Here is a 72,089-nt window from a genome sequence, read left to right as displayed (position 1 = left end):
ACACATTTTCTCTGCTTTTAAAATGTCTCCAAAATGAGCAGCTTCTCTTAAATGTTGAGTCATAGAAACAGGGATTTTCAGCCACACATCGAGGGTCAGCCTGAACAGCTTGATCAAAATGAGACCATAACAAAAAAGCACTGTTTTACAGCCACATTATTCCCTCCTCTGATGTCAACCTCAGGTGCTTTCACACAGCGACTGTTTGGAGTGTTGAATAATACTACTGAAATCCAGGAGCACCAATAGCTAATGTTTTGTTCTCCTTCCAAGAAAACTGGAAAACAGCTTGTTAGAAATGAAGCAACAACATCAACAACAGGAGGCTCCCCCAGTTCATCATGCTGGCAACACCAGAAGAATAAATGGTCCTTGTACTGAACTACAGCGTCATGTGCTTTTAGAGTCGACCTTAGACAAGCCTATGCTCGGCTAAAATGACAGGGGATGTGATGTGTTTTGACTCCTCACCTGCCGCCAAAATATCCACCCTGGCAGGATGACAAAACATAATCCATCAAATGTCCACATGACAAAAGAACTACTTTTGAGTCCATGCAACTTTTTATACGACTGGTTGAGGAGTCCTGTCCTGTTTTAAGCATCGTGAAGGGAAACCAACCAAATACAAACCATATCATATATCATATATATATATATAATAAAGTAAAGCTGTAAGCTTTAACTTCTCCTATGGTTCAGACCAAAGCGAAAACCAAAAGCTTCCAAACTAGTGGGGGAAGAAGCCAAATAAATTCCCAATATCCCCCAGCCTGGGAGACCAGCCCTTACACCTGTGACCAGGTAAACTTTCCACACAGCCATTAATGGACACGGCGGCTGTTGTTTACTGAAGACTCCCCACAGAGGAGACTAGCTGACCCATGTCTGCAACCAGTGAGTGGTACAAATGGCAAACATCTCTTGGAGTCATTATTTATGCAGGAATGCCCTTGGGAGTCTTTGCACTTGTTTACACAGTCACGGCACAGTCCATTCATGACGGCTCCGAGTAAATGAGCCGCTTGCTACCAATTTGTCCTGGACGACGAAGCTTTGGGGCTCTACTACCCACAGTTACCTTGGGGTGTGTGCGTGATTCTGTGTGTGTGTGTGTAGGGTTATGGAAAAGAGGTTAACGCAGCACTGCTGTTCTGTTGGGAACCGACCTGGAACTACGGACACAGAAGTCCCAAGGGTATCGGGAAGCACAGTGTCACATTTGGAAATAAATGAGAGAATGTTTTTTCAAGAGGAATGCCGTGGACTTTCACCTTTGAAGTGGGGCTGTTTATTTGCCCGAGGACGAGGACAGTGGTCAAAGTTAGTGAGCAACACCGCCCCCCCCTCCCATAAAACCAAAACCAAGACAGCAGGTTGAACTCAAAGGCAAAACGAAGACAAAGTGAATCCAGCATGAGCTTCAGGGCACCAGGGGAAGTTCTCTATTTTAAAACGTGTTTTAATGCAGACCACTTCTTGTGTTGTGAGACCCAGAGATGGAGGAAGAATTTGGATCATTCTAGTTATAATCCTCAAGATTGCAGTCCTGGTTGATTTGGCACCCTTGGTGGTAAATGCAAGTGCAGTTTAACGCTACAGGTCCCAGAATTATAGGGGCAGCAAACAGTACTTGAGCCGCTATTCAGAAATAAAACAGAATGGTAACTGGTGTGTGTGTGTGTGTGTGTGTGTGTGTGTGTGTGTTTACACAGTGCAACCAGAACTCATATTGTAAGTATGCATAAGTAGGCAATTTGAATCCAAGGTAGGAATGGCGGACTCCACCACTAACGATGAAAGCTTCTCTATAGAAAAGGTGACTACAGAATGTAAACACATTGAATGGTAATGGTAAAATGTGTCGACCATAAATAATATCAAAGATGGGATATAAGTATAGAAGTATATATTTTAGTAAAAGTAAAAGTACAGAATTATTACGAGCAGAATGTGATTAAAAATCAAGCTGAGTAATTGTACTAAAGCTACTTCCGGCCTAAAGAGTAGGTCGTTTGAGGCAACTAATAAAGTGAGATGTCCACACCCTTAAGAAAAGAAGAAGACCTAACAGCATGTGCACAATGTAAAATTTATAGAAATAGGAATAAGGTAGCAGAGGAAAAGGTGGGAAATGATAGAAGAAAAAAAAAAAACGTCTTTGAGGAAGTGCTCAATTCTATTTTAATAAAATATCTGTGCATTAAAAATAAATACACCAATCATAGAATATTAATACAGCCTCTGAATCCTCAGAGTTTTATCTTCTGACTTTTTCCCGACTTCCAAACAGCCCAAATAAACTGCTAATTATTAGTGAAAAGTGACGTGACAAAGTGAGTAACCTCTTATGACTGAATCCCTCATACATTTAGTTTATTATGACTTTTTCAGAGTTTCAGTGTCTTTTTTTTTTAATTGATTTTTTTCTGTTCCTAATTCAAAGCTGCCATCAACTGGCAGCTTTTGGCATTTTTTGTGTCACTTGGGGGGGGGGGGGGGTCGGTGCAGTTCTCCTTTATGTCTCAATATGTGTAGATTCTAAATGGGATTGAAAAAGAAGCAAAGAACCAACAGCAGAGGATTCAATCAAGCAGCACAGTATTCAAGGCAAATGACTCCCCCTACAGTCGTCAGGTTTTCTCTCAGCCAAACAGTAAAAATGGACGAAAACGTGGTGAACGGAAAGGCAGAGCGACAGAGAGAGAAAAGGGGAAAGAAGCGATGGGATAATTTAACAAGCTTCCTCCTAAACCACTCCAAAACCTCCAGAGTTTAATTGCTGGGAGGCAACATTATCCCTAGCAACACTGTGTCTGTCTCTTGGCTGGGATTCGGTGGGTACCTGCTGTATCCACTCCCCACACAATACAGCGCCCACTGAGCCATATAATCCTCTCAGGCCCTCCTCTTCTGGAGAACCACATTCAATCCCGTTGTGACACGGGAAAATCTCCTCTTCTCCATTTTTTTGTCAGGGTACGTGCTTCAAATAAGCCCAATCAGTAGGCGCCGTTATGTGTGCACAATGCTACAGGGAGCCGTAGAGAAAGGGAAAACAGAGAGGAAGAGTTAAATAAAAGGACGTTTGATTTGCTGCTGTGAAATTTGGGGCTATTTTCCATTCCTCTGTGGAGCTCCCTGGAGCAGCCATATTTCTGTTTATGTTTAAATGTGAATCAGTCAGATGGGCTGTTGGGTTCCTGCTGAATCATCCTACACTCCCATCAGGAAGCGCTGGGTTACTTTTGAAGCGGCTGCCTTGTAGGAGAAAACAAGAAACTAATGCCACTTTCTTCCTGACTCCTCTTTCAAGTTGCCCTTGAAAAGGAAATTACAACAACGGCTTTGATGCAAGTCTGACATGCTTCGAGATATTCTCCGTAAATGCAGACACACACTAGATTATCATTCCAATGAGTCTGTTCTGATGTCTTTTAACCGTCTGCATATAGAACAAGCTGACAAGAGGAAAGCATTTTCAACTCTGTGCAGAGGGACGTGGAAACAGTGGCTCATTACACAAAATGGCAAAAGAAGAAAAATGGTGTTTCTTAGTTGTCCAGTGGTTTGTAACTTAAGTCAAAATGGCATTTAGAGACCTGCTGAGACATCTTTTAATTAGAAGATGAGCTAAATAATGAGAAAGTACAGAGGCAGTGTACTGAAAAAGATTTCTATGTTTTATTAATTTCACTCCGAGTCCTCCTTGTAAATGAGTTTCTTTACTTTTCATACTTCTCAACACTTTTTTTGTTTTTCTTGTGGGAGCGAAAAAGAAAAATCTGGATTTCTTTTCCTCCGTCCGCCGTTTCATTAGATCCTAACTTTTGAGAGTACAAACTATTGTGCGATTGATTTTTCTTCCCCTCATTAATGTTTCTGGTCAGTGGGGTCTATTGAATATTTTGTGGTGATATCTTATTATTCTGCAGCCCTGTCGAAATACTGTATTTATATGAAGGTTCAAATATTGAGTATGCATTGTTGTTTTTTCTGCAACTCTTTAACAATTTACATTTTTAATATCTGGAGGGCAGAATTGCAAGCTTTTTTTTATAAATATTGTATATCTTTGTTCAATAACTTACTTATAATATGTATTATAATATAATACTTTGTCTTTTTTAATGTTGGTAGTTTGTCTGACCGGGTGTGCCTGTCCAATAAAGTTTCGGAAGCTTTACTGGATGCGCTCCATTTTTTCCCCCTTTGGCTCAAATATATCACACACACATCAGTTATGTGCGTCTTGTGAAAGTGAGTCATCCTACCTGTCAGAGGTCGCAGGTGTTGGGAAAGGCAGAATCACTTGTTGCTGATGCCACACTGTCCCAATCAGGTACTGTAAGAAAGAAAAGAGCAGACAATGTGTTGGACAGTGATATGTTACTCAATTCTGTTATTTTACCAGGCAAGAAAGTCATATTTCAGTCCTCTTACAAAACCAACACTTGGTTAGTTCCTCAATACTTTATATTTATACAATACTTCAAGACTTGTCACAAATATATAGTTCCATTTAAAAAAAAAGCCTCAGTAATTTCCTTTAACAGCTGCTCACTGGAGTTTTTAGCAAACGTCACTCAAACAGGAGGAAAGAGTGCATTTGTTGGGGACTATTTTCAGCGGCGGATTAATCCACATTTGGTGCTCTAGGGAGTATTTGGGGCAGCAGGACGGTGTGTGTGGGACTGAGTCAAGATACACTACAGCGTGTGTGTTCATGGTAATGAAGGAAACAACATTGTGGCTCATTGATGTGTTGTTAATAGTTTTTTTATGGCACAGAGGACGAAGATATATCAGGCTGTGATACATCCACAACACTAGTTAGTCGATGTTGGTCTTTTCATGAGATTTGTTGACAATAAGAAAAGTGAAGAATTTCACTTATCCTTTAAATCTTTCCCTTCTAACTGATACAAGACAAAAAGAAGCTGCAGAGGTTTCTAGTGATGGAATATAATATGTGCACTGAGTTCAGAGCAGTTATACTTTAATGTCACTGCTCACATTCACAAAAAAAGAACGTGAGAATCTGTCACATCCAACGCCGCTGTAAGAAATAAGATGGCGAGGTGGAAGTTTAGCTCATAATCCATAACAGATAGTTAAGCTCGGCCACGCTGGCATCGAATCCTTATGAAAATTGTAACGGGCCTTGGCACGAGCACAGAATCCAACTAATCAAAACCGTGAGGGTTCCTCTCATTAGCAGTCAGCCCATGAAGGTTGTTCCTGAAATCTTTCTGTCAAAAATGTGGTCAGCTGCTCAGCTCTCACCTGCTGCTTTATTTTTCAGGGATTTGTAGCATTACGGCGGACGTGGTGTTAGCGCTGAATGAGAGCTGTTTTAAAAATAAACACATTTGCCAACACAGCGAGTGTTTCAAGTAACATTAGATTATATAAATCTTCAGTAATGAGGCACCGGGGACAGCGTCTGTGATCCGCAGAGGTCGACCGTAACACTCCGCTGCTGAATAAAATGCATCCTGAGTGCGATTTAACAGCCTTAACATGAGCAGGTACATACAAAGAGACAAGCGGAGGTCCGAGAGGGCGCGGCGCTCGTTGTAGAGGTCACGCACACACACACAACAATGATACACAAACACTGCTGACAAGGGGAAAATATGAAGACTTCTGAAGCACTGTAAAATGTATGAAGAAACGGATGTGAGGGTCATTTTACTGAGCAGCACCATTAACATCGCTGCCCTTGTCTGAACTGGAGCTCAGATCAGTCACTCACACACACACACACACACACGTGCAAAACATGTATGCACACACACACACACACACACACACACACACACACAGCAGCGTTTTCTCCTCTTTTTACATTTCTCCTCTTTTCGCCCTCGGAGAAGGAGAGGTCGACATTTTAACTGCAGCGGCGAGGAGATGGCTTCCTTTCACCTTGACGGGCATATAATGAACATTTTTCATTTTGAGCTTAGCTTCACTTACAGAGTCAGTCAGCTATTTTCTCTTTGAACCTTTCTCTTTTTTCTTTTTTTCCCTTTCTGACATTTCCCTCTGTGGTTTTGCCAGGATGATCTTCACAGTAAATTTGTGCCCCTTTTTAAAGAAATAGGATACATTTCTGTTGATTCCTTTTTTTTCAAAGTGCTCATTTCCATACAGGTCCCCGTATAACACAAATAGGCCTACGGTGCAGCATGAAACACAAACAATATGCTAATCACACCTGTTTCAATTAAGAGCCCCGGTATCCATGAAATCCATATCATTATTTACTTATTGTTTTGCATTTTGCCTCAGAAAAGAAAATACTGCAGCGTGAAGGAAAAATATTTGCATTGCTTTCACCTCAACCCAAAGCCTACCCAGAGGCAGGGTCAGAGAGGTGGCCAGGGATGGCCCCCTCCTGGAGTCTGATTGGCCTGGTGCCCCCCCCAACCATAGTCAGAAGGTAAAAGGTAGTTTAAGTATCAGAACTGTTAACATTTCTTGCAGGAAAGTCATTCAAACGACCACAAAGAGACACGGTTGTGTGAGTGTCTCGTTGCTGTGTAGGAGGGGTGATAAAAAAAGAAAATGGTGAGAAATCCTCAGGAATTTGTTTCTATTGGGAAAGTTTTAATAGTTCTTTCATGTCAGCTAGTGTTTGCCATGTTTCATGTTTTCCGGAGACGAAGACAAATGACAGTTCAGCAGAAACAGACGATCAGTCATGCGAGTCAAATGTTCGCCACATCAGAACTTAATCGGCAAAGGCTGTTTCCATGTCCCAGTTAGTTAGCGCATAATGTTTTAATCATGTTTCATATATCGTTGTATTTTAAAGCTGGCTGTGCAGTGCTGCTTTGGTTTTCAGCTTGGTTGTGATCGACAGGATCATTTTTGTGTTTTGATTCTCAAAAGCGTTGCAGAATGTACATTATTATCACCTTCCAATATATGAAATTGTACCGCCTGAAGTTTGTTCCGTGATGCTTCGTCATCCTCTCGTTCAAAGTGATGGATTCACTTTGCTGGTGGAAACAGGGTGAAAACTTGTGGTGAGCATCTTCTAAAAGACCGAACATGCAGGAATGATTAATCATCCTTAAACCCAAAGTCTAACTGTAAACTCACCCCTAGAAATACACATATGTAACAAACATAAGACCTCACAAACACACACACACACACGTGCACACATTTGCCCACACAGGGGGGGGCTGGCAGGGTGCGTTCCAAGACAGCTGGTGAAAACCGGGTGTGCTCTGGCTGCTAGAAAGAGCAGATTCAGGTGACATCTGTGCCTCCTGTTGCAGCGCAATAGTCGAAACACTAAAAGTGAATTACAACATTAATGATAGTGCTCTGCAAGCTGTCGTTCCATATTACGCATCCATTATTCCTTGCATGGGTACTCAGAGGCATCGTGAAGGAACAGGGCCCCGCCACCCCCACCTCTACAAAAAAAAAAGCCCCCTCGCTTTGAAACGGAGCAGGATTGTTGGTTCATAGAGTAACACCTTCCACTACTATACCATGTCACCACGTGGCACAGTGCTGACTGCATGACTGATTCTCCTTCTCTCCGTTTCCATCCCTCACTTCATCTTTCAAGCGAGCAACCTCCCACCCCTGACCCCCCCCCCCCCTCCCCTCCCTGCACCACCGCCGCTATTTCAGACAACATTTGTTTGATCTTGCCGCCCTCTACAGCTGAATGAAATCAATCTGGGAGAGATGTCATGTGTGAGCAGAAATGATTGGCCACAAGAATAACATGTATTTGAGAACATGGAGCTCGTGCCCTCTGCCTCACCGCCCGCGAGGCTGGACACATGCATCCCCCGCATGTGCGCGCACGCAAACACACAACGGAGCGGCCGGCGCACGCCTGATGGGCATCACATAGACATCTCCAAGCTGTCACCCATCCCCAGACTTTCAATAACTTCAAATCCCCCGAAAACCTGGAGAATAAAAGCAGAGTCGATCACTCATAGCTCCCTTCACTCTGCTCTTCTCTTCGGGGAAATAACAGCCGAAGGAGAAAAACAAAGTCAGGATCCCATCCTCTCCCGCAGAAAAGCACTGGCATCCCCGGAGGACATGGGGAGAACACTTCTTTCATCATTCTGGTTAACACACAATAAAAAAAGATTCATTTAAGATGTTGTGACATGAATAGCACGCAGGTATAAACCAACTGTGTGTGTGTGTGTGTGTGTGGGGGGGGGGGATCAATGGTAATCAAAGGTGGATTTTTAAGAATAAAAAGCCAGATGAGAACAGGAAGTGGTGGTGGGGGCATCACTGACACAGCGATGCAGCTTTTACACCAGCCTACACATTTCTATAGGGGTCTGTGTGTGATTTGGATTTGTGCCATGCAGGATCGAATGGCAGGCGTCCCCCCCCCCCCCCCCCACCACCACCGCCCCCCCTCCCGCACAAGAACATAAACAGATCGTCGTCTGTGCCGCCGACTGGCTGTGATTTCTTCATTCAGGAGAGAGTGCCGCAAAATGTGTCGTACTTGAAGTGTTTTACAATTACCAGCTGATTATATCAGCAGCATTAGCATATTAAAAGGAAGACTACTTGAACACAGAGATAATGACTGAGTGTTAAAAATAATTTCCCCACTCATTATCGACGACAGACAGAGATCTGGGAGAGGAAATGTCGATAAATACCCGTAAACCTTTACTGTGTAAATAACAACAATTAGGGAGAAATTAGATCAGGCTGTGTTGGTGAAAAGGGAGATAATTCTAATTAAAAACTTGCAGATATCTGGGGAAGGAAGCATAAAGCTGTGCATCTATCTATGGGAGGGAATTATTATTCACTCACGCGTGAAAAACTTTTGTGTTGTTTACAAGGTGCCACTAAACCAAATCACTGTTCTTCTTTCATTTCAATATCAGCCGGCAGTTTTGCTTCAAACTTCTATTCAGAAAGGTGCAGTGTTCCCAGTGAAAATGACGAATCAATACTTAATAAAAAAGGACTTTATGTTCCAAGTAACTAAATAGCCACTGCACATTTGTAAACCCCAAAGCCGTCTATACGGGATGTATATATCCATAATCTCCAACTCGCTGTTCGTCTGCATTTTGTGCTCGATGCTGAATTCAATTCTATTCACGTGGACTGAGACAGTTTACAGTGTCAAGCTGTGTGAATTGAACGGCTGTGTGATATTTTGATTAAAGTATTTAGAGACTAATTATCATTTCAATGTCATGCACTGTAAGTTAGAGCAGGTGAAGGGTCTGTTTGGCTGTTTAAAGACCCAGCCAGTGATGTTTTGTGTAAAATATAAAGTCATCTATGGGTTAACATTTCTTTGTCATTTGCAGTTTTGGCCTGAAAACAAGCCCAAGCTTTAATCACTGGGATGTAGCTTGCTCATGCTGGAGCTTTGTCCTCCATTGCTGAGCAGCTGTAAATGCGTGTGGACGTGAAGGAGACTGTGAATGTCATGAAATTCATCAGGCTGCGAGTTTTTGTTCAGAGTGCAGGCAAAGTGAGTTTTCACAGGCAGAAATCTCAGCACCGGGTCGAGAAATCATTAAGTTATTAACATTTATCAACAACTTTCACAGCCTCCCTGCAGATATGTGATGGTCATTTTGTGATTTTTGCCCCTTTGAAGTATTGTGATGCCTTCAAGTACTGTGAAATATTTAGTTTGACAACGGCAGGTAGATTTCTACCCACCTCGTTTTTTCCTGAATCCCGCCACCACCAGCACTGTTAATCAATACACACTTTTCTTGCCCTTTTCCTCCTTCGTACACATATCTCCCTGTCTGACCAAACTGGCAAATTTGTGCTCTTAATCAGCTTGCCAGCCTTGTCTCTTCACTGGAGGCTGGCGACACGCTTCCCTTCCCCCTTAATTCCCCGGCTCTCAACAGACAGGCGCGCTGATTAACATGCACGCCCAGGTAGGAGCTCCCTCCAACACAACCCCGCTGCCCACCAGGTCCACACACCATTATCCCCGCTACTCAATAGCACCCATCTCAATGCACATCTGTCGAGCTGCCGCATCCCCGCTTCTTAATTAGCTTTACAACTTTCCCCCACTTCTGGATGGAAAATAAGGGATAAATTTGCGGCCGGAGCGCAGATAGAACGAGGGAGGGAGGGAGGGAGGGGGACAAAGAGGGAGGAGGACATATGCTGAATGCTGAGATGGAAGATGAAATAGAGTGTGTGTTTATGTGTGTGTTTGAGGGGGTGGTGGTGGCGGACATGATTCACATTAATTCCTCTCATGTCCTGGCCTCAGCATCACCAGGAAACCCCATCCTCCTCGCCTCCATGCTACCGACTCTCCACCCAACATGTGCCTTATCTTATCAGTCTCCTTCTCACATCGATCTCGCCTTTTGCGCTTTTTAGCTGCTCGTCATGGACGGCTTCAGAGACGCCCGACTGCCTTTTGATTCACATCCCTCTCCATCGACGCCGTCGGCGTCGTCGGCGTCGGCCCAGGTGACGCGACGAAGGTGGCGCTTCTTACATTCCAGTTGGTGTTGTGGCTAATGCTAATCGGCTACGCTCTCTGTTATTCCACCGCGGCGCGTTTGTCGGCAGCTCGAAAACAAAGCAAAGAAATAGACAGTGAGAAAGAAGAGGCATCCAATTAATATGAAATTGTCTCCAGAAGTCAATAAGGTTTTAGTTCCACTTGAGTGTGTCTAAATGCGCAGAGTAAGGCTAATTATAATCTCATGGAGTATTTATACTATTTACGCTTTGCCCCTGTCATTACTACAAGCTGTAATCCTCCGACCCGTGTTGTCTGCATGTGTTGATGAGCCTTATGCCCGTTGCCAAAAATACTTAAGCTCGTTTCCCATTCCTGAGGGCTGCGGCAACTATTTCATGCACAAACAATGTGAAAATAATCACCGTTACTATGGCAATGAGCATTGAACAATATCATAATCAGCGCTGCCATCAAGGATGTAGTTTCAATCCAGAAGGGCAAAGGTTGCTGTGGAAAGAAGAACAATGAGCTATTTTAGTCAATCTGCTATTCTACATACAGGGCAGCTTCATTAGAACTACCCACTGCGTGTATAACCTTCTGCAGGCCTCCTACCAACCGTCTCCAGTATTAGAAATACTAATCTCCTATGTGTATTTCACCCTCCATCCTTCCTTCCATCCAGCAATTATGCCCCCCGCCATCAAAAGCCATCAAAACAGTAATTTCACTTTTTCACAGGCAGGCTTTTCACATTTCCTTCCGTGAAAGGCCTGAATCATCCCCTTATCTCCATGGCTATTACACAGTGTGCATGAGAGTGAAAACAATGGGCTCGGCGTGATGAGATCATGGCACTTCATTTCTCCGAGGCCACTCCGGTAGACACAAAGACAATCCACCAGCAGCAAGGAGGATGGGGACGGTGAGGGACGGAGGATTTCTCGGTCACTGAGCCCGGGGCTGTGAGGCAGGTCATCCCCAGTAATAAGAGAGAGAAGAAGAAGAGGAGGAGGGGGAGGAGGGGAGGATGTAGTGGTGGTGAAGGGTCTCACAGCCTCGGTGGAGGCTTTTAAGGCCCTGAAACCAAGGCCAGTGACTGGAACTCAAATGCTGACCCTTTATTCCTGCTTGTGTACGGAAACCCTCGGAGGATTGGGCGATGCTGCTGCCGTACGAGCACTGTGTTGCTTGTGTGGCGGGTCGGTCGGCGTCTCGCAGAGACACAGAGAGAGAGAGGGAGGGAGGGAGTGCTCGACTGAAGGGGATATGGCAGAGTGAAGTGACAGGCCCAGGGAGGGAGGAGGAGGAGGAGGCTGCAGTTGCAGGAAGAGACAGCTCACTAGTGACTAAAACGGCAGGTCTGAGATCCAGAGAGTCTTCGCTCGCTCGGTTCGCTTTGCTTTCTTCTGGCTGCAGCTATTTCTTCCTTTTCTCTAAATCTGTCAGAACTCTAAAGTTTATCCTGAAGGCGCTGAAAAGGGTATTTTCTTAATCAGCTTCTTCCTATAAGTCAGTGGTTCCAAACCGTTTTGGCTTGTGACCCTTTGAAACAAAGAAATGTCGACTTGAGACTCATCCTCACAGGTCGCATATGTCTGCAGGATGTGACCAGTTCAACTGAAGCGTTTTCTCTTTGTTCCCCGTTTCATCTGAAGAACTTGCCTGAAGAACAAAATTACCCAGCAAATATTGGAGAATGTCTGAATAAATAAACAATCTTCTGTAGCAGAGATAGGCACATAAACAGCAGTATCATGCAATTATATGTACGTTTCATGGCTACGCTAGTTGATGTTCATACTGTATGGAAATGAAGTGAAACATCACAAACTCTAAACCTGTGAAGCATACAATCTATAAATGACCAGGCTCTCCGGGAGCTCAGTGACCTGATGGTTCCACCAGTTAGACGTGGAGCATCACATGTGCAGTTCACTGGGATCATTTCAAACTCAAACTGAACTGCTGTGAATGATCTGGCGCTTCTTGTTTCACGGTGCTTTATTGTATTAAGTTTAGTTTTAGTTGAGTTCTGAGTTCTGTGTTTTTAATGTATGTACTTTTTGTCTCTTGTGTATTTGTTGTTGAGTTGTATGTATTTTAAAGGCCCATTTGGGCATTTAGCTAAAGCTATAAATGCTGTGGTGTGTTGGTTTATGCTAGTCCCTATACAAATAATATAAATTAAACGTATGAGTAAACAATGTATAAAATGTATGTATGCATAATATAAAACCTAAAAACCTGCATTCATAATGTGCTTTAAGATTTAAAGTGGTGCCCCTTCGATTCTGTAAACTTCACAATCTGATTCACTGACATATTTCCATTACTGAGCTCTGTTTCTGTGTCTTTAACACACACACACACACACACTTCCTCTCTATCTCTCACTCCATCTCTCTTCCTCTTTTTCTCATTGGAAAGGGGGGATCGGGTGGGGTGGAATGATCGTGTTAGGGGGTTCACAGAAGACTGACTGTTTATTATTGTCTTCGGCCCACTTAACTCTGACAGTAACAGAATGAGATGGGGAGAGAAGCGAGTGCCATTAATCACGGTGTCGGGAGGGCCTGAGCCGAGTGGAGACGCATCCATATCGCATGTGCCTGGGAGAGGAGCACAAAGTGATTTTCAGGCCAGCCGGCCTCGTAGCGCCGCTGTGCAGCCTCCAAGTTCAGGCTGCTGGCGGATGAAGAGTGCAGGGGGAAGAAGTGGGCGGCTTTTCACACTCAATCTTCTTCAAATGTTCTGACACATTGCACCTACAGCCACCCCCTGTTACCAACAAACCTAAACAAGGATCAGCACTATTTAAAAACCCAGAATGTCGTCTTGCAGGAAGTCAGAGTATCGCTGAAAAAGGAAAGTCATTAACTGCAGCTTTTATTTTGAACTGATCATCGTAGCAGGGTGCTAACACGAGAGTAAGTGGATTGGATTGGGGTGCAGGCAGGATCAACTGATGTATTTTTTACAGTATACCGCGTGGCTAGTGACAACGTTAGCATACGGTCGTCTCCACCAAAAAGTGCATGCGGCTCACACGTCAATGGCAGCGCCAGTCTGTCAGGCATCAGTCTGTGCGAGCCGGCCCACCACGCAGGGACGTTATGAAGGCTCGGCGCCCGTGCCGCCCGGCTGATTGACAGCTGTGTCTCTTAAGTCTCCCCCTCCATAGCAACACCAGCCGCACACCTTCCTCTGCTATCAGTGACACCCAGATGTGCTATAGCAGCTGTCTCCCAGATTATTCCTCCGCGTCTCCGAGCCGCCATCTACATAGACAGCCGTCTAAATATTTAATCGTGCCAGAAGGCGCTGCTGCATCGCACACTTTAGCCGGGGAAATACAGTATCTCCAACTGAAAAGAGAGACTGTGAGAGATGAAAGGCGAGGACAGAGAAAAAGAGAGGAAGAGGTGAAAGGCTGGGGGCGCGGGGGGGGGGTCACGACTGGGCCTGGCTGAGTTGAGTTACAGGTAAAAACCTAAGATGACAGTATATGCCTCAATTGTTTGGACAAATGACAGCGGTGCAGGAATAGATGACAGGTTGCGTTTTGGATATACCCTGAGGACAACCTCGCCTGACATCAAATGTCTAACAAGGCAGACAAGACCATTCTGATTTCCTGCCGTACCTTCAGGGAGCGACGCTGGGCCCCCCTTGAATGTGACATTGCTAACCATGATGCAAAAATTACATTGTGTATATGTGGATGTCTGTCTGTCGAGTTTTTGAGTCGCTTTTGCGTGTGCGTGTTCATCTGAGTGTGTCATCACTGACAGCTGATCAGAATACACACAACGCCTGAGGTACTTTCTGTAATTTTGACTCTTTTTTTTTTTTTTTTAAGCCTTGGCTCAGTCCCAAGCAACAGATTGCTGCTGTCGCTGGAGTTGCGCCTCACAGATGGAGCAGCATCACTTCCTGAGGAGCCTGACAGGATCAATCCAGGAGCTCATTCGCTCGCAGTCAATTAAGCCATGTTAGTTTTGACAGGAGCCACGGGCAAAATAACAGCCGTCACTGTCTGGGAGGAAAATATTGTGACCAAACAAAAAAACGCACTTGTTTACTGGAGGGGGGACTGACTCTGCAGAGAAAAGGGCTGCCGGCTGCATGGAGCCTCAGCAGGGGCTCGGGCAGATATGACGGCCGAAACTCAGCAACAGTCAAAGAGTTTAATTTGTTTGAAAACATAAAGCGCCCTGGGTGATTTAATGAATTCCAGAATGCGGACTAATCATGACCTTCATCGATTCTGATGGCATATTCAGTCCATCTGTCCAACTCATGCCTCTCTCTCCCTCTCAGCCAAGACTTTCCCCCTGAATCTTGTATTTTCATTCTTACGTGTGATATAGGTCATTTAAGTAGCTCATAAAAATGCTCCTCAATTGCCTCCTCTGATTCCTTAATGAACCAAATTATTCTGAAGTGAATAATACAATACAGGAAAATGAAACAACCTAGAAATCTCTGTGTACCACCCACTGAGAGAGGAGCAGGAGCTGGTCTCTTTGAACCTATTGGAAGGAGAGTGAAACTCTTTGATTAGGACATGTAGGTAGGTAGCTGTGGGCGATGGACTGAAAACACTTGGCATCTGCTTGCAAGTCTCCACACACCCGAGGTGAGGGACACACACACCAACACACACACGCTTTTCCCTGGCTGAGCTCGGCTTTACCCTGGGCATCATTACAGACACTACACATTCCTCCTTTGAAGGGTTATCAAGGCTCCTCATTAAAGATGTCCCTGGCTTTCTTAGTGATGTGGGCCTCCACAGGGCGTAATATACCCCCTTTAATTAGTTTGCAAACTCATTAGTGTGTGCCGGGCAATTAAATGTCCTTCCTTCAGAATAGTTTACAACAGGACAAAGGGATCCCAGGGGCTGTCAAGGAAGTAGGGCTTATAGCCGAGACAACTGTCCCTTCTGCACAGGACCGTTATTAGGGAGCCGCGGTCCCCCTATCAGTCCTCGTCCACTCTGCTGCGCTGAGGGACAAGCTGCTTCTCCTGCAGATTTACTGCTTTGGTATACTGACAATACAAATAACAAATACTCCTCCTGCACCGTCAGTAAGGACCGACTTAGGACCTGGTTTTAGTCCACGTCAGTGAGATGGTGTGCCCCCCCCCACACCTCCATGAATATAAAAAATTATTATCATTCTTGCATAATGCATAATTTAATAAACATAGTACATGAAGAAATACCTGGAGAAAATACTGTTGAATAAAAACAACAATATAATAATAATAATATAATCATAATAATTATTTTTGTTGTTATTATTATTATTATTATATATGCACCCCCCATTTCATTTGCTCTAGAGTTTTATTTTGAACACACCCCCTCACAAATCCACATGTAACTACAGTTCTATGAATTCTGGAGGACATTATGTAACGCCTGCATTTCCACCTTCTGTGGCGGTCAAGAACACTGAAACAGAAGAGTTGATTTCTGTATTTATATATTTTGAAAGGGGACGTGGCCCTGACTTGAATGGTACTTTAGATTTAGGGTTTTTAGATTTGAGACTAGGACCAGAATTTATTGAAACTACAAGAGACTGTATATATAACTAAAACAATCAGATTTAGTGTCAAATTCTTGTTTGAAAACATCTTCAGGTTGGAGCCCTGGTAGCTCACCTGGTAGAGTGTGTATCATTTAATATATATATATATATATATATATATATATATATATATTCCAAGTCTTCTAAAGCTTTTGCATGCAAATGACCTAGATAGTAATCGTATTATTCATTTTATTTTTAACAGCACTTCTCGTGCAGCTTGAGAGGATTAGAAAGAGGAAAAGAAATGAAGTAGGAAACTAAAAGAAAAGCAAAGAAGAAAAATACACCGACAGTCATTTTAAAACATTAGAAACAATAACAACAGAATATGCCATATATTGAACATGAAGGCCGAGGAGGTCGCATAACTCCAATGTGAAAGCCACAATAAAAAGATGGGCCTCTATTTCTAAGATAGTAAAATGTATTCCTTTTGTTTTTTATAGATTTATATTTGGTTTATCATCTGAGGTTCACAGCTCTGTGCTCTCTCTGATACTGGCCCCAGAGGAGCCCAAGGCAGATTCCAATGCACTGTGACTCTCTATAAATCCAGCCAGCATGAAATCTCAAGGAGCCAACGTTGAGAAAAGAGCCAATCTGCCTGTTTACACCATCTCATCTTACACAGAAGCCTTGGCGCCTGCCCCGCAGAACCCCCCCCCCCCCCAGCCCCCCTCCCCAACATGTTTGCAGAAGTGTTCATGCTGAACAAAGTGATTGTATCATCTGGGCCTACTCTTCCATTTGTGTTGCTGCTTCTCCTGAAACCCGTTTCAAGCTGTGTCACCCCCAACTCAGGCGAAGTTTGAAAAATGGAAGAAGGGAACCATGCAAAGTGGACATATTCTCCAGCCTGCCGTAAAATAACCGGGGGATGGACCATTAGCCATTTGCTGCTACCGACCGAGTTGCAGATCTCGCATCTGCACAAACAGAAGGTCACAAAAAACTTAACAAAAGAACGGCACATGGAGGAAATAATGTTAAGGACAAACAAAAAGAGAAAAACAGCTATTTTATCATCAGATTTTTTTTCTTTTCCCCAGAAAGAGAAACTTCTGACAGAACTGATAACAGATGAAAATTGTTTTGTTTTATTTAGTCCGAGAGGGTTGTGCAGTAGATAATCCAGCTCATTCTCTGACCTTGCTCGGTGATGACTTGACTAAAATGCCAGCTCTACCTCCCCCCTCCCCGATGTTAGCCCACCGTCAGTGAGGGGCAGCGTGGACGAGACATGTTCCACCACTTTTCCAAGGCACAAACCAGTCAATTTGTCATCCAGTGAAGAGGTTGAACCTTTAATTAAAGTGGAGAGCTGCCGCCATCAGGGCCCAGCTAAATGTCACATGATAAATAACGGCAGAAGATCTGAAAAGCTCCCTTGGAGTTTCCTTCACTCGGGGGATAAAAGGCCACACACATTACAGGGTAACTGCATATCAATATGTTAAATAGGTTCAATTGTATAAATTGATTAAATGACCCAATTGCGAACCAGCCATGCTTCAAAGACCCTGTTGTTTGAGTAGTGAATGTTGACAATGTCACGTAGGCTGGCTGTTAATGGAAACCAAGCAGAGAGAATGTGGCGGTGAGTGACATTATTAAAGTAGATGATGGGTTTCTGAGCAGATCATTCACTGAACGCAATCGATAGCTCTGTGTCTAAACGCTCAGGCAGAAATTACACTTCAAGGCATATTGCCCAGGGTAAAATGACACTGCCGTGAAAATGCATTGCTATGGACACTATTAGAAACGATTGGCTAATTACATCCACGAGAAATCTGGATTCTTTATTGGTCCTTCACATTTAGCGTGAAGAAACGGCAGCGTGCAGGAGACCTAATGCGGCCTCGAATATGATCTGTGCATAAATATAGTGCGGCAGGCAGCGAACCTGTCTGACTGTACAATCCAATATTTCCAAAAGCCTGTTGTCTGATACCAAGTCATTTGTGAAGGCACTGACAACCCTCTTTGCCCCCCCCCACCCCCTCCCCTGATCCACACTGCATCAGCATATATTTTCAAAATTGGTTCATTTCACTCTGCTTATTATCAGGCAGCTTAATCTTGACCCTTCAAATCTCTAAAATTATCGCCCTGTCTCTTGTCTTCTCTTCCTCTCGGAAACCCTTGAATGTGCTGTCAATTCCACTAAATTCCTCTCTCATCTTTCAGCACTTGATCCCCTAATCTTGCTTTTGTGTCACTCACTCGATGGAAACTCTTCCTCTGTAACTCAGTGCTTAAACACAGCTTCACCTCCCTGTTTTAATACCCCATCGTGCCTCGCTGTTTTATACAACAGTGGTCTTGAACAAGAGCTTGTTGTGCGTTTGATCATTTGACAAACCATTTATTACCAAAATAAAATTCCTGAACATTGTAATGAATCCTACAAAAAATGTAATAAAATATACTGCAGGGCTTATTGCCTGTTATTCATGAAGTCTTTTTACATTTCACAAATGTGAAATATGATGTCATTTCCTTTGCTGGGTCATAATTCATTCTGGGAGACTTCAAAAATACAATTACTGTCAGATACATATATTATCACTTCAACATTTATGCATTATATTCTCAATTTAATTTATATATATCTCGTGCTAAGCTGCAACAATAATTGTGTTTTGAAAGAAATGTAATACCTTGCATAGTGTTTTTTAATCAGTATAATGAGGAAACATGGCAACTAGAGCATGATAGGCATTTCTATGGTTTCATGGTTGTATGTTTCGGCAACTCAAAGAGGCTGGTTAAGGTCTGGAAAGATCGTAATCTTTGCTAAATATTGCAAAACGTAACCATGCTCGTTACCTAATCAAGCGTCCAAGTAGCCTAAAATAACCACAAGAGTCAAAGAGTCTCTGGAGTCAAAGTCCTGCACTTTGTATGTCCAACAGCCACCTGAACCTCTGGTGCTGGGACAAGAATTTAACACGACCTGGACTGGAGGAAATGTTGCCAGGTAACATAATCCAGGCAAGACGTATTTGGTAAAACCATTTGTTGGTACATAAACATAAGTTGCTTTTGGTGGAGTCCTGTAACGCTGTGGAATAACGTTCCTCCACAATCATGCTACAGATAGCGTTAGCATATATATATCATGCTTTGTTGGACAACTTCTAATCATGCCTTCAAACGCACTGAGCGAATGCAGCGAGAAGCTACGGACGTGTTTGTTCGTGAGAGTCTGTGTGGATATTTTTTCTGTCCATCTCAACATTTGTCGCAGAAACAGGCTCGAGAACAGTTATGCTTCGTAGCCTCTAAGTGTCTTAATACCTCAACACCCCAACTGCTGCTGCGGTACGTGTGTTTCATCTGCTTCCATGCTGCTTGGTAACTGGACAACCACCTGCTCCACCCTCCCAGCCAATGACCACCATCCTGTCACATACATACATTCTCCTCTTACATGGATGTATTTCTTATAATATGAAATGTACACAAATGTACATGTTTAGGGTGCAAACAGAGACAGATAGACGTACGTGAGAATACGTTATTATGTTTTGGAAACTTCGCCTTTGCTTTCCAATGTGTGATGTATCTAAAACTCTAATTACTTTGTCGTTTGTTGGCAGAATGTGCTCTCTTTCTATGACATCCTAATCAACTGATACAAATACTGTTAATAATTCAAGCCTCATTGGTGTACTTAATCTACCTCATTTTCTAATCTTCCTAATAATTCATTTGTTCAGTGATTAATTACACTCATTTATGTCATGTGGAAACAACATTTGTTTTTAATTGTGCATGTCAAAAGAATTTTCCAGTCATCCCATTTATGCTCGCGCTGGGTGTTTGGGGCTTTGGTCACCGCAGGGTTCCCGCGTTTAGTTTTTCTCTCTTCGACTCCTCTACATCCGCCAGCGATCGGATTTTTCCACCATTGCGCCATATGTGGCATCACAGTTAATTACTCAAGAGAAATTGGCTGAAGACGCGGCATAACAGCAGGTGAGGAGCTCCAGCCCAGAGCTAAACCAACACTAACTGGTCAAGCTCAGCTGCCCTCGCTCCTCCACTGCCTGAGACGCACAGGATGATCTCATTCATGCTGTTTGGCCTTCATTACAGATCAGGGAAGGTGCAATTAGTAGCAACCCCCCCACCAGTTGGTAATTACCTTAAGACACCCACTTAAACAGGGAACCTTATAAATCAGTTCCCGTTGCCTATCGCAGCCCTGGACGCTGCATTATGCCAACAGATGTCAGCTGCAGCCATGGACAGGCCCCTCGGTGGCAGCGACAGCCAACAACACCGCGCGCTCGTCTAATGAATAAGAATGGCCTTTAGATTTTTGCTTCTGGTTTACGGCTATATTTCTAGTGAATTGAGAATTAAGAAGAAAAGAGGGCAGGGAACAAAAGGTCAATTAAGAGTTGGTGAAATGCAACTGATTACAGTTTGTGTCTGATGTCTGATGTTGTCCCCAGTTTGTTTAAGCCATTTTTATTGAAATATTATTCCCAATTTGCAGATGCAAACGGCGCGATGCGACGGGTTGTGCCGTCATTTCTCTCGGGCTAATTCTTCGCTGGAGGTGCCTTATTGGGTTTGTGGGGACATCAGCATTTACTGCATCTGGAGAAGTTAACAATGAAGTATCAAACACATTATTTGCAGACAGAGTATCTTCATTGGACACCCGCTGCTACTCAATTATGTGAAAGTATTTGGGGTTTAGAGTGGTGGGGGGGAAGTAACACAAAGCAAATAGCACAAATCAGACAGACAAATCCTCCAGAAGGCTCCCATAAACAAAGCACAGATTTGGCATGTTTTATAGGGGGGGGGGGGAAAGTTGTGTCTCAGGTCTTTTCTGTTATATTTTTCTTTCCTTTTGCTAAAATCGTCAATTTGTTCTGTAATTCAAAAACACAGTTTGACTGTGAAAAATAATGAAATGCCAATTAAATTTGATTTAAAAGACTTCGATTGGGTAAATAAAAAACGCAACAAGCATTTATTTGGGAGCGCAGAGAAAAGCTCAACCTTCACACACCTGATGCTGTCAGGGACCAGAGGAAAACACAGCGGGACGCATGAATACCACAGATTCCTTTAAAAGGGAGTCTGACAAAGGAATACTAGTCGCAGAGAGATAACGTCGCCGTCCCTGGACCTGAATTTTTAAACGCACTGAAATTCACTATTGAGGAGATCACCTCCAACCTCATCTCACTCGTGTTTGCTCCAAGGAAACATATTGCTGGAGTACCTGCAGCAACAGAATAAAACCCACTTGACAGTGTGGAAAATCAACACCGCTGTAACGATGGATATCTCTCTAAAAATAAACCTGAATGAATCTCGGAGGTTTAATGAACAAAGTTTGTGCAGAGGGAATTTATCTTATTGGAAAGATGAATACACTTTCAAGGGAGGCATACTGACTGGATATAAATGTATTTTCAAACAGTAAAGAGGCTTCATACCTTCCATTGAGAGAGATTCGTTCAGAAAAAAAATCGCTTTGGTGTCTCACCGCAAGAAACACAAGAGGAAAAGAAGGAACAACGCATGCATAAAGCATTGTTGGGCACATTTAAGGGCACTGCTGCAGAGAAAGCGCTCAGTGCAATAAGGCTAGCTTCATCTAGCAGGATGTGCGCTCATGTGAAGCACACTGTATTTCTCTGGGACTGAAATGTGACTGTATGAATGTCTTCTCACAGTTTTGGAGATAACAATTGGATTCACTTTATTTATATTTTAAACAGCCAGTTGTTTTTCAGACCTGTTTCAGTGCATTGCACCGTCTTGCACTTCATTGCACCTTGCTGCCGTGCAATAATGCAAATGTACGGGGGGGGGGGGTTTGGCTGCTGGTGGAAAAAGTCTTCAGGAGCAATACAACAACGTAAAAGTACTCCATTACAAGTACGGTGATGCAGCTACATGTACTTAATGTGAGTGTAAAAGTACTCTTATTCCATATTATATCTGATGCGTTCAGGTGGAGGCAGCTCTTTGCTGTTGTAGCTGGTCCAGGTGGAGTTAAGTGTCACTATTATATATATTGCTGGGTAGTTTAGTCTATAACAACACATATTTAATATATTATGAGCAAAGTAACCACAGCTGTCAAATAAATGAATCTATACACCGCAATATTTGGCTCTGAAATGTCGAAGAGCAGAAATCTAAAGAACTAAACTGAAGCACTAATGATAAATGTACGTAGTTTTGACTAAATGGCAAATGCCCCAAAACAAACATACGTTATAGGTTTCCTTTGATAAACCTCAGCTCTACATGTTCTTCCTTTTTATACTTTGTTATTGCTTATTGCTTATTTTTCACTTAAGCTGAACCTAGAACATTACGTTCAGGTGACAAAGCCCCCCAGTGGCCGTAGTTCTTATGATTCTCGTCCGTCAGGTTACGTTTTCATAAAGTGACACAGTTCTAAAGGGAAACTGGCGTGGACCTACAGTGTGTATTTGTGGTCCTGATTAGAGCTGAAATACTGCGACTTCATACAGTAATTTGCTGTGTGCATGATTGTAAAACAGTATAACTCTACGACAGGAGCAGGATGCATTAGTATAGTTGTCACTAATGCACTACAAACTGGCTCACCCGGACCTACACGTAACTCTTGAAATGAACATCTTCATGACATCTTTCATCGTCAACGCACTTGTCTGAGCTCGTCTGAGAATTATTAACCATAACTTAATTTCACCTTCCTGTCATCAGAGAAGGAAAAATCCATCAGGGCATCAGCGTGGAAAGAGAACGTCGCCCTGTCATTTGTATAAAGTTTGAAGTTTACCATCCTGACACTTTTTCTCTTCTTTCGAGAGGCTGCGACGGAGATTGCTTTCAAAACTATTGCTGTTCTCCCTGAAAGTAATGAGAGAGGGAGACATAAACAGAGAGTGTTTTCTATTCATGGTCTAACCTGCCCGTATAGCTTTTATTTGGCCTTGACAGCAAATATCACAAAGATAAGAAATGCTTCAACATGAGGACGTCTGGGCAGCGATTCAGCGTCTGTCCGTCTCCTGGTTACGCTCAGTTACATCTATGACCGGATGATAGAAGTGATCCGGTTTTACTTTACTTTTTTTTTTTTCCTGAATTCATTATCTTGTATACCATTCATATTCCAATGTACATTCCTGAATATGATTATTACTTGATTAACAGTTTACAGTTGGTTGTAATTCAGTCCTTAAAGCCATATTTTCTCAAAAATAGGTGAAACATTCTGCTAGTGTAGTAAGATCAATTTGAGCCCTTTTTCCTATTGACAATATTATCAAAAGGTCCATTTAGTAGCCGGTCTGGAGCTTTCAACTGTATAACACAGTCTTAATCGACCCGGTGCTGCTGGAAGATTGTTGTCTCGACTGCTGTTTCTAAGGTCGGGAATGAAGTCTGAGCTTCAGCTTTAAGCCAGCATTGATGAGAAGTCCTTCAAGTGCTCAGAAAAATGGAAAATCTACAATTCTCTGACAACTGGGCTAACTCTGTCTGCTGATGAAGATAATATTAATATTGAAAGCTCCAGAACAGCTACTAAATCGACCTTGTGGCGAGATTGTTTTCTCAGCTGCTGCCTCCAAGGTCAAGCGCACACTTTGAACCTCAACTTGTTCCCAAACAATATTTTCTCAATTTGCGTGCAGCAACCTGCCGTTTTCTTGGTACAGTGTCAAAGTTTTTGACAAAACATTGTATTTCATAAGCTGGACTTCTTTGCAGGGTGATTTTTCATTGATTATTTTGGCTTCGTGCGTTACTCCTATACAACATTATTTGGTCAATGAGCTGCTGTTATTTGTCCATAATCATCTGCTTTTAATGAGAATTTCAGTGCAAAAAAAACACAAAATTGTGTCAGAAGACTTCACAATCTGTACAACATGTTCTGTCCACAGACTCAGTTCACACGAAGGCTTTCCTCTTGTAGGAAGGTAAATAAAGTACATACTGGTGATATTTCTAAGTAATAAGTGTAATAACAGTTTTAGTCAGAGTGAGGTTACAGCTTGTTTTTTTGAAACGTTCGACTGTTTCTGTGTGTGTGTGTCATGACGGTGTCTGCTTCATCTGTCACAGTTACTCGCTGAACACTTCACATTTGGAGGTCGGTGGGAGGTAGAGGCTTTACCCTCTCGGTGATTCCTGGTGACACTCGGTGCCGTGCTCTGACAGAGGCTAAAGCAATCTATTTTAGACACCCCTTTGTCTAAACTGTTGGTCTGAAATACCAAATTACTCATTTCCCCCCAATCAGCTGTCATTGTATAATTATTTAGGGCTGACATGACACGCTCACCTTCCATAACCAGATATTACAGAGACATTTTGTTTTCTTGTCGGGTTAAAACGTGACAGGTATTTAGCATCGTGACCCGTCAGACTTAACAACCTCTCAACCTGTTCAGCTTCACTGTTTGCACCTGATCTCAAATCTGTAATATTGTTATGTGGTTTTCTTGCCCCCAAGAAATGAGTTCAGCTTTAGTCAAGCCTCACTTGCTCACCGCATCAACATCATTTGTCATTTCTCTTTTTTTATTAACTCGCTCAATATTAGCAAATTAAATGAGCTTTTTTTTTTCTCTCACAAAGTTTTGTGAGAAATTATAGGTTTCTATGGTTGACAAGACAAAGCAGGACAAATAAATCAATACAAAGCAAATGAAAGCAAATTGAATCTATTAAAGCAAAATTACAGAGAAAAAAAAAAATCAGCCAAACGCAACATAACCCACAGAGTCGCGGCCGCAGACAATTAATGACAGAGGGAGCAAAAAGGTGCTGGCTCATTAAGCCTGGCCAGGCCTGTGCATGCAGACAAGGCCACCAGCCAGACCAAAGCAGACCAGCACAAACCAGTCTGCTCGGCTAAAACGGTGCTGCAGCCCTGCAGCCCCGCAGGGACGTAGCCTTCTACCTGCAGCCACCGGAGGCTAAACACCAGGGATGTGTTTGATTTAGCAAAAATTGTTGCCCACAAAAAAAAGTAAATTAGAAAAGATGAGCTTCCCTGTAGCCTCCTCTGTCCCCTCAGCACCTCCCACGTCCCCGCGCCCCCTTCCTCGTACCTGAGGAATGCCAAGCAGCAGGGTGCCACGGAGGACCTTCAGATCAGTGTGAGCCAGCGAGGGGGGCTCTCCCGGGCAGCGATGAGTAATTAGCACTAATTAGTGGCAGTGATTAACCGCACTGGGGAACGTGGGGGCCGGAAGGGAGCAGATTGATAGAGCTGGCCCTCCTAACCCATAGAGGCTCCACTGCATCTTAAGCAGGGGGGGGCGGCCGGCTGTGGCTGCCAGCCAGATGCTACTACGGCCATAAATAAAGGTGGAACATGCATCGAGCATCCGTAAAGCCATTTCAACAACAGGGGGGTGAGAGCCGATGTGCAGCTACTGAAGCAAAAGTCTCAAATCAAAGGTTGTCAATTCATCATACCCTAAGGCGGGGTTATTCAAATGGTGGTCCTTGGGTCTCATCGGGCCCTTAAGTCATTTCACGAAGGTCCTTCAAGTGACAGTATCGACTCATTTATCCGATAAAATGTGTCCGTCTTATGTATATTTCCACCAATAACAGAATAAATGATTGGTTATAAGTGATCGGTCCTGTTCCAACAGACAGTTTACCTGCACTGAAGCCTGGTTACTGTGAAATCCATGTTTACATGCAGCAGAAAATCAGATTTCTTAGAACAATGGCTTACTTATTTTAAGCACTGGAGGTGCATTTGGACATGATAGGCGCTGCAGCGAGAGCACATGTTTTGATGCAGGATGAATGTCTGAATTTAACTGTTCTGCTGTGGAAACTTGACTCTTTAAGGAGCCACTTAACGTCAGTTTCGGTTTAAGTCAGGCGTTGTAATATTATGAAAAAAGAGATGTTTTCCTTGATGTCGTGATCGTTCCTCTCATCTCACCACTCTGCTGTCACAGCGATGTCTTCCCTGTCAGAAATCATGCACATACGCAGAAGCAAAAAGCAAAAAAGAATAGAGTGTTTACGTGGTCAAGAAAAGTTTCTCTAAGCCCGTATCCTGATTATTGAAACCGGGTTTCTCTTAACATGATGTTAAATCGGGTTACTGCAGGAAGCTGACAGTAATCCAGTTACTAGAAGCTGCACTTATCAATATTTTGGGACACAACACTATGTGTGATGTCACTGATAGTGATGAAACCAAGGAGAACCTCTAAAAACCGCAGAATTAGCAGCTAGCTGGTGAGCCGACAGCTAAAGAGCCAGACGAGAAGACGGAGACCAAACCAGAAGTGAAAGAACAGTAAACACTGGACTTACATTCATCAGACATAAACACGACTCCAACGAAAGGTACATCTGACCCACTGATGAAATAAAGAGTGACATTATGTAAGGAAATGTTCAAACGTTACATTACTGACTCGGCGAATCACTTATAGTATTTCAAATAGTGAATCAAGCATGAATTATGTCACTGCAGCTGGCAGCTGAGAGGGAAGGAAGACGCTTTATAAATAGTCTTTGCTGTTTTAATTGTTCTCCGTTGTAATAAAAACTAGATTAAAGTTTGACTCAGTGAGCTATAGCATCACACCTTGCATAAACAAATGAATGCTCGGGCTAAAATTAAAACGTAAATACCTCGAGCAGAGCTCTCCCCCGTCTTGAGGTGTGGTTTTTTTTTTAATGAAGTGACACACACGTGCTAGTTTCTCCACATGGCTTGAAAACAAATGACATGATAACTACACGCCGGGGCCAGGTTGAGAAGCTATCTGAGCTTTTGTGACAAAACAAGCGGGACGTGCGGCGCTTGGCTTTAAACATCAATGACTTTAATTAGTGTCATTCTACGATCACCAATAATAGTCCTGCAACGCGCGAGCCCTGCCTCTGACAGCCGCGCAGATCTGCGGCGAAGCAGGGGGCTCTTAACAAGATAAGCCCCGGAATCAGCGAGCCTGGTGGAACATTACCTGAACAAGAGCGCTGATGAAAATGACTGTAGTGTTAGCCTGCTTGGAAACAACTGAAGTGTTGTTCACACGTCTTACGGTGAAACAAGCCAACAACACAAGTAGCACTACTCCGGATAATTCCCATCACTTGTGGGGCTGAGAAAGAGGGATCATCCCTTTGTATGTAAATTATCTGTTCGAATCTTTGGATCTCTGGTGAAGAAAGGGAGAAGATAAAAGAATTTGCCTTTTAACAAGGACACAGATTAAACAGGTGACTCAAATCCTGTCTGAGGAAAGAAAACGTCTGTCTGGAAATGTATTTTTTAACATGACTGTTATTCCCTTCTTTTTTTTTTCCCCCCATTGTCAACAATTTCAACAAAAAGACCAAAACCAACAGGAGATAATGAGATCAACAATCTCACACCAGGGTTCATTTAGTTTCCTTGAGCTTTTGATCATGTCACATTATTTTCATCAGTCTAGTTGTCATGGAGATACACGTGTTTTCAAATTTCCGTTTTCTCTGAGCATTTTGAACGAAAAGTGCAGTTTAAAAAGTCTGTCTCTGTCAATCTCACCTCGAGGTCCATTTAGTCATTGTTGTGAAGCTTTCAACCATGTCACATGATCTTCATCAGTAGGTGGAACTGAATGATGGGGATGGAGATTTTAAGCCAACATGGACGAGGAGTCCATTAAGTGCTCAGAAATTTTTTTTGTACATTACCATGACAACTGGGTAAACTCCAGCTGATTGAACATGTGATGACAGACAGCTAAAGACAAGCTACTGGTCGAGATAAGATTGTTCTGCCAATCTCTCAATACTCTAATAACAGCTGTGGTCTGTAGCAAACATTACTCACTAAGGAGTAAGTAATGCATTTGTTGGGGACTATTTTCAGTGGCGGATTAATCCACATTCGGTGCTCCAGTGAGTATTTGGGGCAGCAGGACGGTGTGTGTGGGACTGAGTCATGTTCATGGTGATGAAGGAACATGTCACCCAGTGACACGGTGAGGCTCACTGATGTGTTTTTAACAATAATGGCGCTCTATGGCACAGAGGAAGAAGATATATCAGGCTTTGGATACACAGACGATACTTGTTAGTTCAGTCAATTCATTGTTGGTCTTTATTTGTTGATAAAAAAAAAGGGGGATTTTCTTGAATTCAAATGCCTGGAAGGCCTTGAATGAAGCCCTTTTTAACGGCTGCTCCCTCTTGAGGTGGGTTTCACTCTGTAAGGTTGGGGGAGGGCAGAGTATATACTGTATATGTATTTGTGTTTTGTGCTTTGCCTGCTTTTGGAAACAGAAGATAGTGTTCTCACAATGCCTGAGATATTGACTGGTTTCAATTTCCTCCGTTCTGACAGCCCATTTCATCCGCAACTTTGAATAAAGGCAGCTATTGTGCAGAGGTATTACTGTAAACATCAACACATCGCTTTCAGGGCAAACGCTCCCCACAAACCAAGACCTTTAGCGAAACCCAGCGCATGGTACAAAAGGTGGGATGGTGGTTTTGCATTATAATTAACTACAATCACAAGCGAAGTGGCCGTAACGTGATTTGAACACAACAGAAGTAAAGTCGTGCTGGATGGTGTGAGCAACGTTGGAAGATGAAGAAAATGTTCAAGCGCAGTGGTGACACTCATTGAATTACATGTTGACAGCTCTGCGTTAGTGAAGAGATGGAAGCAAAATGAGATTTTCAAAAGTGAATATGGGGAATGACAGTATTGCTTTCTCCACATTGTCAAACTTGACAGTGCTATTACCATCACTATAACATCAGGTGCTGGCATATGGTATTCAGTTAGCAGGAATCAGCTACCTCGTTTGAATATTGATTGCATTTCATGCAAGAGGATGACTTAGTCTTATTACTTTCCTTTAACATTTTTGTGCTGTACAATTACAATAGGGAGAAGGAGAGTATGAATTAACGTTACTGATCAAAACCAATAATTTAATAACTGGTTGACAGGGTGCTGAGATGTGTGGTTTTAAAAAATTCATTTACAGGGAGATCCTTAAAGATTTAATGTGGAACCAGTCTGAAATATTTATCTTTGAGGGGGAGAATAGAGATGACCCAATTTCAGGGCAAATAAAAGGTAGGCTAATTTTTAAGAATTACCAGAGGTCCTTCCTACTGTCAATAGTCTTGAGAACAAATAACGGTTCACAAAAGACAGTCCATATTATTGACTCGAAATGCAATTAATATGAATCTGTGGCGTTATTATACTTGCAATGTTCATTCACGGTCAGAAAAGAACCACAGCTATTGTAAGCCTCCACATGGGAGGGTAATATATCACCCACAGATATATTCCTTCATCCCAAAAGAATCAACTTCCACTTGGATGGTCCTTAAAACTTTTTAATTTGGCAAAATATAATCAGTAAAAGACGTAGAAAATGTCGTTTCTATTCGGCATCAAATCTAAAAACGTCTCCATGTAACTTAATGGCAGAATAATGATTAGAAAATATAGAGAAGATGAATAAATATAAAAATCATCAGTTGAAAATAAGTGGGAACAAATGAGCTTAATGTGCCTTAAAATGGATTAATCTTCTAAAACTAAATGAAATCCAAGGGAAGAATAGCAAGTTAAAAAAAAAGAAATTACCTTACTATAACTTGCATTAAAAACTTCCTGAAGTGAGTGAAGACTGCAGGAACGAGGGTAAAAAAAAAAAAGAGACCAATGACAAAGTAGTGTCATTATTGCAGGATTCTATAATCTCTTCATTAAACATTTCTGTCGGATCTCTTCCTCTAATTAGTTAGCTTACTGGTCTCTTTGCACTGGAAGCTGCGTCAGCTTCAGGTAGAGCTGTTACTGAGCCCGAACACACAGGTGTGACGTTTTTCTCTTCGGTCACTGAGAACTATGAATACAGCAGCAGCTCCGATGTTTAGGAAGCCCGAGCTAGTCGCGAGCCGTAATGGCTGCCGCTCTGACAAACATCGACCCACTCAGCCAATGAAAGTACAGCAGAACATCCAGCCTCCCTGTCATCTCCCTGACAAATCAACATACTGAGCGTCTCCGGCGCTGTCTTCATCACTCCACAAAACAAGGAGGCAGGGGAGGACTCAGAGACAGTCACTTCATCAACCATGCACATCACCTCTCTAACTCTCTCTTTAACTCTTAAGATTAGGGAGTGGCAATGTTTGGACCTTTATTTAACTTCTTCTCGTAGGATTGTGAAGCCAGAAACCTTCGGACTATTCTGCAGCCCTTGATGGCACGATTGCTGCTTGCAGGGTAACAGGAACACGGCACAGGACCCAAATGCAGACGCTTGAGTCACAGCCGATGCAGTTCAGTGATTTTATTAACACAAAGAGGTACCGAGGCAGGCAAAGGTCGAAACCAGAGAAGGCAGTCAAACACGCAAACAAATGTGAGCGGGAGCAGACAGGCAGGTAACAGGTCTCAGCACAACGGATGAACAGGAAGTTGGAAGCACACTATTGTGTCCATTGTATTGGAGCCAAGGAGCCCCAGACCAGAGGACAATGTTGTCCACACACCTTTAGCTATATATGCTTGATTCTTTGTTGAAAAACATGTCAAATCATTGTAAGAAGTCTCTGGAAATGACTCCACTTGCCATGAAGAGATACAGAGTGACTGACTGTAAGGTTTTCTACATGTTTTCACAGCAGTGATTTATCTGGAGAGTCACATTACTGCAGCTTGGGCACATCATGCTGGAAACATCAGCTGATCCCACTCCCAGTTGGAACTCCGAAATGCAGTCTATTTAAGCTGCCAACGTTTTGTCCATCCCAAGTTTATTTAATATGCGGCTATTAGCGTCAACTGTGGTGGAAATCTTCCATCAATCTACAAAAATTAAACTGGGAGTCTCCCTGATTAAGATCAAGTCAAAGCAGCGGCCAGCTGAAAGTCAAAGTCGGACAGAGCAACAGTCCTGAGCTCGGAGCGAGGCGGTAAACAATCAGATGGCCTACATTAGTGCAATAATATCCACAACAAATTGCTCCTGGCAAGAAACTGAACCCATTATCTGATCAGATTTGACCACACATTCATCAGTCCATCCAGCTGACAAAGACAGCACAAGTGGCTAATGTGCCAGCCGGCGCTGACCTCAGACCGGGAGGAGAGGTTTTCAGCACTCAGCGACTCCTCTTTCCTCCCACTTTGGAGTTCTTAAATCAGGTCCACAGCGGAGACTTCATGAATGAGCCTTAATGTGACAGAGAAATTGGGGATCACTTTCTCTGTCTGGCTCTGCCAACAGCCTGATGATATCGACTAGATGGCGTGAACGCGGGAGACTCCAAAGAGAGGATTAGAGAGGGGAGATAAGGCTATCCACTGTAATTAAGCCCTATCTCTGTACAGCCACTGAAGAAAATAAATCACCCTTCAGAGCCTGCCAGTGTTGAAATGCATGAACAATTATTCAATAATTAATCGTTATACATGCAGGCTCCAAACACTAATAGGACATATTTTAACTACAGCATTATAGCACTGTTAAATTAAATTAAAGTCTGAATGCATTTAAGATCAATGTAATAGATCACCTATTTAACCTTTTTTAATCACTCTAATGTAATTGTATTAGCTCTGTTATCAAGCTTTTTATGATGTGCCCTATGTTAATTTCCCATTCCAGCCATGTATAATTGAGAATGGAGATATATAGGGTGTGGCACCAGACATACTCAGAAACATTAAGCAGAGCCCTAGAGGAAGGTGCCAGTCATACTCCAGACCTGGTGCTGCAACAGGCTGAGAATAACATGCAGATGAGGTCAAATATGACATTGCAGGGAATTAAAGTTGCATTGAACGTCATCGAGTCTGCAGAACACTGCTGCTGCTGCCAAACAACGAATTCTTCTCCACTTCAAAATTCATGGTACCTGGGTCGCCAAAAGGAAGGAAGTCTTTATAAACAGAAAAGAATATGCTGTTAGCGTGAGCGGTGATAGCTAACGTAGCTGAACAGACAAAAAGAAAAGCATTAGAAGAGAATCTAAAGCACCCGAGGTTACTTTGGCACCATTTGACGGCCCTCTCTACCACTGAAATACGTATTTGATCTCCTTCCCGCGTGCTTTCAAGTGATTTAACAAGTTATACTCGCTTTAATTCTCAAGACAGACAGTTTTTTTACACATATATTTAGAGCTGAAGTGATTAGTCAGTCGATAGAAAAGTAATGGGCCATTGTTTAAGTCAGAATTCAAGGAAAAATGCCAAAAACGGCCTTGGATTCTCTTTGTCTTACGTGACAGTAAACTAAATATCTTTAGACGTTGGAGTGTTGTCGGGCAAAACAAACAATTTGATGGAGTCCCCTTGGGTTTAGATTATTGTAATGGGCATTTTTCATATTTTCTGACATTTTAGAGACCGTAGTGTTCAATTAATTCCAGGAAACAATAGGCAGATTAATCGATAATGAATATAATCGTTAGTTGCAGCCCTAGATATATTTTTGTAATTAACTACACAATCTGCCCTAATTGCTTCTAGATATTTTGCACAGAAACCAATTACAGAGTCATCAGCATTATTAAAGCAAAATATAAATGTTTAATTTCATGATTTTTATGATTTTATGTTTTTTTATTCTCTCTCAAAGAGCCCTCATAACATCTGTTAAAATAACTAATCCATTGTGAAAGTAGTGAGCAGCTCTTATCACAACAAGAGAAGGCGAAATATATTAAAATGTGTTCTGCTTCTAAATAAGTGCAGATAAAAACCTCAATGTTCTCACAATATTTGTCTCAAAGCAGGTAAAGAAGAATCTGCAGTGGGATCTTTACACAGAAATTCCCTCTGTACAGAAAGCGTAACATTTCCCCTCTGAAGTATTAACGAATATTGAAAAATTCCACGTTTTCTGCAGCAAAACAATTGCATGGGCAGTGCACTGTACGTCCGACTGTACAGCAGCCTGGTAGGAGCAGATCCGTATTAGGCCGTCAGAAGTAAAAGGATATTAGACATGAATAAAACAGAAGTTCTCTTTGAAATGATGTGACATTTCCATATCAACTGGAATAAAAACACTGTGGTACCCTTGATCTGTTTATGTGAAACTGAGCCAAGCAGTGAGATACTGTGATGTTTGATGTTCTGCTGAGGGTTTGAGTCAGTCGGCCAGCTGGTGGTTAGACGGACAAACGTCTGAAATTCCTCTAAACACTGCGGTCAACAACATGCAGAGACATCTGACGCAACACACACGGGTGGATGAGGTGCCAACACAGCGAAGCACAAACCAACGTGACGTGTTGAGAGTTTAACTGTTTACGTACCGTATCATGGTCGGAGAAGGGGCCTTATTGGTGAGGTCTTAGCCGTAAATACACACATCTAAAGCAATATTAATGGAAATATGGACATGTTTACAGGTGTACTTACAAACACTAGTCAAGAACACAAACCTTTAACAACATAAGATGCTATTGGTAGTGATTGAGAACCCAGATTCTACCTTTAATAGTGATCATTTGTGTAATTCGATCATCATAAATGTCTAATAAATACGCCAATCTCTTAAAATGAAGCAGTAATTTATTGGTGCACTCAGCACCTTTAAGGCAAGATCAAACTGAACCGGGGGAACAAGATCAAACAGAAATTAAAATGAATTCTTGCCAGGAAAACTATATATACTGTATTTATCTTTGGTGTTTGTTGTTACTTGTGTCACAAACAAACAAGTGGCTGTGATATCACTTCACCTGCGTCCTCTATATATACACAGACACGAGATTATATAGTGCATATTAATTATTAAAATGTGTATTAACATTTGATATGTGAAGTTTGGTGAATCTTCCAGTGCTGGCTGGTTTCCAGGTGCCAATTAGCTGAAGATGGATCGCCTGTGTGTCTGTTTGTTAAGAGGCTTCTAAACCTACATGTAGGTTTACGGAGTCATCACCACATGTGGACCCACAAAGGAAGACAACAAGCTAGCTAGCTAGCTCCCTTCTTCTCCCTGACGTGAGTCCAACACAACACTACATAACCTGAACGAAAACTAACACCATGTGGAAATCACTGCTAATGTTAGCAAGCTAGGCTAACTCGCCGTCACTCGCCGAGTGGAATAAAAACTTGAATGTTGACAGATAGCGGCTGACTCTGCGGATACAGTCGTTACACGTACGCGATGACAATCTCAAGTCAGTAACCTAGCGACGCAGGCTCTCGGCTGTCCATCAACAGTTGCCACGGGAAACGACCATTCAGAGGCTTGAGGCTTCAATGCCGTTTCCACAAATACGTCCAAACCTTTTTTGAAAAATGGGAAACTTTGCATGGTCGCTGCAGTGTAATTAAAGTGCACATTTTCTTTTCACAGAAAGTACGGGAAAAAATTCAAATTTCAGTTCAACACCAGACGTGTCAACTCATCTTCCTTTTGTTCGCTGCTACTCCGGTTTGATAGAAAAGGTTGAAGTCTCTTAAAGGTGAGAGTGTTAAGTGTTTCATTAGGAAAATCTCAACTATTTAACCATCGACTGGCCTTGATTACATTCTGTACTAAAACTTTTTTTTTTCACCTTCTTTCCACCTTACCCCGAGGCGGTCGCTGAGTTCGTAGAAAGAAGGACAGAGAAGCATTTTGCCAGGAGCGTAGAATCACTAGATTTAAGTCAGTGGCTGCTTGACTCCTCTGGAGAATGACAACCACAAAGAAACAAAGACGGCATGATGGTTTGACTGACAGCCTTTTATGTCTGTTCACTACAAGGTCAGATGTAACCTAAATAGAAAATAGACGCGAGTGATCCTGAATTTCTTAAAGAACGCCCTTCGTGTAGGATTCAACACTGTATGTTTTGGTAAAAATGAAGATTATGAATTATGAGTGGCAGTGAGAAGGACTCCTCTAAAGTGTCGACATCAAAAGAGGAAGCCAAATAGCAGCGGAGTAGAATAATCTAAATATAATTGTGTGACTGCTGGCGTGTCAACTTCAACCTTGTCTCGTAAATGCCATAAGGAAGAAATGTTCTCAGAGGTTAATTTCACTATATTATCAAGAGAATTAAGGCAATTACCAACAAATGACAAAAAGGGCTATTCAGAACCAATTCTGAGGATAACTGACCGTGCTATGTCCTCTCAGCAGGTGGTTATTCATAATACAGCAGGTGATTCATATGAATTATTTCCTACCTGTCATTCACTTTGCTCCGCCGCCTCAGTCTGTCCAAGTAATTGTAGTCCTGTAGATTTCACTTTGGCACCTACGGCAGGATTCTTGGCTGACCTTCCTGGGCGCTGCCTTCTAGCAATTATCTGTGGACATTTTGGAGAGAGAAACAGCGTAAATATTCCAGAGGGAATCCCGAAACAGATACTGTTCAATACAAAAAGCAGGTAGAACCCCAGGAAGCAAATCATGGTTACATAAAAACAACCTCTGATCACTAATCTGAGGGAACCTTCTGCTGTCAAATGTGTTGTATTAAAGGGTCAGGAATATTCTTTTGGTAAAATATCACATAAAGAATCAAACAGCGGTCTAATACATTCGGTGTTGCCTTCCACACCCTGTTTCTACCTGATAAAGCTGTGCAGTACCCACTGGTATTGCATGTGTTGTTATCCCCTGGCCCCTTGGAAGCACAGAAATATATCATAATCTGTTTTCAAATGATGTGTTACGGTACCACGCTTTGGTATTTTCCACATATGCTTATTCAATATCCCGCCGATAAAACCAGCAGGACCTCAATTTGCCTTCGAACGTTTAATCTCCAAAAGAAAACACTTCCACACAAAGCAGTGAGAAGCTAAGTAACAGTACAGGGTCATTTGGCGCCAATGAAGTATTGGTAAAATGAGTTTCCATGGAGACTAATATGCTCACAACTAAAGACACATAGAGTGGCATTTTGGAAGCGAAGCAAACTGTGGGGCACAAAGATAACAAGCTTAGACAAAGGGACATAATGTCAACACGGCCTCGCCACAGAGGGCTCAACCTGTAATCAACATGTACAGGGGCTGTGAAACGTGGTACGCCTTTTACACAGGTGAATGTCAAATACTAATAAAGTGCCCTGTGGATCGAAACATTGAACTCTGACACAGAATTTGAATATGGCGACTCCAAAAGCTGGATTTAGGCACATCGGATCCATTCCAAGGAACACACGCTGAAGGCCGCATGAAAGAGCACTTTGAGCACATTAACAAATAAATTAAATGTAGGTGTGTATGAGGTCTTGAGTTATGGTGTTTCTTGCATTGTTTTCCGTGTGCACAATATAAATACATAACATCTTGTATGCGCTGGAATCATCATTTTCCCTTTTTTTTGTAGAACAAAACTTTTGGAATCCATTATTTTTGTATAACACAACCCCGAATACTTCCCCTTCTGCAACATCTGATATCTTTCAGAAACCATGAAAATATTGTAGTTGCCATTCTCACGTTGTAGAACAGACATTCTGTTTACGTCTACGTTGACTGAGATGTGTTTACTGTAAACTTATTGACGAGTGAACGAGTTATGAGCTCCAGACCTCATCCCCCCAGTCTGACGATGTTTGAAGTTGAAGTGGATGCACAGGATCTCTAATCTGGGTACTTTTGTGAAACTTTAAAAACTGAAATGATTAATTGAAGCGCACCGAAACAAAGGCTCGCACGAAGGTAAAGAACTTACAGGTTCTGATTATGTGCGGCGGCGAATCTGCAAGGCTGCCTGTAAAACAGATATAAAGCCATAAAGTGCTGCTCAAAGGTGACCTTTATTTTGAAGAGCCGCTGTGTGACAAGCTGTGAATTAGCCAACATCAACGCTCCAGAAATTCATGCCTCGACCTCAGAGTCAACAGTATGTTGTGGACTAGTGGAACGATTGCAAGGAAAACAGACGCTGCACACACAGCAATAAATGTATGACAATGCACGCTCGGTAGAAAGCCTCTGATGTCTATCTGCCAGCGAGCCACTGCGGCCACTGTCATTGGTTACAAGGTGAGCCACCTACGTGCACCCGAGAAACTTATTGATGTGATCGAGTTGGGATTTTTGCTTATCACCACAATATCAAGTCACCTTGTTCTTTTATTTTTTCTAATCAAAAGTCAACAACGGTGCTATCTAACCCTGATATGGAGCCAATTAAATCCTTGTCTCAATCTATGGCGCCGCGGAGCGCATTCTAATTTGCTGTCAGTTCAACCTTTTAACTCCTCGAGGTCTCGTGTCCTGGCTTGAGCTCGCTGAAGGAAAAGTTTGGACACGTTTGATTGCATGATCGGAGGAATTAGCTGCACATGAAGTGAATAAAGTTATAAGATGAAAATATAATGGCACGGGCAGTTTCACAGGTGCACGCCGACTGAGATTTAGTACCAAGAGCCTCTGTTTTATCACAGGGTTGAGGGAGAGGGAAGCTATTGACACACAGAGTTACGGCTAAGCCACTTCACATCCCAATCGATCACAGGTCTACTCTACTACAAGTGGCATTCCCCTTATAAAGTAAGACTTTCAGGACCCAGACACCTGTCTGGACTTTGGTCCTGCAATATCTTCAGTTACAGTCCTGAGCAGCACTTTCGTCCTCCCTCCTTTGTTCCTCACTCTCGACTCAGTTTGAGAATGTGTCTTGCTCAGTTTTTGGCTGGTGCAAAAGCAGGAAACAGATGGCTGGCTATTTCTGGATGGTACTACAGCGTGTCCAGCTCAAATAAAGTGTTCTTTCACAGGATCTTGGTGTTTTTTAATGCCTGCGCAGGGAACTTCACAAAGCCTTGGACCAAGAACTTATAAATGGCCCGTGACGATATATGATTTTTAGGGTATTTGACATTATTATACTGAATTCAAATGCCTCCCTCCGTACTTTCCTTAAATCCAGCTAATCCCTCGCTGGAGAATGCCTATTAACCTGGAGCAACACGCTGCTCCCCCCGAGGAGGCCGAGGACAGGCCTCCTCCATTTGCTTTCCTGATCTCTGTCACTCAAACGGTCACATAATTATTGTGTGTCTTCACAGGTTACAGAGCGGATATTAGCTGCATTGTAAGCACACATTAATTACATGAGCAAGTGGACTGAGTTAATAAGGCAGTTTAAAACACTTCTGAGGATGCGCATCCATGGACGGTTGCCGTGACGTCGTGTTTATGAACCAGGCTGTTTGTTTTTGGAGTGAATTAAAATGATGGCACAATAAGCTCATTCATGACATGCCATCTGGCAGGCGCTGACGGTTTGAAATTACATTAATCCTTATCTATTCATTATGAAATGTGTAGCAATGCCTTATCGAGGTACAGCGCCTCAGCTGAATTTGAATTGATCTCTATCTACCTGGAATCCATTGCAAATTCCTCTCATGGCCGGCAATGCAGGAGGCAGGGACTGCTGCTCGCAGGTCAAGTCAGATTCATCTCGGCCTATCTGATCAGCCCATCCCAGAGCAGCGCTATGTGTGAGAAATAGCACATTTTAGATTACAGCACTCCCTCTAAAAGCCTTCATGTGTATAGCACGCCTTTCAATAGTTTGGAACAGAGCCTTCATTTAATCTCTGGGCGCTTCTTTTAAAGGCTATCCCACAAGGTCCTATCACTAGGAGGTTCAAGGGCAAAATAAATCAGCGATGACATGTCCCATCGTTGTTATGTAGGGCACAGAGGTCTCCTGTCTGCAGTAGGAGCTCAGGTTGAGAGATCCCCTTTGTGTCTGAAGCGGGATCACATTAACAGCCTGACTCATTACATTAATAGCGGTGCCACCGCCGCAACATGAATAATGCCATTCCTTCTGTGAAGAGGTTACAAACCGGTCTGACAGCAGAAAAAGCATCAGGCTATTATTAACCATAAATCCATAAATGACACACACTGTCCATACAGGGGGGACAGATACATTTAGAGCTTAGCCACGGTACTTTGCCGGATCCATTAACGGTGGATACGAGATGATATGAGTAAAACCATTGTTTAGATTTAAATGAAAGACGGATGGAAAAAGTACCAGATAATAATAAAAAATGACTCGGCCTGGACTTCCTGGCAGATCAGGTGTCCACGATGCACACGGTGTAGGTGCAACATCCTGGATTTGAATTTGACCCAGGACCCCTGCCACATGTCTTTTCCTGTTGTTGTCAAATAAAGCAAAAATGACAGAAATATAATCTTCAGAAAACGTCTAGGCTGCAAATGCTTAGTAGCTCCATGCCCTTCATTGTTATGGATCGCAGGAATGCTTGTGGCAGCTCTCTCAGATCAGCAGAATTTGGAAATTCTTCAAAAGCTGAATCTCTCCTAACCTTCCCCACCTCTCAAACACCTTCCCCACATACCCCAGCACCAGGGGATCTGTCACAAATCAAGGATGGGAAGGTCAATAAAAGCAAACCATGCCAGACTCTCTGACTGACACATCAAAAGTTCCCTCAGCAGCTCTCAACACTCTGCCTTCCTTCCCTTCTGACCAATTTAGCGGAGTCCGAGGGGAGCCCCCTAATCCATGCCTCTGAAAGTGCGCTTAATCAACCTCTGATTAAGAGGGAGCACGCCAAGGTGTCCAGCAACATCTTCACTGCCCCCATCCACTCCTGAAGTCAAACAAAACAGAAGGAAACAGGATTTATTTGTCTTCACAGCCTCCGGTCCCCGATGTTCCCTCTCAAATGTCTTAAGTCTCCTTGGTCTTGTTTTAGTCCCTTCATTCATTTCACATCCACCGGTAGCAAATACAAAGCAAACATTTAGTTCCCTCTAATTTCTATCCTCCTCCCTCCCTCCCTCCCTCTCTCCTTCCCTCTCTCCTTTTGTTTTTTTCCTGTTGTTGTTATGAGCGTCCCCCAGGTGTCCGGGAATGAATTAAACATCAGCGCGTTGGTAGGAAGGGCACAGCTTCACCTGAAAGGATTGAATGCAGAGCGTTGTTTGAGAGGAGAGCGGCAGTGGAGGTGACAGAGGAGGCTTTGCTCAGCACGAGGACGTGGAACCATCAGGGAAACACTTTGACCTCTAACACCTGACCGCCTTCATGAATAGCCTTTTTTTTTCCCTCCTCAAGTCTCTTCAAGTTATTGGGGTTTTCCAAACTTTTAAAAAAATGTGCGGCCGTGTTTGGCATTTCTTTATCTTCTGAGTCCGGTGTGTGTGGGTGTGTACGTGTGACAGTGTGAAAAAAAAAAGAAGAAAAAGCAATGCGTTTGTTACTGGAGGGTTTGTTAACCTCAGCCATTTAAGAACCAAACTCATTGGTATTGTTTAAGGCATGTCTACAATGTCCATAATACCTAGAGATGTAGACGTAGCGTCCTAGTTTACCTCCTCCATCCACTGATATCTAAACATCAGGATACCTCGAAATAAACGTCCTGCTTTACGTAGTTGTGATCGGCTCAGTTGTCTCAGCGGCCAATGAGCACAACACAAGACTTAATCAAGTCACAGAAAGTTTAAAATAGTGGCTCCTGGCATGCAGTCCCAGCTGTGGCCACTGCAACAAAACCCAGATCCGGACCTCGTTGTAAAGATAACCGGAGCTGCTGCAACATATTTGCTCTGGTTTGATTGCTAGAAGTGGCCAACGCAGAGAGAAGAGCTCACGTTATTTTGTGCTCAACAGGGTTTTTAAATAGTGTGAGCCTCTAAATAAGAACCAATATCCAAAGAAACAGAAACAATATTAGTTATGATGTGAATTTTGTAGCGTTTCCTCCTTTAATACTCCAATGTACACCACATTTTTTAAGGCTTTTCTTACATAATGTTGCACTTCTTTGACTTCTAAGCTCAGAAAAGTAAAGCGAAAGCTTAGTAAGTAAAACCACAGCTTGAAAGGAAGGTAAGGCCTTCTATATTATGCTCTGCATGCACAAAGAAAGGCACAGCACTGTCTCCCAGGTCTCCCCATGTATCTTCAGAAGTTATCCCACAGGGTCAGTGATTGATTGATGATCTTGAAAGAAAATGTTTTGCTAAATGTATTCATGGCCCGTTTGGTTGGCAGAATTGGCTAAAACACAGTGTTTAGGCCAAGATTTGGCATCTGCTGTCAACTCTAAAAGTAGAAAAACTACATTTCAGTGAATACGAGCTTTCATGTAGATTTATTCATTTGCTTGTTGGCATGCACAGAGTGGAGTGCATGTGTTAAGAGAAGCTGTGCTGCAGAATCCCTGCTTTTATTTCATTAGTTTTCTTTCTGTCTAGTATAATCAGGCATGAGCATGACAAGTTTAAAATCCCACAAGCAAGTTATGACGCATTTCAAGGTGAAATATCAGATTCTTTTTTTTCCCTAAGTTGATTATCCAGGAAGGAGAAATGAGTCTCATATTTCAAGGCAGAGTTCAGTGAACTGTGGTCATGTGATTAATACCCTTGTCTGAGACTTTGCCAAAGAGCTAATGCCTGGCTTTTGGTTTACAATAACAAGAGATTTGTGTTGTGCATGCGGTCAAAACAAGAACAAAAAGTCAAAGGCTTTTCCACAGCGAGAACAGACTCGGTAGGAGTGTGGGTTAAAAGGAAACATCTATCTCCTCAGCCCAACTCCTCTGTCAAATAGCTCCGCTATTTCAGAGTGACTTTGATCAACAAAGTACTGTGCTTGTCCATGGCAACACCCACATAAAACACACAGTCGAGGTTGCGTAATCTCTTTTGCATTACATATAACAGAAGAAGATTCTTCCCCATTTTCAGCACTTAGCAACAGAGAAAATGTCTATTGATGGTTCTCACCTGCAGAGATGGACGACGCTCTTACACGCTGATCCATAACATACATTTCTGTTGTATTAATTACTGCTAAATATTTAGTAAGCGCTGCGAAAGGCCCCGTGCATCCGAGTCAATGTACTGTGACAGGTGCTGAAAACAAACAAAAGATTCAGTGAGATGTCAATCAATCGCAGTCTGAACACGCCCACACAGTCAGAGGAAAAAGTCTAATCAGCCGAAAAGTGAAAACACCTGTGAGACTGTGTGCGTGCGGTTCACCCCGATCACAAGAGTCGTGCAGATAGTTTCTGCTTTACTTTCCAAGGATTGTGAGAATTTGAGGTCCTCAACAAACTTTAAAAGAACTTTTTATTGGAACTTCTGTTTTTTTTTTTCACAGAACAAACAGAAACTGTAAACTCTGCTAAACCATTCATGAAAGGTCTTTTATTATCCAGAATAACCAGGACGAAACACAGTGCTGTGGAGTTTTTTTAAATGTAAATTTCATCCGCCTTCCTTTTTCAGGGGTGGCAGCACAGGTTTTTGGAGGCGCATATCTCAAAACCTCGACAAATAAAATCAAACCTGTCTGCGCGGCCGGGCAGCATACGTGTTCTGGGGGTGCGGACCCGATTTCATTACCAGTTAACGGATCAACATATTTTTAGTCCTGGTGGGTGGTGGGGAGGCTTGTTCTACATTTAGACAAATAGGAGAATCCGAGGGGTTTTAATTAATCGGTGTTGAACACTCTCCTGTCCTGCAGCCCTACCTTTTTCTCTGTATGAACAGCATTTTAATGTAATATTAAAATCTTGCGTTATGCAATGTTAAATAAAAGTTGTGGAGGAAGAAATCACCTCCCACATCTGCTCAGCCCTCATTCTTTTCCATCCCCTCCTTCTCCGCCTTGTATCAATTTGTTTTTTTGCATGTCAAGTCAAAAGGAGGTTGTCACGGGAGACAGCTCGCTTGTCTCCTGCACATGATTGAGGTAGCTGCAATTTATAACGTCCCAGCCGGAGCGACAGACCTCACTTATCTCAGGCCAGCTCCTCTGCCGATGCCCTTTCGCTCGGCCAATGAGGATGAAAGTTGCAGGTTGGGTCACTTTGTCAAAAGCAGAGGAACCATTACAAATCTACGCTATCCATCCTTCTGCAGGGCATGGAGCTCTTCCCCTGGCGCAAAGCCGCTGCAGACCTGACTCTCCTCAAAGCCGTCTGTCTATCTCTCACGCCCGGGAAGCTCGCAGGGGGGTTGTTATCACAAAGGGCCAATTTGTTATCCTGGTTTCACTCCATCACAGAAGCCATTATTTGGGACTTTTATCTATCAAGAAAAAGCTGTTAATGTGAGCAGGAAAGTGTGTACTCTGTCATTATGCCACTGAGGCTACTGACTTCACCTAATACTGATTCAAGCTGAATGAACCTGAGGCAATTACTCCAGTGAAAAAAGATCACAACTACGGCAGCGTGAACTACCTTGAACTTTTAAGTTGCGCCCCGCTGGAAACACCACGTCTCATCCTTATGTTAATATTTTGTGTACTAATTGCACTGCAGCACAAAGCCCTTGATGGAGCAGGCACTTCCACCGTAGGCGGATCCTCCTATTAGTCGCAGCACAGTGCTGCCTACGTGCTCTGACACCAGCGCCTCAGCCCAGGAACACTGACTGCTAGATAATGCATCCGCACCTGCAGGACGGACAATATTTCATAAACCTGAGTGCAAAGCCGTGATTTATCACTTTCACTTATTACTTCAGACACTTGGAATGATCGATTGGTTTATCCTCCAAGTTGAAGCTATGTATATATATCAGACAGGAAAAAAGAGGGGAAAAAGACAATTACCTGCGTACCGAGTAGGGAGGATATTTCCTGAGAGTCAACCTTCATGCGACAGTCTCGTGCCCTTTGTGTCTCCATCATGCACCGTGACTTAGCCGTCATTATCAGACGGACGGCTGCTCTGTCTATGTAAATGCTCTCTATTCTCTCTCCTGCACCTTCGGGCGGATTTAGGAAGAGCAGCGGCTTCAGAAAACAGAGCTTTGTGCAACACTGCTTTATTACATTTTCCTCTTTGATACGAGAGCGGGAGAATGTCAGGGAGGTGTTACAGACCTTAACACGAGACAGTTATTTCATTCATTTAATTTCATTGTAGAGAGGATTTTCGAGGAGGGAAATGAAACCAAAAACAGGCAGTAGATGAAACACCTGTGAAACATCTATTTGGCTTCCTGACATCTGATGTCCGAGTCATGACATCCGCAAACCATTCTCTGTCCGGCCCGATCACTCACTCAGTGGGGGCTGCAGGCCCCCCCTCTACCCTCATCACAAGTCATCATTACACCACAAGCTGTCAAATTAAAACTTTTAAATTGTGTGAATGCCTCCTCGGAACTTTCCCTTTTTCCCAGCAACATATTGCAGAGATAATTGAGGATATTAGCAGCCAGACTGTTACCAAGAGATGAAAGGCGAGGAGGGAGCGGTGACAGCTCCTCTCGCTCGTGGCGGTAACGAGGGACTGTCAAAAGTCTCCCCGTGTTTATCTCGGATCATCTGGGGGGATTTAAAACCCTTACCTTCACAATTCCATTCTTTATGGCGCGTCCTTTATCCACAGTGATTTACGGAGGCTCAAGCCCTGCGCCGCGTGATGAATGAGCACTCTTCACAAGGTGTCAGGGCCAGGCAGTGGTGGGCGGCGGTGACTCCCCCCACCCCCCCCAGCTTCATTTTTCTTTGGCTTTCTTATTCTCTCCTTGTCTTCCCTTCATTTAATTTCCAAATTGGGCTGATTAGATGTCGACACGTCAGGCGGATTTACACAGGGCAGTATACAAAAGGCTTCGTATAGATGATAGTTTGGCACCTGACTTTCATTCCAGGTTCAAGGAAAAAGCCTCAAGTTTACTCGAATCTTTTAATGTTAAATGAGTTCACAACAAGCAGCTCCATGAATGAACCAGCAGCTCTGCTACGATGAACTCTCCAATAAAATCATAACCTTTTCTATTATTTTGCACCATTTGAGTCACAGAACTGAGTTCCTATTGGTGTCGAGATTGAAGAGGCACTCTACTGATTGTGCACATCAAGATCAGTTTACTCATCACGTGGAGTGCTACTCAGCCTGTGAACACAACAATATACGCTAATGCATTAAACAGTATGTCTACGGCTCTGGAAGAGCTTATAAATCCTAATGATGACGTCTGTGTGAGACTACAGACAACCTGTGTGAAAGGCGTTTAACAGGCAGGGAGGGTCTAATGAAGAGATGCTATTAAGATGCATTATGGGAAATGTAGGTTTTTTGGAACTTGCCCCATAACAGGGACTGAAAGGTCCTCTGAAGTACCTCTTTAAATGAAAGTAACGCTATTGCACATGTGCACGGTTGTAAGAAAACCAGTTTCCATCTTTGTTTGGTCCAGGGATAGCAACACGGTTTGTGAATTGTCTCAGATTTTACTTTTACCATCACTGGTCGGTCCCCAACAACATGATACGTCAATATAACTTTACCTAATGTGTAAGTGATTAAAGAAGACGCAGCATGTATCTGCACGTCAAGTGCTTTCCAGTCGACGCTCGCATAGAACTACACTTTAAAGAATCAAACCTCGTTTCATTAAACCACAAGTACGTCACAAGTTCAGAAGGGAAAAGAAAACTAATACTCAACTCTGCACAGACAATCTTTCAAACTTTCATGCCAGAAACTCGCCTATAAAGTTTTAGATATTAATAAAACATGCCTCTGGGTTTACCCGAACACAGCGTGAACAATGATTACAGAAAACATTTAAACAACAGAAAACTTTTTTGAAATGACTCGGATTTCATTTGCATTTTCAGTTCATACATTTTAATTTGTTTTAGGGCAGCTGTCAGACTGATTGTAGAAATTGTGTCACAGATTTAGATAATGTGGGATGCTGGGGGGAGCGGGTCTTATTGAAGCTTTTCCTCACTGACACAGAAACTGAAGTGTCATTTTATTGACATTGTTATGCTGACAACATGTTAAGATTTGTTTTAAGAGTTTGGAAATCCAGCCTAAGACCCTTTGGGAGTGCGTACGTGACTTTGCATAAACATCATGTATTTAGTATTCAAGGGCGAAAGTAGATTCTCGCTGACAAGTCATGGCTCAATCATTTTAAAAACAGCAGGTCCTTTGTGTTTGTGCTGCTGTGAGTTTGGCAGGTTAGTCCATTAAGCAGAGTTCAGCTACGTATGAACACAGAGTATAATACAACACAAACATAATAAAACACGCCATAGCCTAGCAAGGAGAAGAATCACATCAAGGTTACTTTGGTTTCCACATTTTCAAATCAAATCAGTTCTACTTTCCTTCAGAATTTTAGTTTCAGTTCAGTTTTAGTTTCCCTTATTTCAATTATATTTTACTTTAAAATCCTATTTCAGTTTTGGCTCAATTTGGAGGAAAATGGCATCAAGAAAAAAGGACATTTTTAAATTTGGGTCCAGCATGTCCCAGCACCTTTTTGACGACTGATCATTTCACATAATCTGGGAAACATCCCTGATTGAACAAGCCGCTCTTCTCTGCGCTATTCTGTTGGCTAGCTGCTTGTTGCTAGCTCTGGTATTCTTGACTACCTTTTGGGTATCTGGGTTCCCCTAACCCTGTACATATGATCCACGGCACTGCTCTCTCATATGGACAGGCTAATGCTGATACGGACAATAATACGTTTCATTAATAAGAACTATGAACTTTGATTCAGGGTTAATGCACCCAGAACCACGTCAGAGAACAGAAGCGTGCTGACATTACCGGCTGCTTTTAGTACCGCAGCGGCTCGCTGTCACTGACGCTCTGTTTGAACACTGACTTTCTGAAGGGCATCCGTTCAGTATCACAACGTGTTGGACCTTTCCCGTCATCCTTTCTCTTTGACTGCAACTTTTCAGAGATCATCAAAGTTTGTGGTGTCGCAACTGTAGCAAAGATAACAATACTGACACTCTGGTTGTCAGAGGCTGACGGCCGCTGCATGAGGCCCGGTGACGACTGATCTCGCCTTTGACTGCAGGAGGCGACGGCGCCGCTATGGACCAACGTATACGGTCGCAATTTAGCCACAAAGAATCTGTATTTTGGGCAAAACTCAGAGAGGGGAGACGGCATCGTCTACAACTGGCAAGTATTGATCCTCCAATCAAAATTGATATGTTTGCAATTAACCCAGCCGTCATTATACATAAGTCAATGTACAAAGATGACATCAGCTCTCATAAACCAGTTCAATAAATAGATAAACTTTACAGCTTGTTTTCATGTTGATGTCATTTAGTTTTGGATGGCTAGATTTTAAAATGTGTTTTAATTTCATTTTTTTTTTTTTAAATGTGATCCATTTGAGTCTTTCTTTTTTTGTAACTGTTTCAGTTTTTATTTGCAATAATAAGCGTGCACAACACAACATGAACGAAGACAACAGAACTACGACCACCACTTTGCACAGCGAGAACACTTCCTGCACTGCACTGATGGTTTCTCAACTGTAATATGATCCAAACATGGCAGCCCACGCCACAGTAACACGCCGTGATGTTACGTGACATGACATAATGAGACTTCTCAAAATAAAGTGTGTCATGCTTGATTTTGTCGTCTCCTGTTGACACTGCTGTCTTCCCGCCTATTGTCGATCACTCTCCCCCATCCAGAGAGAGACATATGAGTCTCTCTGCCAATCCATCTCCCCCCCTTTGCTGTTTGTCTTGCTGAGTGTCAATGTCACATGTTAGGGCATTAGCTGTGAAGACATCAGCGGATGAGGTCAGCGCTGACACTGTGCCTCTATTAAATCAGTGGCCTCTGAAAGTGTGAGAACAAGCCTCACTGTCACATCGGGTCTAAGCATGCTCAGAGCTGAGGGGGGGGGGGTGGGAGGGGGGCGGACGCTTTGTCCTCCGCGTCGAAGGCGCTATCAGATGGGTGTGGCTGAGGCTCACCTCCACACCTGGCTTCGCCACAAAGCCTACAGCGGCCATACGCCGCTCCGCTCCCGTCACAAAAGATGGAAATGAGCAACCCAACCTCGCTGTGATCCCTCGAACCTTCAGCTGCATTTCCTCCTTGAGGAGTGTTTCACAGCCAAACCAGCCAGCAGATGGTTAAAGTGACAACAGTCTGGTATCTGGCAAATAAATCGCTCTCCAAAACAGTAAACACACTCAGTAGGACATTATGGTTTAAAGTGGGATAACGATGCAAGGAATTAGTGTTATATTAAAATATATGGAAAGAGTCCATTTAACAAAATGAACTGAATGAGCAATGAGAATCACAAAACCATCTGCCCTTGAGTGGTTAGGCTGGTGCTAAGTTCCTGTCTAAATACGTCTTGCTTAAATGCCTGCCGCTCCTATCTCTGTACAATAATCATGCCTTTAGTGCTGCAGAGTGTTGCAGTGCATTAAGATAAAAGCGCTAAAACAGTGTTTGTGCTGTATCCCAAATGGAGGCTGCTAAGTGAAGTAGCATGCTGTTATAGGAGTCGAGGGATGATGGTAGCATGAGTGCTTTTCTGAGTGGGAACACTTCACACTGCAGGGGTTTGCACTGATGCCACAGCATAAATTTGTCATATATCTTTTTCTCTTGCTTATATATATTTTTTTTTTCCACAGCTCTAAATGTTTACTGAGATAATTGATCACATTTGCTCATTTAGCCCATATTTTGGATCCCAGCCACATCACTATTCATAACATGATATTACATTTTCAGGCTTCTGCTGATTTTATTTCTTCAGACAAATGACTTTGATTCAAATTACTTTTTTTTTGGGAGGGGGGACTAATGGCACAAAGGAGCAGGATAACTTGTGATGAAGAAATTCACAGTCAGAATGTGTCGATGCGCTCTCGATACAAAAAAAAAAAAACCTGTATCAAAATAGGCAGGAATATAAAAGCCACATCAGAGAACTTAAAGGGTTGGAGCAGAAACTACTGTTCCCATAATCCAGTAAGTCACACCCTCAGCTGGAGAGAATGCTGAGAAAGACTATCGGCTTTACACTCTAATTCACCTTCCATAGACTCCTTTTCTTACTGAGAAGCTTAAAATGGATTTAGCTCATAGGCCCTGAGATGAAAAATAACAGAAAGGTGCGTTTCACCATATAGCCATCAATCTGCTTCATGTTAAATGACGGGGCTAATCACCCTGAGAGCTTGTTTTCTGGCTCCGCCGAAAGATAAACACCACTTTGTGAAAGTGAAGCTGGGGGATGATGAAGGCAGATGGCGAGAGTCCTGGTTTGCACGCCTGTTGCAGATTGAGACCGAAGACCTTCCCGTGGTCTAACGTTGAACCTGCCGTGAATGTGTCACCCGGGCAGAGGAGCCGTTTCGCTCGGAGAGGTCTTAAAACTCCAGGCGGGCCCTGCGACCGCTCTCTGACGATTCTGAAAACATTCTTATAAAACTGTGGGGGATGAGGAAAATAAATTTGTTGTGATGTTTACGAGTCTGCACGGTTGAGGGCATTGGAGCATTGCATAATGTCACCCTACAACAGGCGACGGGAAGGGGACCTTGGCCCTTACTCTTTCACACAAATGCATACATGCACCGAGCCCGATAATGAGAATCCACCTCACCAAATCTTTCAATTCAAGGACTTGCTTAGATTGACTGTAATGCCTAAGTAATCAGCCTGTTCTGACCCACCTTGTCCTCGGCCAGGATTTATAGCACCCAATTACTGATCTCTATTACCCAGTGTGCCAAGGGGATGGAAATCAGACGAGTGGACAGACGGCCAGCGCTCTGTCTGCCGGTCTGGGTGACCAGGTGATGAGAGGTTGGCCTCCACTCCTTTCTGCCCATCTTTCATATCGCATTACATGGCCAGAGACTGGCAGAGGAATTTTAATATTCTCTTAGGTGTCGAAACACTTTTGTACGTCAGGTTTGGGTGATATTCTGATAAATATAATTAGTTTCTGAGCCTCATTTCTAGATATATGTTCTGTGCTGTACAAGCTAAAGAACCAAAAGTTTTTGACAAGTAATAAAAGTGTTAACAGCGCAGTCTGTCCCTCGAGGAGTTTGCAATCTTGCAAAGGCAGACAAACAGAATCATTTTCCACAAGGAAATGATCAAGCTGCAAGTGATTCTTTCTAATTGTTTAGTTCCTGCAGTCTCTGACAAAATAATCTAATTCAAAAACACTTTTACAATCCAAACTCAAATGAGATCCATGCAAACATCCTTGTAACTACAGTGAAGGACTTCGACCTCAGCCCCGGGCTCTTCATCCCTCCCAACACGCAAACATCTCCAAACTCCAAACTAGCCATTCGGTTTACGGAGCTGCGGAGGTTTACAAAGAATGTGAATCTGATGAAAGAGAGAACTGAGAATCAGAAACAAGAAACTCTCGAATCACCGTTTCAAATCAGAGCGCAAGGTTTATTAACCTGCAGGTAACCACAGCAACAGTACTGACGCACGTTCAGTTTCCTGGCTAGCTGTGCATGCTAGCAGCTACTGTTAGCAATGCACACAAACAGGTCACATTTATCTACTGGAACAACAACAAAAATGATCACAATTGTTTAAAGAAGAAGCCTGCAAATTCATTCATTGTTTGCTCTGAGAAATTAAAACGTACTTAGCACAAAGTAGTGAAGACGGGCTTAGAGCAAAGGGCTCTTTATTGGTCTACAAAACACAAGTATCAGATATTCTCCTACAAAACAAGCATATTGATGCATCACGACTGTAAAAGAATACGGGATCGTACGCTTCCATTGATTAGACATCAGCTGAAATCCATGAAACAAGCAGTTACATTCATGTGTGCGACTGCAGCGCCTCATCTGTTGTTTCCTCTTGTCCTTTCATTCACAAAGAGAAGCATTGTTGGTGCTTTTTTGGCTTGTTTACGTGCTTATAGTTCACAATGAAAGTGGCAAATAGCCGCTTTTCTGACAACATTTGAAAAATGAACTCCGACACTCACAATGAGAAAGAGACTCACAGACAGAAACAGCTGCTACGACAAGAGCCTCGCTTTGTTACGACGGCTCATAAATTTCCTTCAGGGACAAAGTTTTAGGTTGGATTAGAGGATTTTTTTAAACAGCACAGTGGATCAGTGGTTAGCAATGTGGCCCCACAACAAGGTCCTGCACCCAGTCTGTCCAGGGTAGACCCCCACCTCTCAACCACTGCATGCTGGGATAGTCTCTGGTCCCCCACAGCTCTGAACAGGATAAGCTTTTAGAGTATTTGTGTTGAACTAAATTCAGTTTTTATGCTTTGACACTGTTTTGATTGGAAACATCAAAGCCCATATTAAGTGCTGTAAATACAGAAACACTGGATTGTATGGCAGGCGGTTTATGCTGCTTTTAGAATATTTAAGTACAGTCTATGGTTCATTCATGGACGGCATTTGAGTCCAATTTCCAAGATTTTTAAGTTATGAAAAAAAACATCTGAGATATGAAAAGGTTGTGTGAAGTATTTGAAGAGAACGGCAGCTCACGGAGATAAATTGGAGGTACGGTGGTACACAGTTTAGATGAAGTAAAAAAACACGGTGAATCTTTTGAAAATATGCTTCACATACAATAACTCTCTTTTTGAGTAACTTCAGACTTTTGCACCGTCTCCATTATAAAGCTGTCATTATTTTAATGGCGATAGCTGCGAAGAATAAAAGCTTTGTGGCTTTTTTTGATATTTCACTTTTATTTTTGATTTCAAAATAATATTATCTCAGCGCCACGTCACAAGGCATTAATTATTCATTAAAAATTAGGTTTAAAGGCGTGATGGCTGTGTAACAGGTCTAAAAAGTAAAATATATATATTTTTTGATGAGTGCACTGCGTAATATGCTCTTGTACAGCTCCAGTTAACTGATAAAATACGTCTGGGGCTCCAGATAACAGGTAAAGGTAATATCAGGTAAAACAAATCAGCTCAGAAGTTTCAGTCCAATTCATTCGCTATTGTTCTGTTCAGAAAACTTCAATTAAAGTGACTGCAGCACAATGACGAGCACAAGTACCACTGTTGAGTCTGAGGTACGTTCAAAGCAATAAGACATTACATAACCTCGGCTTGAACTCGCTGACATCTCACATTCTCAACCCTGAGTCTAGTGCAGACTGTCTCTTCTACCCACAGGCAGCTTTCGTACTGTACATGTACGCTTTGTTGTCGTCTTCTGCAGCATTTCTAGAACTTTCCCTTTATTTTCAGTGCTAAGTTCAGCAGTAAAAAATAAGGTTTACGTAAGAAAATACTGCAACATGTACAGTAATTGTGCTCCGTGAGTTAAGGATAGGTTAGGTTTTTTTCAGGTCAAGATACGTTTAAGCATTGAGGCTAATAAAGTTTGTATTTAAGTTTGTGTGTGAGTATCAACATGTTTGTGATTTACGTTACGTTAATTAACATTTCCCCTTTTGTTGATTCAACACCACAAGCTGTAAACACACGAAGCATCTTTAAACAGACACCGACTTGGTATGAAATGATATTAATTGAAACAGTGACAACATTCATGGTACAGGACACCATGTGAAGCCTTTTTATTCAGAATATTTGCCCACAAAGCTCGGAGAGGAAACATATTGACTCAACAGGAGACCTGAATCTTCTCTGCCAGACGCTGCAGAGTTGCTATAAGAAAAGTCTCGCTTGGAAGACTAAACTCATAAGAGCTGTTTCATAATTCCTTTCATAAACTCAACACTAAGCTAAAAGAGCTTTTTGTGCTCCATTGATCCTGTCGACAACAACAACAACAACAACAACAACAACAAGATGCTATCTGGAGTTCTGAGGTAAGGTTAATGTTGCGAGAACTCCCACCTGGTGGACGACAGCGGCGGAAGTACTGGAGTAAAATACAAGTTTGTGAGCAGCAATTGACGCCTGCGTTGTCCTAACAAAGGCGGGGGTCACCCCAGTGCACCCACCCAACCACATCAGAGACAGTAGAGCAGAATGCCAAGCCTGAACACACATTCAAACTAATTTCACATTACACACCCGAACACACACAGATCAAATCCTGAATACAGTGTGCGAACACTCTCCCCTTTTCACAACAATCTGAATTCTGCTGTTGACTCTTTAACGCATCCGTTGGGGTAATAACACTGAAATGACTTCTTCCACTGACAGTATTCAAGACACTGATTCAAATAAACACGCTTGATACTCAAGTGTGGATTATTTCTTCTGTAGAAAGTAGAACCAAGGAAAACTGTTCAGTCTGTGGATTAGTTTGAGCAACTGGGACATTGTTTCTAGGAGACACTTGTTGTTGAATTCTTTAAAAATGTCATTATTTAATGCTTTCTGCACAAGTGGAAGTACCCAGTACCTTTGTTATTGGCCTAGTCTTCCCTCTAGCAGTTTGTATTTGTATGGTTGACCCCACACTCCATTTCCCACTGCAGGCCCTATCAGACCAATCAGTCTATTAGGATCCACTACAACATCAGACAAGTCGTCGTGAATGTAGAACTGCAGACAAAGTGCTCGTTCATCCAGCGAAGCGAACCATCAAACTGAATCTAAACTCAATCGCAGACCAACAGATGATGCTGGATAAAGCTAGCCTGACACTCGCACTGAAATGCCATTTTGTTCCACGTCATTATTCAGCCTGACATTATGTTCATGCCGGCCATTTTCTGTTGTGTGTGTGTGTGTGGTTTCGCTGATGAAGGGAGTGACGTCTGGAACGAGGTATAGTATAAAAGTATACTTTTATATCCATAAATTGCTGCACAAAGCGCACTAGAGACAAACTAGATTATAGGTAAATAAACTATTTGTAATATGATCAGAAGTCAGAAGTTGGACAAAATTCCTTTCACCTCCATTGTGTGTTGGGGCAGTGACGGATCTGCGTGGATAGACTGGTAATTCAATTGCATGGCTTTTGAGTTGTTGTTTTGATAACAGGAATCAGAATCCATTATCAGCCATGAAGGGAAAAAAGTTCATGCTATTAATTGCAGCCCATTAGATGTTCTTACAGTTTGCAGTGTAAAAAAGAGCAAACACACCTGCTCCTTTAACAAGCCTCCCTGATAAGGTTGAAGCGTCTGTGTTTATGCAGTGGGAGAAATATTATGAATAATTGGGGAGTTGAGGTGCTGAATTCCTCCAGCATTAATCGAGCCTCTGAAATCTCTGATATTAGCTTCGCATGAATCATTGTTAATTCCCATGAATCCATTACTGTTCCATGTGCAACTAAAAATAGAGTCCTGATAAATCAATGGGGACACTCGAGAGTGAAGACGGGGGTTGGTGCTGCTTGCTTCTGAAGCTTCCTTTTTTCTGTACAGCACAATGCCCTTGCCTCTCATCAATAATTATTCTCCATAATTCACTCATAGATTTCTGCGTTACAACCGACGGGGGAGGTAGCACAGCCCCTCCTGAATGAATGTGCATTCCTCACATTTGGACTTTGGCAAGGCCCTTTGATAGTGCACAAAACACTATCCGGCAGTATCCTTGACTTGAATATTTCTGTAATGACAGCGATCTATTCCTTGTTTAGGCCGACAGTGATTGAGGTTTTTGCCAATTTTCCTCCATGTTGAAAGGAAGCTTAATCCATTTGAAATGACATGGCGATCTTCTCTACCGATTGCATTGGTCACAGCTCAGCAAGCGTGCTGCCTTGTGAGGAGACAGTGACCCCCCCCCCCCCCCCCCCCCCCTCGGACCTGCCCTCTTCTCTGCTGCACTGAAAGGCGTCGCAGACGATGAGCATTGCATGGCCTCACTCATGCACCGGGTGCAAGGGCAGACAGGTTCATCTGCACACAATCACAACGGACGGCCGCATCCCATTCCAATTGCATTTCCGCTGACGGGGGGGGGGGGGGGAGATCCCGTGGTGCATATTACCGTGGCTGAGGCAAATTTAGCTGAAATGGAAGGGGAGATGGAAAAGGCTCACCTCTTACACTAATCTGGGCAAACAACACAGCGCCAGCTCCCTACGAGCATCCCCACCAAAAAATGGTTTCTAGATGACAGAGCCGCCCTGCCTGTCTCTGACAGGAGACAGTGAATTAATTAAGATAATAAATTGCACATGTCATATTTGTAATCTTTTCAATCTTTACTTAATGAGGTGGAACACGTGCACGGCTGTGTTTCGGAGTAAAAGTTGTCTTGGGTAAAGATGATACACCTTTTAAAAAAAAAAAGAAATGCTCCACATTAAAAGCTGAGTGATACTCGGTGCCGACTGATATTTAATATATGACATGTATACATTCATGCTTCCCGGTCCTGTGTGGATTCACAGACAGACATGAATGCAAATGAGGCTGAGCAGCAGCGAGAGCAAGACACAGCCAGAGACTCAGAAGTCTGCATATCTGATAGCAAAGCGCCCTGATTAGAATTTTGTCATGCCACAATTTACAAATTAAAATGAATTAGATCTTCCGTGCCCTGACCTCCATTAAAAACATTTCATTGTTGATGGGCCATGATAGCATCTGCTATTGATTGGAGGAGCATCAGTATGGCCAATCCTGTCTCTTCACGAGGAGGTCATCCAAAGCAATTTAGGCATATTGAGAGATTGATCAGGGCTACGGAGCTGCCACTTGGGCCCACTCAAGGCAAAAAATAAAGAGGTGTGAGGTGTGACGCAACTACTCCCTGCTGCTCGGGGTGGGGGGGGGGGGGGGGGGGGGCGTCTCAAATCTAAATGCTAATGGTTTCTTTAAGAGCCTGGCTGCCCTTTAACCACTACAGTCAGACATGAAGGATGGCTCTCAGTGTTTCGACAGCTCTGTCTTGTTTTGACCCCTCCCACTTCTCCTCCAACACCACAAACATCAAGACCCCCATTCTCTGGATTCCACATCGAATACGAGGAAAATCACTTTGCACCTGCAGCAGTAATACTATAGTTTCTGTTTGATGCGTTATTAACCTACCTGGCGGCAGACTGATGGTTAATTCCACCTCAAACATAGTGGACCCTGATAGAAAACCACTCTTTTTTTCTACTCTAATTTCTCTAATTTCTACCTTTGTTGTCTAGAATTCTTTCACAAGGTCCATTCAATATATCGTGAGGAGGTTTTGGGTGGAGGGTTTGGAATGAGATTAGCTTTTTTTGGTAGTTTTCTTTGGTCTGTGCAAGTTCTTCATTGGATTCAACAGAAAAAAAATAGACTTTTCACTGACTGTAAAGCCCAATTACACAAACGTGAATCAAATGACTTCCATAAGTGACACAGCTCACCTAAAATCTGTTTTATAGCCACTGAATATTGGCCACATCCTGAAATGCTTGAGCTTTATTTGAACAAACACTTCAATGAGGGCATCCAAGTCCAAATCTATAATTGTACTTTTAAATATCATCATCAATCACAAATGAAACGTGTCAGACGGGGCCCCCGAGAATATGAAGCGAAATGGTACAGTTTCCTGTGCAGCCTTGGTCTTTGAAGCGTAGCAAAGGTTATATGCCTTTTATTGAGCACTATTGAGGACATGCATGAGCAACAATAGGAATTGTTCAGGTACAATAAATATGTGGATTCAGCCATTTTTTACAATTTAGTGCAATATAAAAAAAAATATATATATATATATATATATATATGGTGGTAAAATATTCATAACATTTAAAATGAAATGACATTTTAATAGAAGGAAATGAGGAGAAAATCCCTTCAGCAGTCGACATGAGTTTGTTGTTTTTCTTATTGGGTTGTAGGAACTATATTATTTTCTGTTCTCTTGGGCAGGTTTTGTACCATGATCCCACACCCAGCAGCAGATGACTAAACTGCTGCAACTGGCAGTGATGTATTTGGTGTTATACTACTTCTTTACTTTTACAGAAATCGTAAGTAGGAGGGGAGTGGTTTAGTCAGCTGTTTAATGTCAAACATGCCCCTAGTGGTCAGAGGAGGATAAGCATGGAGAGCCAGAGGGAGAGTTTTTTTATGTCACGAGGGAGCATGAAAATGAAACCTACAATTTACACGAAATTGACAATTTGCAGAGACCATCTCACGTTTGTGATCTCACTTTCTCTTTTAACCTCTATCTTAACCAGCATTATACTTATGCAGTACCTGCTGGAAGTATGCTGCTACTGTATCATATGTCTATTGTTCACAACATTGTGGGCTTCACCATGGTAACAGAGATCAGGAGGCAAAGGTCACGCGAAGCGTTGGTAGAGGTGTCGCTCAGCATGGGCAGGTGGGGGCGGAAAAACCTCCACATGGGCCTTTTTCCATACACTGAGCACGCTCATCATCTCCTGTCCTCCAGCAGCTCCCTGCAAGGTTAGTGAGAGTCAATAAGCCTTCCGCAAAGGTTAAGGAGACCTATAAGAAAGGTATTATGCAAACAGTGATCTCTCTGGATCCAGCAGAACCACAAACAGAGTGGCATAACCGTCTTTGTTCATTTTCCATCTGAAAGTGAATCACAGAAAGGTGCTCCGTTTTCCTGCATGACTGGCTTATGAATTCAAAATGAGCCATCTATACACTTCGACACGAGAGTACTTTGTGAATACAAAAACTGTAAGACAGCATTTCAAATGGCCTGAGCTGGCAGTCTCTTACAAAGAACAATCATTATGTGTTAATCCCTCTTCAAGGAAATTTAGATTTTACTTTAGATTTAAAAATGCAGGGAGCTGATGGATTCCTTTATTATTAACCAACGAGTCATTGGTTACTTTAGCTGGTACTGACAGTTCTGGCTTCAAAACTCACATCCTAACTTCTCACACTTAAAGAACCATGGCTGCTGGGTTATTTGTACAAACAGAGAGGACAAATGGGACAGTGTCCTCCATTTACTCTCCTGTAAATGTCAGAGGATTAATTAACTCAACTCAACTTCATTTATATGGCACCCTTCACACAAACATGCTTCACAGAGCAGATTAAAACGGCACAAACGTAACACAAAAAACTAGAATAGACAATAAATCGAATTTTGCAAAGACTAAAAATCACAACAATAAAGTAATAAAATGTGAAAAATAGATAAGTTTATAAAATAAATAAACACATGGGATAAAAATAGTATGAAGGCTGACTCCCCATGTGTTTGTTTAAGTTCTTGGGATGACTAGGAGATGTTATATGTGCTCTCCGTCTGGTCTTAGTCAGTGCTCGGGCTGCTGCCTTCTGAACAAGTTGTGGGCCGCCAACAGCTTTTTTAAGTAGACCAAACAAGAGCACTGCAATAGTCAAGCCTAGAAGTTATAAAAGCGTGCATTTATTTTTCTGTGTCAGTCGGAGAGAGAAATGGTCTAACCTTAGAAATGTTTCTAAGATGATAAAATGACATGTTGGTGAATCTGAGGTCAGAACCAAGATAACCCCAAGGTTTCTGACCTGGTCCTTGGTATGAAGGATTAATGACTGAAGGTGCACAGACAGTTGCTCTCTCTGGGCTTTTGCCCCTAACATTATGATCTCTGTCTTGTCTTGGCTCAGCTGCAGTAAGTTGTGTGACATCCACTAACCTATCAATTGGGCTGAAATCATCCGGGCATACAGAAATGTATAATTGAGTGTCATCTGCGTAGCTATGAAACTTAATTTCATGCTTTCATCACCAAGTGGTAGCATATAGAGACTAAAAAGGACAGAACCTAAAATGGAATATAGACAAATCAAGTCTTGTTCATTGCAAAGATGACGTTGATGATTATAAACTGCTCTGGGAAACCTCAAAGCCAACAGGAGTCATACCAAACCCAGACTGACAAGAAGTCCATCAACCTTTTGTAACCCCCCCCTTGGCCCTAGTGCTGAATATCAAAGCAGGAATAAGGGGTTAACTTCTAAACTAGGTTCAATGAAGAGATTGGCTGTTATTTAACTTGTCTTACTATTAATGTAGACCTGTAATATCCACAACAAGTGACTCACACAGACAACAGACTGACGATTATTAAGAGAATATATTGCAACCATAAAAATAACCATAGTCACCAAATACCAGGATGCACAAATCACACAACAAAGTAATGGAATAATAAAGTGTATGCTTAAGTACTTCTTGTCACCCGATCAGGTAAGTAACTGGTATTTTAGTATGTTAACCAGAGTAATACAGTTTATAAAACCTTTCATGTATTAACTGTTTCCTTTCCAGACTCTGTTTACCCACAAAAGAAATTTAAAAACCCTCTGAGATAAAACACAGTCATATTAAATTGCAATTTACAGCTATGCAGGATTCATGAAGCACATGAAGCACAGTTATCCCATGATCACACATTCACCGTATGTTCTTCCAAATTATCCCACATTAGGTAGCAGCCATAACTCACCGGAATATCGATTGTTTATGGTTCTTTGAAGTTCAACGCATTTCTACTTGAAGTCACAGCTCCTCAATTGTCTCTTATCCAACAAAGATTCATTTCTGTATCAATTCTCAAATGTACGACTGGGCTTTGTCGAGCTCAACTGTCGGGTGTTTTCTCCGACCGATCAGATAGTATCAAAGCAAGATGGCCACTCCTAACACCTTTTTTGCACACAAACGAAACTTAACAAAACTAAGCACCTCACTTAAAGGGGCAGTAACTTAATGGCATTTTGGGATTAAACTTTAAAGCAGTTTAATTTTCAAAATAATAAGGAAATAACCTGGGGTGATTAATTACCATGGTTACACTTTCATCTGCAGATCTCTAGTTAAACTACAGTAGAGAATCACAATTGATATACTGGCTAAAAACCTACTAAAACACCAATCAGAGCTGTCAGACTCCAGCTCTGATTGGCTTGCTTACTCCTTTCCCCTCAAGGGGACAGAAGAGGTTTAAAGGAAGTGTCACAGATTTTCGTAAAGGAGGAAAAGTTCTGTCCATGCTGCTTGTATAGAATTGAAGTCCTAGATCCCTGGTTCCCATCTTTATTGGCTTGTGTCCCTTTACGTCTATGAGCTGTGAGCTCTTCTCAGATTGTCTCATTTTAAGGGTTTTAAGTCCAAAACATAGAAAAACATAATTCTTTACCATCCTGCTAATCATCTTTCAATCCCTCAGATTTATTTTGTAACCTCTTGGGCGCTCCTGAACTTCAGTTTGGGAACCACTGTCCTGGAACACACTGTGTCCCTTTTCAAACATATAAAAAAACAACTTGCAAATTTCAGGTTGCTGAAAATAGACAAAGTATGTGTACAATTGGCTTTAACGACTTCAATGCCAGCTGTACAGAGCAAAGCTCAGTAATTCTATGAAATCTCCAACAACCACATGGAATACAAAGATCTCTCACAGTTTTTGCACAGATTACACATGTACTTCAGCTGCCGAGACACTGGAGGTAATCCAGGGAAACTTTGAGAGTGGAAAAGCTTTTTTGGTCTCCATATCTCTGTGATGGAATTATGTGTACCGAAATTAGAGTGCAAATTTGAATCAAACCTCTAAGCGAGATCTGTGGGTTCTTGGCAGTGAAGGGGGAACACAACAGGATTCTCGCACATATGCCATGCACATCCGTGAGAAGCTCAGCAGGCTGCCAACACCAAAGTGTTCATCACTCTCCACCCACTCCTTTTCATAATACAGAGCAGAAAAAAAAAAATTCCCCACAGTATCGGCGTGAGCCCGACCAATCAGTGTTGAGGATCAAAAAGCAGACGTTCAAGGAGAATGAAATGCCCCCATTGATTGGCCGCACCACTTTGGTCCCCTCTGCACAGTCCTCCAATCGATACCAGAGAGATAAGCAGCCGTCGGCTACTGATATTGGCGATATATAACAGCCGTGGCTGAGCGGCGACTGATGACTTCTTGTCGTCTTGGTCACGACTCACCAGCGACCCAAGGGCAGGGCAACCAACCAACCAACCAACCAACCAACCAACACCTCCACCAAGATCCTACTCATCAATGGCATCAAACCACCAGCTGTTTAACCCATCTGCCCTTTATTCATGTTAGTTATGTCCTATATAATATGACCCCCCCCTCTTTTGATTGGGTGACATCCAACCTGTGAACTGACTAATCAGCTGGGGTTAAAGCTTTGCAAGGTGAGAGTAGAGCGCGACACGACAACAAGGATAAATTACCTGAAAAGGAACCACTGTTATCGCTCTGTTTGTTTTTCAAAAGACAATGAAATAAATAAATGAAAAAAAAAAAAAAAAAGAGAGGTTCAGAGAAAATGAAATGATGGCGTGGCGGTGTTTTGTGAAATTGTGCTGTCAAACGTTTCTCCTTTCTAATTTCCTGGAGCGCAGATGATGGAGCACGTGTGCTGACAGCTGAATCTGATAAAAAAAAAAAAAGGCTTCTCCTCTTTCTCCACATCACGAGCGTTTTTAAGCGACATTTATAAATATAATAATAAAACAATTAGTCTGTGGCAAATGACAACTGACAGATACCACGACCTTGTGTACACTGTACATTTCTTTACTGTGGTCATTTATTAAAGTGTCAAGGCTGACAGGCACAGACGTAAATACAAAACACTGTGACTGTAACTCAGTCTAATGTTTATTTACCAGGACAATGTTATTTAAATGCTGCTGACTTATACTTTATTAAAACCAGTAGAAGTTTCTAAAGATATTCAAATTAACTCGTAGCCCAAAAATCTTTTTATATTTCTTTTGACTTTTTGTGTTGACTTTTCAATAACTGTGGAAGCTGCTACTCTCTTAACTTACAAAGGTCTCACAGCAAGCAATCCTGTCTATGTGTGTGTGTGTGTCTGTACGTTTGATGGGACCGTCCCAGCACAACTGTCACTTCGCTCCCCTGTTACAGGTGCTCCACACAGGGGAGCTGGCAGCTCTGACGGACGCCTCCTCCGAGGGATTTATGGGAAATGACAGCTCCCGCTAAATAAAGCCGAAGTGGCCGGGGAAGGGAAGACAACGGAAGTTCCAAACCACGAGCGCGCAGGGCTGACACCAGCTGAAATTTATTTCCTCTGCTCTGCCTGGCAATTTAGTTGGAAATGTGCTATTCATACTTTTGGGCCTGGAGAGAGAGAGAGAGAGAGAGAGCCCCGCCCTTAATCTACTTCCTCTGTTTGGGGTAATGGTCTACGAGGTTTTTCTGCCAGCGAAAATCACATTTCTTACATGGCTGACTCTTGATGAATTATTTCACATTTCACTTACCTTTTTAAAAGTTAATCTACATCAATAACGTAAACGGAAATTTTCACAGCTACAAATGAACAGTTCCCCTTATTCAAACCCGAAAGGTGTGGAGCGTTCGGCTGCTTAAAAAGTCCATTTCAAACTTCATCATTTAACCGTTCGACAGCATATCTGAATGCACACGGGCCGGGCCGGCGTTCTGATTTTCTACGTATTTAAATATGGACCATCTTTAATTGAGCAGAAACTGCTGTGGAGAACAGTGCTGAACTAATACTGAGGCTGAAATATCATTACGCTGATGGAAGCCGGGCTCTCTGACTTTTATTGGCAGCTCCCGAGCTAAATGTGTGGTTCAATTCAGAGGCGGCCATAGCTGCAGAGGCAAAGTAATCGACTTTGGGACAAAATGGTGTGGAAAATGACGTGTAGGCCCTTGCCTAAAGCCAACCTGGTGCGGGCAGAAATCTATCATTCAGGTGCACACCAACATTGGCATTTTCACAAATGTGATTTAGTCGACGATACTGGAGAGCTGATGTGCTGGACCAGTGCTTCTGGTGAAAGAAAGCTACTATTTCAAGCCTTGCAATCTGCTGCTCCTGCTGCTGAAAATGTCTGTGCATTTGGTTCAGTTTGAACTCTGTCGTGTTCAGATAAAACAACGTTTTACATATGAAACCCTGCAGCGTATCAGAGTATATTTAGGTCAAAGTAACCTGAACCTTGTGAGCATTTGACTCTAAATTTCAAATCTCTAACCTCATTCAAGTCATTTTTTTTCTCAGCCTGTGGAAAATCATCCCTTTGTTTTGAGATGAACACAAGATTCACTGCTGTTCCACACTACTGTGCAGAGTATTTTTGGCTCAGTGCTGCCAAAGTTTGGACACAGCCATTTATAATTCTCTCACAAGGAAAGCAGCTTGCTTCTTTTTCCAAACAGACTCCATGGGATACAGACTGGTCCATGCTGTCATGTGGTCTGCTCGCAGAATCACATTATTTTTAAGCAGCTCAAGCCTTAGCGAGCACCAAAGCCAAAACGGCCTCGACCAGTAAACCAAACATTAATCATCACAATAAGACACAATTAAACAGCAATTATGTAAAAGACCTTTTTGCTTTGGGAATGTCTCAACTGTTACATCAGCTTCTAAACCTCCGATTCAGAGTGTGTCTCTCCGAGCAGCGAGCCTGGAAGAGCAACAGTCACACCCACACACTTGTGCACACACACACACACACACACACAAATACACTTGCAGAGCAACAGAGCAGATCAAGTGTGCCTGGAGAGCTCTATAGAGAGGCCAGTTTTCCTCATTAGACCGCATGTGCACCACTCTCCAAAAAACCCCTCACTCTAATCACTGTCACCAGACCTCGGCTGAAAAACAGATAATTAATGTTGGGCCTTGCCTCAATCGGCTTCCATGCTAAACAGCTCTGTGTACATATGTGTGCGCATGTGTGTGGGTGTCTGCATGTTTGTCTATTTGGAGTCTGTCGATGTAGGAGGCCCCCCGGGGACCGCGGATGTTCAAGCCATCCACAACAGCGATTTCTTTCAGGCTCGCATAAGCTCGCAGAAGAACAATTGCACGCCAGATAATGCAGAAATTTACAGAAGAAATATCCCACAGAAGCCGTCTGCTGCTGCTTCACCACTTCTCCGTCTGTAGTCGCTGGTTTTGTAACGTTGCACCCCTTTTGCTGCGGGACTGCCCTTTTATTTCCACTTCACCCATTTATTAAACAGAATGGACTTCTTAATCGTGTGCTTTGCCGAGCAGATTTATTTATGTTCTTTTTTTCCTTCCTAAAGGCAGTTATTAATATCATAAATATTTGATGATACTTTGCATGACCCTGCAGAGAATGACACAGAGAGGTAATGAAGGTTAACGCTGGGGGTACAGACTGATTAAATAGCCACTGAGTGGCAAAAGCCCACCCAGGGCTGCCATAAACTTTTTAATGAAATGGACTAAATAAACACGGTACAATTCAGGTGCAGGACAACTTTAACAAGGTAATTTACACAAACACATTTTTCTACTTACCCCCAGTGATATTTCAAAATGTAAATAGTTCCCCTAAAACCTCCCTGAACCATGGAGGTCAAAGGAATTTGTGGACATTTGAAAAACAGTCAATGTGTCTTTCCAGAAATCAAATCCTGGGTAGTAACTTCAACTAATTGATTCGCCAACTCACAGAAAATGAATCAAATGTGAATATGTCCTGGTTTTCGTGGCCTTCTGTGACAGTATACTGAATATCTTTGGTGCTGGTAGGACATTTTAAGACATGATCATTGGCTCTGGGAACTTGTGATGTGCGTTAAATGATTAATTGATTTATTGTAAAAAATAATCAATACATCAGTTAATAATGAAAACCATCATAATTTGCAGCCACTGGACTATTCTTTTCCCAGAACATAACTACTGTAGGACATCTTTTAAGATGATTTGTTGAGTTCTTAAACGTAATATTTCAATGTTTTGAGCACCACAAACAAAAATCCATTCACCTCCATTGTGTTGGGCTGGTGGCAGAAATCCTGGAGACAGACATCTCAAAATCCAGACACATAAAACCACAACTATCTGCATGGATAGATAGCACTACAGGTAAATGAGAAACTGTGCTGTGAACTGACCCTTAAAACATGTTGCAAGTGTAGAAGCTACTTTGCGAGATAAAACTAGTGTTTTTGTTGATATGTATATCTTTCAAAACATTGCAATTGGAGTCATATGGTAATCCTTCTGCATTTTGTCAGCAGCTCTTTGCCCTGCAATTACCATCTTTCTCACAAAGGTTTTTGAGGAGAGGCTATCTTTCCCAGGCTCACTCAACAAATCAATTCTGCTTTTTGGCTTTCCACCAACAGAATAAAAGTACCTTCAATATTTGCTACACATGTCCTTCATCATTGAATTGTGGTATTCATGGATTTTTGAATAGGCTGTGTATCCCATTGTCTAAGAACTCTAGCAAGAGCAAACAGCCCCACAAAGCACCAATTACAGCATCAACTTTTCTACTCTGCAGCGCGAGTAGCACTGCATTTGTGTCAAGACTGGAAAACATATGATGGGTTTGCAATTGTAATCAACATCGTTTAAATGGTACCAAGTTGGCAAATTAGGAAATTCCATCACTCATTTATTCAAGATGCACAATTACTGGAATCCAATACCCCAAAGTCAGGTGCCGATTTTCTGAAAATAAATGAAAACACCCAGGAGGAGCTCAAACCATCTCTTCCTGTAGACATAATTAAATCAGCAAAGTATCTGAATATTTAAAGAGCTCCAGCATACAACATTTATTGACTCTCCGAATGTGTCTTTCTTTATACATACAGATGTGGCCGAATAACTCAACAGAATGATTTGAGGCTGACATGTATAATTTGACCTTGTCAGAAGCTCAACTCCTTCCCCCCACATTTCCTTGTGCACGCTGTGTAATTGAGCCTTCAGGGAGAGTGGGAAGACTATCTGGCCCCCGCCTTGTAAAGATCTCTATTGATGATCAGGACTGGTTACCAACCATCTAATCAATAAGTGCAGATACACAAACAGATAGTAATAAATATGGGATGACAGTAACTTATCTTGCCTCCACAAGCGGTTTAATAACTGCAAAGATCATAGACTTACATTAACAGCACCTCTGGGGTAAACGCTTTGCAGTGAAAGATATATGTAATTAAATATGTTTCCTAGCATAAAAGGCTATTAACTTCGCTTGAATACATTTCTCAACAATGAAACATACAAGGCGGAGAAGATAAATTTAAATTGACGGTCAGTGACCAAGTCAGAAGCAGACCGGCTCTCTGCATTTAAATTACAGGAATTTTCTATGAAAGCCACGGGCAAATCCAAAATGAAAGTCGCATTAATCGAGAGAGTTGAAATTACTTTTTGTGATGTAGCTTTTGTAATCTTCCTGTGCCACAAAAATCGTAGCTTTGATGGTGGTTAGAGGTGATGCAGCACGGCCAGTGGAGTTACAGTTTCTTATGTAGGACACTAACTCAGTTTGCCTTCTAACTAATCAGTCTTTTCCAATAATCCTTGCACGGGAAAAAAGGGAACAACTACAGACAAGGAAAGGATAGATAATTGTCTTGTTTACCTTGATTTAACATTGTGTGTGTCTGTGTGAGTTAAACCACAAGGGCTCAGTAAATTTGCCAAGGCCAGACAGAAGAGGAAGTAAGTCTCAGGCTTTTCATTCACTTTTGCTGACACATCGGCAACCAGAGGCTTGTTGGGCCTCGAGAGCCATTGATGTGTCACTTCACATTTCTAACAGTCAAAATCAATCCCTCATTTAGATTCAGCAACGTCGGAAACATACAAAATATCACCTATAGCGGCTGAACGCGCCAGAAAACCATTCGAAGCATGAATTAACAACAGAGAAATAAGAAAATGACAGTAAGTAATATGAATTAGATTTCAAGCAAAAACAAGTGCAGGGGTGATCCATGTTAAACCAAATCATCAAAATGCAAATAGTGTAGTTCTCACTCCAGGAGTTTATAGTCCAACAGCAAATCTAATATACTGTGGGATGTTTAACATATATATCTTTTCATTTCCCACATTTGCTCATCAGATTGTCAAAGCAAAGTGAGGCGCCACACAATATCCTGGGCCTCACAGATGTAATATAACGGACCAGTGTGATGCAGCTGTGGCATTAGGGCCAATGGGAGCTCTTTAAATGAGAGAGTGGCCGTAAACACCACGTCTACTTTCTCCCCTCGCCGGCATTACTAGCGGAGCTGATGACAAGTGCCGAGCAGCCCTCCAGTGCCTTTAATACAGCGAGAGCATTCTCCAGGGGAAATGCAATCTGTGTCCTCTGTACAGATCCACTGTCTGCACTTCCCCGCATGTGAGCAGCTATCATATTATACTCCCCGCTCTCGAAATGGGAGAAGGAAATAGGAAATCGCCTCGGCCAGAGATGAACCAGGAACATAATCAAAAAATAGTGCGGCGCAAACGGCGCAGATCAGCCCGGCATGCAGACCTCCCCCGGCTGAACGCTAAACAATAAGCAGTGGGGATTGCTTGGGATTCTTGTGCCGTTGAGAAGAAAGTACGCCCCCTTTTTTCACCCCGCAGGCATCTATTGGCTTATAGCAGCTTATACGTTTAAGATGGGAGATAAGAACAGGGACGCTTCCCTCATGTGGTGATCCAGCATGCCTATATTGCCAATAAAAACAACAGAACTGCACCGACAAAAGAAGCTCACAACATGAGCCGCCGTGTGTGAAACAGTATTCAGTTGACCTTGCATATTGCTGGGGTGATTTTTCATCTGAGCCAAACAAAGAAACATAAAAAAACGCACTCTTGACTTTTGGCAAAAAGCATGAAAGTGAATCCATTAAAGTGGGGGAGGAGGGGAGGAGGGGGGGGTATGAATCACACTTTTGCTAGATTGTGTTTGTTTGCATTCTGTAGACTGCAATAAATACAAGATGAAGCTCAATCCAAACCGCAGACATAAAGGAACACACCGCACATGTTAGAAACAACACAACCCCGCACTTCTCGGACTGTCACTGTGCCTGCCTGGAAAAGACAAAGACACTTGAGCAGCGGATGGACGGCGAGTCCGGTTTTGGATCTGTGTATGGAGTCAAGTCCCTGTGTGTGTTTGAAGTAAATGTGCCGGACACGTGTGTGTGTGTGTGTGTGTGTGTGTGTGTGTGTGTGTGAGACAGTGTTAAGCCTGAGTGAGAGGTGAAAGGACTGCTGTACTCACAGTTGTGCTCTTGTTTCCCTGTGGTCTGTCGGCGTGTCAGAGTTTCATCCTCTCAGCGTCTCTCCCTGGGCTGGGCTTCCTCTTCCTCTTCTGACCAAAAGGTGTGAGGAGGAGGAGGAGGAGGAGGAGGAGGAGGAGGAGGAGGGGATGCACGGATTGAACGCAAAGGAATGAAAACCAGAGTGAGAGAGAAAGAAAGAAGGAAGAGGAGGAGGAGGGAGTGTGAGAGTGAGAGAGAGAGAGAGAGAGAGAGCACACTGTGGATGGATGGAGGGAGGGCGAGAGGTGGCCTGCGATTGGCCTGTCAGTCCGGGAGAGGGAGCGTCGGTCTCGGCGGTGTCAGGGTGGCGGGCTGCCTGCACCCCAGTCGGTCTGCCGGCGTCTCAGATTTAAACGCCTCAAGAGCTGGTCGCGCAGATTCCTACAGCGCACACGCTCGCTGGCTGCCTCACGACTCACACACTCTGCATCCACATCACAGAGAGAGAGGGAGAGAGAGAGAGAGGGAGGGAGAGAGGGAGAGAGAGGGAGGGAGAGAGGGAGAGAGAGAGAGAGAGAGAGAGAGAGAGAGAGAGAGAGAGAGGGAGAGGGGAAGGAGGAGGGAGGGATGATAGAGTGAGGCAGACAGATTCAGAGGGCCGATGACAGCTTCAAGCTGAAGCTTCTCCTTGGCTCCTCATCAATGACAGGTACTGAGGAACAAGAGACAGAGGGAGCCCCCCCCCCTCCCATTCACACGCCTCTGTACACACACACACACACACATTCATGTACACGCACAAATCACTCCTAGCTCCACCAACCCCCCCCCTTCCCTCCCCATCTCAATTACCATGGCCACGGCAGATGTATTGGGCTTGTCAGCTCTCAAGCAAGGCTGTGCAGGAGATGTGGGCTAACTTATCTCATCTAATTTAACCAAGCTATAATCAGACAACACTGTGGAGCTCATTTATGGTCGGACTGGATGGAGGGTTTAGGAGGTGGGGATTGTGAGGGTGAGGATGTGCGGGGGTGGGGGGCACGGAGACAGACACAGTCCACCTGCAGGCTAAATGTTCAGATTAAATCTATTTTTACGCAAGAAAATACAAACGAGGAAAAGAAAATTGATGATAAAAGAAGATTTTAAAAAAAGACAGCTGAAGACTATCAACAACCCAATGACACTGATTCAACTGTGATTCATAACGCAGTCAGTACTTTGACTAATTTCAGTGAGCCGACACCCTAAACGTTCCAAAAATGAGATTCAGTCTGAACAAGAAGCACTGTCAAGGATATTAGGCCTGACGTGTCTGCAGTCGACGCCCAGTTTGCAGCCGAATGTCAAGCTCCGGTATTTTTTCCCTCATTAACCGTCGTGTCCGGTCAGAAGCGGACCGACTCCAATCGGCTCCACGCAAAGTCCTATGAATCCTATCTCTGCCTCTTCACTCCACCAAATTCAATTAAAAAGAGAAATTGGCAATTAGATCACTGTTATGATCCCGTAACAATGATCTAATCTGTAATTCATTGGCTGGTGTTCCCCTGGGGTGGGGGCGCTGCTTGATGGAGTGGCTCGGAGACTCCTTGGCATTCACCTCGGCTCCGGCGGCGCACAAGGGTGCGGTCGGTGCGGCGGGGGCCCAGGTGCTACCGGAGGCCTCTACAGTGTCACCACTGGGGCCTCTGTTGGCCCGCGGCAAGAACGCGACCTGTGACACACACTCGTTTGTTTTATTTTCATATGTATGAGAGCTAATTTTGCAGGTTGTAATATATGTGCAAACATCCACGGGAACACACACACACACACACACACACACACACACACACACACACACACACAGTCACAGCTGATGTGCAAAAGGCAGAAATGTACACAAACACCGGCTCCTCTCTTGGGAGGAACGTTTCTTCTCCTTAATTGAATTAAGTCAATTCTATTTGGTTAATGAAGGGGCGGGGGACAGTTTGCCCTTTCAGGGGCATCAGGCTAACAATCACATTGAGACATGGGGAGTGGAGGTGTTTAGAGGAGGGTGGGGTCACAATCTCTAGACTGGAACCAGTGTCTTGTCACCACCTTTGTGACTGGAGTCATGCTAGCAGAGCAGCACTACAGCTCCACCGCATGTGGACTGTCTGCTGCAGTTACCGTCACCACGCTGACCGAAGCGGCAGCCATGTTTGTGTATTTGTTATTTAAAAGGCTTGTTACCTGGCAACATTTAATACATTAAAGGCTTTTTTATCTTATCATCCATCTCATGGCGCTTATATTTAGTCCGGGGATAAATGCAGTGTCCTTTATAGCAGACACGCACACCTACGCAGACACAGAGCCGGTGGCAACAGGAAAGCAAACCGACTATCATGTATAGGTGTGTGTGTGTGTGGGCTTGCGACACACATGCACACACATAGGCATACGCACACAGGAACAGTGTGATTGCTCTGCTTCGCTCGTTTAGCACTTCTAAGGCAGAGATCCCCAGAGGCCACCCATCACATCCAGTTACTGTGGCACACAGACACGACCGGGCCCCACCTGGCTGCTCTCACCTCAATCTGTAGGAGGCAGGAGGCACTAGCACCATGTCGCTCTCTTTCTCACTCTCACACACACACACACACACACACATCACTCACCAAAGATCAAAGATGTGGTCACACACACACACACACGCTGATATCTCTTATCAAAGATCACAAGGACTCTCCGCTTTACAGACTTTTACAAACTTGCCGTCACGCACATAAACTTGTTGCGAATCGCCCCCTCGTCTTAAATCACAAAAGTACATTGCTATAACGCGTCTGGTAACCGACTGTGTCGTAGTCACACTCAGACTTTTCACGGGAGGTGTGAAGGAGCTCACGAATCCCCAGCCAGCAGTCCTGTAAGAGCAGGCAGATTATTATCATTTTCATCCCGGCACCCATTTTAACAAATTTTATGTAATTATCATAAAATGAGTAAAATGTGTCAGCTAGAGAGTGCCAGTGAGAATAACAGACGGAATAAATGGAACATGGATGCATTAACAGATACTTTTAAAGAAGAGGACTAATGAGACAGAACAGCTTCGACTGTTGAGTCATGTCGGTGAGATGAACATGTAATGGCTTGCTGAGCGCCGCTACCCCTGCAGATGCAAAAACAAAGACGGGAGGCAGATAGCTTGAGTGGGAGAGTGCCGAGCGGGGTGAAAGACGGGGTAGGTGAGGAACGAGAGGGTAAAGGAGGTGGAGGTCGTCCGGTCGGTGATTAGTGAGCTCCCCGTGCTGGTTGAGCCTGACTTGTCACAGGTTGACATGGGATGCAATTATAGAGGGGAAGTTTCCCAGCCCCTCAGGCATGTGCCAGCCGTGCTGTCAATGCCGGCTGATGTGTGGGCTCTTGGCACTGCCAAAGGTGTCACAGGCGCTTATGTGTGCTCAAAACTGCTACGCTCCCATGAAAATTGGCCTTAGCTTTCCCAGATGCACTGGATGATGAGTGTGTGTGTGTGTGTGCACACTTGCTCTGTTACCTTTGTTTGAGTATTAGTTAAACCCTACTCCACTCCCAGCCTTCTCTTGGTTTCACTCTTTCTTATTTCCTCTGAAGCTACAAGGTAAAGCCACAACACTTGTGATTCTGCTGGCTTCTCATGCTGTTCTCACATCTTCTCCTTTTCCCGTATCAGCCTGCATATGACTCTGCCAGCAGTGCGAGTAAGCTCTGTAAGACCCAAGGCAAATTACCTCAGCGGGACACTACACTTCTGTTCCCCTTGCTTCTTCTTCCTCTTCCTCACCGTCTTCTCTTTTCCCCCTTCTCTGCATGTCACAAATCAAAGTGTGTACCTCAGCACTGGCTGCACGTCGTGGGAGTGTAGCTTAGAACAAATTCAATGTCCTCCACAAGCAGATTCATGTCTATCACAGAGTGAGAAGAAACCTCCTCCGTCTCTTCACTATGTGGGAAAAAAACGAGAACACAGTCTTTTACCAAAGGACACAGATGGTCATCTGGACTTTTGTCCAACCTTTCTTTTTTTATCATAACCCTTTTTTTTCAGAAAACTGATTCGTACCAAGACTTCCATACTACCATCTAGTGGCTTGAAAGCTATGCTAGTGGGCCATCAGGTGTGATTTTCCACTTCAGACAATTTTTTTAATGGGGGGGAAATGGCCTGAAATTGAATCCTCTGGCAGCTTGCAGTTCCTCTAAACTAGCCTTGGGCAACACAATACTTAGATGCACCCGTACTCCATTTCCA

Source organism: Enoplosus armatus, chromosome 17, assembly GCF_043641665.1.
Source record: "Enoplosus armatus isolate fEnoArm2 chromosome 17, fEnoArm2.hap1, whole genome shotgun sequence".
Classification (NCBI taxonomy): domain Eukaryota; kingdom Metazoa; phylum Chordata; class Actinopteri; order Centrarchiformes; family Enoplosidae; genus Enoplosus; species Enoplosus armatus.
The sequence above is the reverse complement of the archived record's forward strand: the minus strand, read 5'-3'. Positions refer to the sequence as shown.